At 33.9% G+C, this 65,241-nt stretch overlaps 3 protein-coding genes across 7 annotated transcripts; 1 reads left to right on the top strand and 2 right to left on the bottom strand.

Annotated features, from left to right (window-relative positions):
• Positions 1-12,089: 12,089 nt before the first annotated feature.
• Positions 12,090-20,260, bottom strand: LOC133781500 (vesicle-fusing ATPase-like). Its single transcript, XM_062220525.1, has 21 exons — positions 20,018-20,260; positions 19,744-19,839; positions 19,559-19,637; positions 19,394-19,444; positions 18,987-19,157; positions 18,361-18,515; positions 18,168-18,276; positions 17,496-17,595; positions 17,362-17,417; positions 16,985-17,050; positions 16,754-16,836; positions 16,273-16,406; positions 15,512-15,722; positions 15,154-15,285; positions 14,645-14,705; positions 14,446-14,505; positions 14,113-14,171; positions 13,939-14,026; positions 13,462-13,584; positions 13,089-13,154; positions 12,090-12,741 (listed from the first exon to the last, which is right to left on the bottom strand). Exons 1-21 carry the CDS (start codon positions 20,206-20,208, stop codon positions 12,598-12,600), a joined length of 2,235 nt encoding a protein of 744 aa, XP_062076509.1. The 5' UTR covers positions 20,209-20,260; the 3' UTR covers positions 12,090-12,597.
• Positions 20,261-21,948: 1,688 nt separating this feature from the next.
• On the top strand, positions 21,949-33,341 carry LOC133781497 (cysteine--tRNA ligase, chloroplastic/mitochondrial-like). Of its 5 annotated transcripts, XM_062220519.1 has the most exons (11): positions 21,949-22,170; positions 23,064-23,463; positions 23,558-23,621; positions 23,795-23,956; positions 24,206-24,376; positions 24,564-24,845; positions 24,955-25,080; positions 25,263-25,466; positions 25,768-25,869; positions 25,983-26,237; positions 33,295-33,341. In XM_062220519.1, exons 1-10 carry the CDS (start codon positions 22,116-22,118, stop codon positions 26,199-26,201), a joined length of 1,785 nt encoding a protein of 594 aa, XP_062076503.1. In that variant the 5' UTR covers positions 21,949-22,115; the 3' UTR covers positions 26,202-26,237; positions 33,295-33,341. The 5 variants fall into 5 exon arrangements, with proteins under 5 accessions (XP_062076503.1, XP_062076504.1, XP_062076502.1 ...); XM_062220520.1 differs by lacking the exon at positions 33,295-33,341 and having other exon boundaries at positions 23,067-23,463; positions 25,983-26,391; XM_062220518.1 differs by lacking the exon at positions 33,295-33,341 and having other exon boundaries at positions 25,983-26,391.
• On the bottom strand, positions 30,441-33,636 carry LOC133781499 (UPF0481 protein At3g47200-like). Its single transcript, XM_062220523.1, has 3 exons — positions 33,276-33,636; positions 30,809-32,295; positions 30,441-30,698 (listed from the first exon to the last, which is right to left on the bottom strand). The coding sequence occupies exons 1-2, from the start codon at positions 33,515-33,517 to the stop codon at positions 30,843-30,845; spliced, it is 1,695 nt and encodes a 564-aa protein (XP_062076507.1). The 5' UTR covers positions 33,518-33,636; the 3' UTR covers positions 30,441-30,698; positions 30,809-30,842.
• Between the last annotated feature and the right edge of the window lie 31,605 nt (positions 33,637-65,241).

The following is a 65,241-nucleotide window of genomic DNA, read 5'->3' as shown; positions in this document are numbered from 1 at the left end:
AAAATATTAAGAGACATTGCTGCAAAAAAATATATTAAGAGATGCTCTGTTGAATTTATTAATATTAGTCTGTGATCTTAACATGAGTTTAATTGAGAGAATTATTGCAAGTTTACAAAATATTTAAAAATAAGAATATGTCAAGTGGGGTTTGAAATATCTTGCAAAATCCTCAATGGAGATAATCATGATAAATGATCTTAAATATTAAAGTTATTTTTTAAACTCCTTTTAATTATAAAATCAATTCTCCATAAAATCAATTTGATCACTATAGAAGATGAACTTGGAAATAAAATTCTAAGTCCAAGGGTAAAATTGGACATGCATATTTTTATGAATATCCATTAGGTTAATTATGGGAGACAAATTAATTATGCAAAATTAAGAAATTAAAAAGAATAAAGACAGATAAAAAGGTGACAAAAATTGATCATGATAATCACAACAAATCAGTAGTACAAAAATAACTTTATTGAAGGTATATATATTTATATGTATAGTTATAGTGACAAACTATGGTGTAGTGTGGGGTATCATGTTGATTTGAGTGAATGAACACAAGCATTTCATAGTGTCAATTTTATCATTTCAATTAAAAAAACAGTACTATAATATATATATATATATATGTAGACACACATGCATGGATTGGTTTTAAATATTGGACTTTTTATTATTTAATTGTTGAGCACAACTGGGCTCCATATAGTTTATTTCAAATATTTATTCTTTGAGACCCCACTAATTATAACTTACTAAACTCAATCTTTTCAACATTCAATCACTCTAGATATATTATTTTGACAAAAAAAATTTGGTATGAAAAAAATTATTAGTAGACAAAATTGGTTGTTAGGTTAAAGTTGCCTCCATATAATATTAACCTTGATTACCAATTAAATTGTCCTTTTTATACATCATTTTTCCACTAATAATAATCTCTTGAATTGATATCATAATTAATTAATTTGGGTGATTTAATTAATAATTAAATAGAATGAGATTGTCTCCTAATTTTTGATGTGATGAGATGTTAATATATGTTCAAGATGGTAGTAGCTATTTGGTTCACTAATTTTAAATTGGAGAATTTTTTTTTCGGATGAGTTATTAAATTATGCTATGATATAAAGATTTATGATTCTAGCTCAAAAACAATTAATAATATATAAAATATCTTAAAATTCTTATAAACACAAATGGATTACTCTGTAAAATGATACATATATTTATAGTTAATATGTATTAATTCATGTTTCTTTAAAAAAATTATCAAAAGAAAATTACTTCATAAAATAACATTAAAAAATTATTTTTATTAATTACTCTAATTTATTTATTTTTTATCCGTTTCACTACAATTAAATGTGCTTTTTAGTGACAATATTTTAGTCACAACATATATTTTGTGCGACTAATTTCTACTTTTAGTCACAACAAAAAATTATTTGTAACTAAAAATTCATACTTAATCACAAGTTGTCATTAATACAGTTTTAGTCATATTCCATTACTGTTAGTGATAAAATTTGTTGTGATTAAAAATACATTTAGCGACAACAAATTATAATTTTTATGACTAATTCTTTTAGTCATAAATTTTTTAGTGACGACATAAGTAAAATGATTTTTCTTTAGTTACAAATTTTGTTTGGACTAAAACGAAGATTTTTAATAGTGTTTCAATATCCATATTTTCAAATCATGTTGGCTAGAATGGGGTATGGATAATGGTGAGTGGGCACCGACATTGAATGAATGACTGAATAGTACCAAGTTGATGGTAACTTGAGTTGAATATATACAAAGTTTAATGAATTTACATTATAACAACTTTAGGAAAGAAACAAAAATAATAATTAATAAATTACATAACATATAAATTTTGTTCAAAGGCAATTGTGAAACTAAGAAAATAAAACCATGTGATTTTGGCAGTAGCCAGAAGTAACCAATCAGTTTGTAAAAGCTACAATTTTGCATACTATTTTGTCCTACTTCTTAATTTATTTAATTATTTTTTCTTGGTGGTGGTGGTGAGGAGGCTAGAAGGGCTTTTTAGTCATTTTACTCTAAACAATTTGCAATAATTTACCCATAATAGAGATAATTATATATAAAATCATCAGCCATTATGCACTATATCTTTTTGAGTAAATTTTACTTTTATAGTTAAATAATTTATCCAATTAATAAATCAATAATATATTATAGGTTTTTTTTATTAAAAAACATATTTAAAGTGTGTAAGATGATGTGCCATTTATTAATTAATTAGACATGAATTAATACACTATATTTTGACCTAATATTACTTAACTAGGGGAGACTTCGGTGCAGCCAAAAAATTCCAAAAATAGTTCACGGTGCCGAATTTAAGGTTGTTGCACTTGTGTTTATTTTTTGTATGCACATGTATAATTCAACTGTTTGAACTTTGTTTTTTGTACTATAAACTATTCGAAATTTTTTAAAAATTTGCAGGATGTCTTAAATAACAACAATATACACTATCATAAAAATTAATTAAAAAAAATTATCTAAATATCTGAATCGTGCCTTAGCTGCATCGAAGTGCAACCCTACTTAACTATTAACATACATATATCCATTATCAATATTATTTTCATAGAGACAAAAAAATATGGCCCAAAAACAAAAAAGGAAAAAGTAATTACAAGAAGCAATTTCTCAGTGCATCACATTAATAAAAAAAATTATATAAATACTTATAAATCTTTAAATTAATTCTAAGTCAATTTTAACTTTTTGGTACTTGACAATCAAGCAAAGTATCAAAATGCCCTTTCAAAGAATTTGGAAAAAAAATAATGTTTTGATTTTATATAATAGTAACCATATATGATTGTTGGCTTGACCTTTTTGGCCAAACTTTCCACTAAATTAAGAGTGGGAAAGTTTGGAGGGAACCTAACCTAAAGCCATTTGTTAATAAAAAGTTTTAAATTATAAAATTTTCATATATTTCCATTGTGTTTATTAGTTTGTTTTAATATAAGTCAAATTTTAATAAAAACCCATTGTTATTATTATTATTATTATATTTTATCACCAAACTTTTTTCATTCCTATTTTTAAATTAGCAAAAGATTTGGTAGAAGTCACAAATATGGATGTGTGTGGAGCCAAATTACTTTTCTTCTCCATAATTGTGCTATAAAAAATGCTAGATAGGTCTTAGCAAGTTGCCATGGCCACCAAACCTAACTTGAATTAGACTAAAGAAAAAGAAGAAAGAAAGGAGAAAAAAGTCAATACCCCACATGCCAAAGCCAAATATATATATATTTATATATATATACCGTGATTGGTGTATAATGCCACCTCTAATTCCTTTTCTACTTTTCTCCATACTTTGTTTTTTTGGGAAAAAGACTTCATTTTTTTTATAGTATTAGTATATTCTTCACTTTTTGTGATTGGTTTTATTAGATAGTGTTTGTAACATAGTCTTACTTTTTATGTATGTTTGAATTCATGACTAGTAACATACTATTGCACTCTTGAGAAATTTGAGATTCAAGATAAAACATAACATTTTTTTTCTAGTTAATATGCAAATAATAATTTTAAATTTTTTTTTGAGCCTTTTATATAAATTTTCTATTTTTTTTTTGGATCTTTAAAGGGTGAGGGTTGTAATTAACTTTTTTTTTTATATTATATATATGCAATGAAATTTAAGAAAGGACTTTGGTGATTTAGGATACCCTACCTTTTAATGCATGGCATGATCTAAAGATGTTTGTGCATGTAATAAAGAAGGTTAGCTTTGCATGTGGGGACTATAATTTTCACCTTTCACTAGAAAGAAAAGGAAATATTTGTTTCTTTTTCTATTGGGTAACCAATAATTAATAATAGTAAGACATTGTTTTAATTCAGGGTAAATATTATTATAGCATTTGTATTGTACAACACTTTCTGTTTTGTTAAATAATAATTTGGACATTGAGTTCAGAAAAATGGAACAACATATTACATTGAGCTCAATTTTAGTCCAAAGAAAGGGAGATATTTGTTCCTTTTTCTTCTGGGTAACCAATAATTAATAATAGTAATAAGAGGTTGTTTTAATTTATTCGTTTCATTTTATATTAATATTTTTTGGTGACAATGACGGAGCTAGGGGGACTGTGGCCACCCACTAATTTTTTTTCTACATTTTTGTATCTTGTATTTTTGAAAGAAAAAAAACAGTAAAAATATATGTAAAGATGCATATTAGTCCTTCTAAAATTGAAGAAAAATTATATATTTATATATACAAAGTAAAATCTCTATAGTAATAATGTTAGGACCAACATATTTTATTACTATAAGGAAGTTATAACTTAATATAATTATGTCTATAAAATGTTAGAAATATACACATTTAAATATAAATTAAATAATAATTGATAAAACATGTCAAATTTAATGTAAAATATTGATAAACCGAAATGATATAAAGATATGGCCACAATGTACATATCTATATAATGTTGAAAATATACAAAGTTATTTTACAAGTCTAAATTGATAATTAATTTTATCATGAATTTTTAGTATGTAAAAAATAACATATATATACATATTATTTAATATCAAGTCAATTATTACTTCGTGGATGCATATTTTCAAAAGGCGGGACAAAAAAATATTATAACTTATTACAAAATAGAGTTTATTCTTATTTATAAATGGTCTCAAATTGGAATATAGAATAACATGTTTTAATGTATTAGTGTAATTTTTATGAATTTTATTTTTGGTCCTTTCTATGATTTAGTTCTACTTGGAGGTTGATAAAGAAAACAATATTGTGACACTCAGAATTCCGTGATCCGCAAAGAGAAAAACCGGGTAAAAATATGTGCAATCCCATATTGCCTGAGGAATGTCAAGTGTGATGATTTTAAGACTGTACAGGTATGAGACTACACAGTTGAAGAATGCTTAAATGGATTGATGAGTATTATCTATGCCAACAAGATGCATATTCTTTTCGGTAGCCAATCACTTGAGAACTCCAAAGTTAAGTATGCTTAACCTGGAGTAGTCTCATGATGGGTGACCTCCTGAGAAATTTTCACAGGAAGCGTACGATTGAGGACAAAACACGCTAGAAAAACTAGTATTGGTTTTGTAACGCCCTGGATAGCCAAGACTGCTACACTGTGTGTTTATAAAGGTGTGAGACTTGCTAATCAAGTCGTTTAATCAAAGCGTGTCATTAGCTAAAGTGTTCTAGGGCTAAAAGACATTTTGGCCTCAAAAGAAACATTTTATAAATTATAAACAATTCACAGAAGGGATCCCCAAAAGTACAATGTTTAAAAGCTAGTTTACAAAATTCAATAGTTAAGAGTAAACATTAGCCATACTAAGGATGTTACACCCAGATTTCGAGCCTTGAGAATTGTGATCTCGAAAGCTGAATTCGTCAGGTATGGGCTCGCAATATCTAGAAGTACGTGTCCGCAACCTAGACACCGAACCTATAAAGCAGGTGGCAACTGTGTAGGTATGAGACTACACAGTTGAAGATGACTTAAATGGACTGATGGGCACTATCTATGCCAACAAGATGCATCTTCTTTTCGGTAGCCCATCACTTGAGAACTCAAAATTCAAGCGTGCTTGACCTGGAGTAGTCTCATGATGGGTGATCTCTTGGGAAATTTTCACAGGAAGAGTGCGAGTGAGGAAAAAACACGCTAGAAAGACTTATGTTGGTTTGTAGGGCCAGTTGTCATTCCAGGAAGCAGCCATAGTAATGTGGGGCATTACAAATATTATGGGTGAACATTTGGCCCGAAAAAACCCGCAACCCAAAAACCTGATTTTTTTGCGAAACCCGTCGACTTCGGGTGAAAAAAGACCCGAACCCGACATGGTTCGGGTCGAGTTTGGGTTTTAAAATTGAGGATACACTAATTCGGGTTACACTAGAACCTGAACATAATTAAAAAAAAATTCGAAAAAATTAATGTTTTTTTTTTTTTTTAAATTACTAAGGTTCAATTTGTAAAATAAAATCAACATTACTAAACTAACAACAAAGTTAAAAAAATATATGTGAAAAAAAAATGGTATTTTTGAAATTTTTTTACCAAGGTTCATTTTTGGCTCAAAGCCTATTCTTGAACCAATCTCACCCGAAATCACCCCAAAACACGAAAATTTTGGACCGGATTCGGAACCACTTTCCTCCACCTAAAACCCGAACCCGATGCACCCGAAAACTCGACCCGTGTGCACCCCTAACAAATATACTATACTTACCATGAGATTTTTCTTCTTCTCAAAGAATAAGGAAAAACAAGAATAATTCTAACTCAAATAGGGCGTTTTGTTAATTAAGGTGCGGATTTGGAAAACTTGGAAGTGTTAAATGCTTATATATTCACTTACTATAATCATCATGACTAGAGACTTAATTATATGTTTATATATTTGTATATAAATGGAACACTTTAAATATATAATATAGTATACATTATATATATATAGTAGTTCATTCAATTATTTCAAGTGTTATAATAAAGTTGGGTCTTGACTGAGGATATAGTATAGACTGGTCACTGTGGACTATATATCAACTCATCATGATCATGATTCTGATTCTGATCAACTCATCACATGGTTTCACTGCAAAAAATGTATATGACTTTCTACTATATATAGCATCCAAAGATGATGATTCTTTAACCTTTGACTCTCTCATTATTACTGTTTCTTCATCTCATTTATGGAAAACATATATATATATTTATATGAGTGTGTGTGATATAGTTTGATTGCTATATCGACTTTAATCATACATATATATGTGTTGTGTATATTTCAAAAAAATATTGTTTATGCTATGTATATTCCTATGTATTAGAGAATTAATAATTATGCCCCATGATATTATTATTGTTTTATTTGTGATATGTTTATACAAAATTAATTAATGACTATGTATCATATATATATATTTGACATTATAATTAGTGTTGTATATAGTGTTACAATTACTTATAATAATGTATATGAAGATTTAACAATAATGATATTAATAATAGGGTGGTAATTGCCTTGGGATTACACTAAATAAGTAATAAAAATTATAATATCATTATCCCTTGGGTAAAAAATATATTTATATTTGCAACCCCATATTCAAGAAAATTACAAACACCTATCCCTCCTTTAGTAAACCTTTATTAAAAATAATTTTATATTTGTTAATTTTTTTTTTCATTTTTATTTAGAAAATGTCATTGTATGGTATGCATTATATAACAAGATATTTGCGGCATAAATACTTTATATTTTTGTATTTATATACTTATATATCCAATTTATTTTACGATAAAAACACCCAATGTTATATTTTTCTTGCATCCGTAACCATCTCCATCGTTAACTGTTGATTATGCTCACTTTGGTGACATGTGTCAGGGTGTTATTGATCCACATTTTATTTTTAATTAAAAACTTGTTAATTTCTTTTCAAATTATAAAATAAATCATCAGGGAAGGGGAAGGAGGGGAGGAAGAAATAAAAAGAAAAAGTGAAATATTTATTAATACCTTATATTTTTTATTTTCTTAGACTATTAAAATAAATATTAGTTAGTTTTTTATTATATTAAAATAAATTAATAAAATTTTTAGTTAAAAATAAAATGAGGACTAATAAAACACTGATACCTGTGACATTAGTAAGTCAAATCAGCATAACGATAGAAGTGGTTACGGATGCAAGAAAAATGCAATGTTTGGTTTTTCTGTAATTTTTTTTTTGGTAGTTTATAAACAAGAAAAATATTAAGTATTTATATCACACAATTTCTTGTATTATATTATTACTAATATATAAAAAGTATTCTAGTCACTTTTGATATTATTATATCCAAATTTATTATCAAAATTAGAGTTGAGTCCAAAATAACTTAAAAAAAATTAACATTTTCACCAATTATCATTATGTATATATATGTTATTTAGTGAGTGAGAGATCAATCTTGTCTCACATCATGTCTATATATATAATGTTGTTATTATTTTGTTTCCTAAACTAAAATAATATGAACATGTTGAATGTTTATATATATGTATATATTTAACAAACTTGATTATTATATATAGGGGAGAGATCTAGATATATTGTAGAGTAGTCAGTCAATGATTTGGTGATTTATAATTAGATGTACCATCTCATCTCAATTCCATTAACCAGAAACAGATATATCCACTCAGACAGACACAGGTCGAAGAAATTCAAACTTCAACAAGATTAAGATTCAATTTGATCGATCTCCAAAGCTATCTATATGTTGCTTCTTGTTGCAAAGTAGGTAGCAATGTGATATGACACCAATATCTATATCTATAGCTTTATATAGATTATATATAAGACATGCCCATACCAGAGAAAGAACCAATAATATCTGTCTCTTTGTTGCGACACAAATAAGCACATTCACCATCCTCCACACATACAATAATTGAGTCTATAACATATATGTTTTAATTAATTCATTATTATTATTCAATCACTACTATACTACCATTAAACACATGAGCTGACACTCTAGATTTAGTTCGCGATATCACATAATACTTATTAAATTAAAATATGTGAGACTCGATATTAGATTGTACCAATAACAATATGCTACCTCCTTGGTGTTACCCCTTAGCAATTTTTTATATATACTTCTCAATGGTTACTACTCATAGATAGGTATAACATATATATTAATTATTGAGGTGATACATCATAATTGGTTAGCGATACCTCATAATACTTATTAAATTCAAATAAGTGAAACTCGATATTGGATTGCATCAATATCAGTATGCCACCTACTTGTGGTGTTGGGCACCAGTAGTACCCCTTAGCAATTCTCATTAATTAACTCATTATTAATCAATCACTACTATATATATATAGAATGTTGCTATTTGGCAGCTTAAGGTGCCCAACACCACATGATGTGACATACTATGATTGGTTAACGATATACCATAATACTTATTAAGTTAAAATATGTGAGACCCGATATTGAATTGCACCAATAACAATATATCATCTTCTTGTAGTGTTGGACACTATTGATGCTCCTTAACGATTCTCTATATATATATATATATGTATATATATATAAATATAGAGTGGGTCAAATCTTCACCTCAATCACACACTTAATTAGCTTTGTTGTCATGAACCTTAAAATAGGGCTCTAAAACCTTGTTGAGGATTGTATGTGTATATATATATTATTACTTTAAGTCTCTAGCTTACATTGCATTATTAGAGGAGTTTTTAGGTTTAGGTTTATATTGCATTATTGATAACATATTGTACTATGTTATTTTTCAAAATTAGATTCCTTATGGTATTATTTTAGTTTCAGTCTTAAAAGTGATAATTCTCTCATAGAAATTATGGTAAAGATTCTTCTGAATGTACTACTACTACGTACAAATATATAATTGAATTCCTTTAGGGTATATTCCCTAGCCAAAATATACATGGACAAAAACTATGTTATTATGTTACAACCACCTAATGATTTTGCCCTTGAATAAAACAATTTTTTTTTTTCAAGTGGATTTATACTATTAAACACCACACTATTTAACCCTCAAAGTACCATGAATATATGAAAATATATAACAAATATTATTAATACAAACTTCCTTTTTTTTTTAAACATATTTATATATATATAACTATATTATGCAAAGTAATTTATAAGTTAACTCCAAACAAAGCAAACAAATATATGTTATAGTAAGACAAGACACAAGACAAGATAAGATAAGTTCTCTCATATCATTATTAGCAATACATTATTGAATGATGTTTATTTGGACATATGCTGTGCTTAATCTGATCATATGTATGTTGTCTATTTGTACTTTTATTTATTTATTTTGTTTTGATTTGAAAGTGGGGAATTAGAACTAAGTAGAATCTCCATATATATAGAGAAAGGAATTAAGCACATGAAGATATCATTATTTTATTGTTCATGAAAATAAGATTTAGATTATCATTATTTATATCTTAATTAGCAGTTTCATTTTTAATGTCCACTTGGGATATTGATATTTTCCAGATTTAAAATAGTATATTTTGTGTGAGATAATTAATTCCACTCCAATTCATGTATATTAAATTAATATTTTTCTTAGAATTAAATAATAAAAGTGGTATATATAATAATAAGGTTATCTTATTCTAATAATTCGTTTTCATCTAAATTTTTTACCACATGTTTACTTGAGTCCTTATCCATAATTTTGCCTAATCAGCATGGATGTTATGCTATACATATGGAGAAATTGGTGAAAATAGTATATTTTTTTAAATGATTTTGTATTCCGATCTACTTTTGATAATTTTTTGCAAAGTGACCTCTATCTAAAGTTCGACCAGTTATCTAAATTTTTCGATTAGCGGTCTAAAATTTTCGACGGACTATTTAAAATTTTTGACAACCTATCTAAATTTTCAACTAATTATCTAAATTATGAAAGATCATTTTGCAAAGAATTATTAAAATTAAACTAAAATACAAAATGACTTTAAATAATAGTTGATTTTGCCCAGAGCTATATATATATATATAGTTTCGTAAATAAAAGATAGTTTATATTGAGAATATGTAACTTTACTTCATGTGTTTTTATTTAAATACCTATTTACACAATTGGGATTTTGATAGTATATACTGCTATATACTTTTCCATTTCATCAATCAATACAAAATATCTCATGGTTTAATTTTGGGCAACATTAAAGATAGTAATACTCTTTATTTAAATTTTTTTTTATGTTGTCTAACATTTTATACAAATCTTAAAAAATCATTATTTCATTTTTTTTTATATAAAATTCTATTCCAAAACTGTTTAAAGGTAATTATTTTTTAACAAATAGTTTTCTAAAAACACTTTTTCAATACCTAAAATGTATTTAAAAAATAAAATAATATATTTTCTAAAATATTCCATGTCAAAAACTTATGGCTTTGGGTAGTGGGCCTTGATAGTTATTAAGAGCCCTGTTTTTCCTTTTATTTATTTTTGGGCTAGGTTGCTAAATTCATTGGTGTGTTTTTTTTCCTTAGTATGCTACTATTATAAAGAAATAAAGAAAGAGAAGTTTACAAAAAGAAATGATAATAATGTTAGAGATTTTTACATTTTCAATATTAGTGCAAAAGTAAGTCAACATGGTAGAGTTATTAATAAACATAAAAAATAATCCTTACTATAAATACATATTTCCTCATTAATATTTCTTTATTCAACCTAGTTAATAATAATAATTTAATTAAAAAAAAACTCATAAATAGTATATAATGCCCAAGTTTGTATTTGAATTTTTAGAAGAAACAAACTTTCATACAAGAAACTAAATGCTGCAGAGGTTTATAAACTGTTTGGTTTAATATTTACTTATAATATCAATTTTCATTGAATAAGTATTGTTTTTATATTTTAATAGAAATAAACCATATAATTAGCGATTGAAAAATAGCATTATTATACCTCATAGTTAATTTCTATTTTACAAATATTTTAATAACTATCACGTTTCTTTTTTTAACAAATAATAATATGTTATTTGTGTGCATACTATTATAAAGTGTTTGGTTTATTATTTACTTATAATGACAATTAGAATTAAACCCTACATTTTACATTGAAAAACAAGATTAATATACCTCTTAGTGAATTTCTATTTGCAATTATTTTAATGACTATTACATTTGTTTCTTCAACCAACAATAATATGTTCTTTATGTACAAAATATTATAAACTATTTAGTTTTTTATTTGATAACTTATCATCATATAAAAATACCACGTATAAGTCATGTTACATTTAAAGACAATGACAATATAAGTTGACTTATTGTAGTTCAAGATTTTAACATGCTAATAACTCAGTTACTATTATGACAAGTTTAAAACTAAATAAAAATATTTTTTGAACCATTTACTTTATGAAATGAATAATTCTGTTTATTTTTTCTTTCAACTAAACTGAATAGAAACAAAAAAGATTATATGTATAAAAATTTTTGTGTTCTCCACTCATATGAATCAAATTTTAAACCTAAAGGTTTAATCAATCAAACCAAGCATCCAAACAACAAAACTTACACAAAAAAAGTAAGTATACAAACACATATGGTAAGTAAATAAATGAGATGTGAGAAAAAGTTTCTATAAAAATTAATTCACATTTTGAAAATACATTTCTTTTCTTTCCTTCACTTAAACAACATTAAGGTATTGTTTGGCTAGGGATAATGAAATAGAATGGAAATGAATAAATTTTTATTCAATTCCTTTATTTTGTTGCATTTTAGAGTATTAGAATGACATTCTAATATAATAGTTTTTCCATATTTTTGGTGAAATGAATATTTCATTTGAAAATGGAAAAAATATAATAATTTTTTTATGAAATTTTTTAATTTATATTAAATTTTATTCTATTCCATTCCTATTCATTTTCATTATTCAAATTCCTATATGTATGTATCATTTTAAAGTCTTGAAATTTTTGGATAGAAACTAAAATCGGACCACATCCTGAATGCAGTCGTAGAAGTGAGAGATTTTAATTTTCTCTTTGCCGGAGTAGATCGCCTCGGCGGATCCACCTGATTTTCCCTGAGCTGCCATCTCGATCAACATATACAGCGTCTTGATAGGCATCTAAGAACACCAAATTGCAAGCAAACATGGGTTAAGTGGCCATAACCATGTATGTACAGAAAAGAAATGAGGTTAACAGTTTTTAAAACTAGGCTCTGCACCCAATCCTACAATATTTGGGGACCTGAATCTATAGCAATTGCTTTGTACAAACTTATGAGGAACTCCAACCTCGAGCCTTGTAATAGCAAATTATATACCTAATTGACCATGTTTATATATTTATACCAAGGAGGGGTCACCAACTCCAAAACTAAATTACAAAATAAACAAGCTCAAAATGTGCACATTGTTTTGAAAACGTTTAGAAAGAACAAGAAAAAGAAGAATAGGGGAGAGTAACTCACGTCATCCAGTGCCTCTGCGGCTGAATCGATGTCGTCCTCAGCAAAGACATTCAATTGTTGTAGCACCTAGAATAAGAGAGAGCACACAATGTCAAACTTTCATGATCTACACCAGTGCAACACAATTTCATCGTGGATTTCACAATTAAAACCAGACATAATGATAGATTTAACATTTTTCTTTTTGACCATTATTTGAGTAAAAAGAACAGTCCTATTCCACACATAAAGGGGTAAATAAACTTTTAATTAATTGGAGCCTCAAATTACTAGGTAGTCGTTTTGATCAATTGACAAAAAAGAAAAACTAGGTAGTAAATTTGAGACATGACTTGAATGGAATAATAATAGTTAAAAAAAGAAGATCATTTACCTTCTTTGCGTCATTAGCCTTCAACGTAGGTACATGGTAAGTCACAGAAAATGCATAACAAAGACCAACTGAATCTAGAAAGCTCGATTCACTTGTCGTTCCAATGACCATAAGCTTTTTTCCCTACAAAAAGTATAAACAAGAGGTTCCATTTGGAAAGAATCAGATAGAAGAGACACACGTCCACAACATAATATTCCATGCCCAACAAAAGAGGCACTATACTAATCGTCCCGAACATAATATTCCGTCCACTGTTAATGAGATTATGATGTTATGGACCTTGCATAGAACTACTTTATCTAAAGCATAGCTTCAAAGTTATTCTTGAGTGCAACATATAAAAGATATTATGTGTAGAACCAACTTAGGTAAATCATTTTTAAAAACACTCGTAGAAAAGTCATTTTGACCCATATTACCCCTACCTTAGTCTATTTCACATTTAACAGAAAAAATAAAGGAAAAGAAGAAGACCTCTGGGGGAAGTCGTTTGAGAAGAACCAAAAGTGTCTGAGATATCACGTTAGAGAATCGGGGCCCAATAGCAACATACTCTAGAAGCCTTCACAAAAATATAAATTATTGGGTTAAGACTGCAAACAAAATAACTGAGTTTTAAATTCCTCAAGAACAATAAGCTGGGGTTACCTCTCAATATCATCAAGAATAATTATGCTCAATGGTGACTTGTATGCATCCTCAAAAACCTTTTGAAAAAAAAAAGAAAAAAAATGAAATTCAAATACAAGAAGCTGAGAAGTTCTCTCACGCAACGCAAGCCAATATAGTAGGTTTGGAAAACGAACCAACAAGGCAATTCTTTCTGCTATATAATATTTATATATATATGTAAATTACATTGCATAATATACATCAAAACATTTGAGAAAAACAAAGGTCATTATCCAAAGATAATACTTCTCATATAGTATAATTTCAGTAAAAGCATTCAAGATAGAAAAAATTTGAAAATTTACAGACCTTGACAATATGCGCACATTTGGTGCTCTCATGAAGACCAATCATTGTCTCAGCTGAAACCTATGCAAACCAAATGCAAAAATGGAGAATCAGGATACATTTGATTATAGAAGAAAGACATTAAAGAATATCTGAGAAGCATATGACTTGAAAAAACAATGGAAAATGAGAGAGAGAGAGAATATATCTGGGAGCTTACTATCTTGACATAGGGAAAGTCGCTGTCAATGCCAACAGTAGCCGCTAATGCAGTTTTACCACTGTCAAAGGTTATAAAGGTTCAGCATTATCACAGATAATAAATATAGTTTCTAATAATATTTTTTACAACTTTTTCTCTAGAAAGTCGTTGAGAATATTTTTGTGAATAACAAACACTTAAATGAAGAGTTTTGAAATTTTGGGGTCAAAATCCATCAGGGTGGAGGAAAGAAACCATGTGGCTGTTCATCAGTTGAATTTCAACTTACGAAAGCCTCTAGTCGTGGCTGTGTCTAATCAGAAGCAAGTATAAAATGTTTCTCTTTGTTGGAAAAACAATGTTTACTCTTCATATCTTGCTTGTGTTTTTATTTTTGCTCAATGAGGATAACTCATCACCTTGTCTTCTTTGTACTTCATTTTGCTATCTTTAATAAAATAAGCTAATTAAATGCTATTGCATACCCAAGAAAAAAAAAACTATTTACTAATCACAAACAAAAGTACCTGCCACTTGGTCCTTCCAAAAGGCACGTGACAAGTGGGCTTCCTTTGCTCACTTTAACTTGCTCCACAAGTAGCATAGCTCTTTGATAAATGTGCTTATGTCGTTCACCACAATCTGCCATACCATTAAGCCTACAAATCATGTTACAAAGAACAAGTTAGCCATTGTTTGTACAAAAAAAGTTACCAGACACCACACTTTGCTACACATCTCAATTGAAGATATTGTGCATGTCAGAAAGGAAACTTATGCAATAAGCTTCTTAAAATATATAATAGTATTGACCAGGAAAACAAAAGACCACATAAGAATTAACTGTCAAACCCAATCTACTCTGGATAATACCAAACAGCATACCTGGATCGTTTAAGGTCATCAGTCGAAGCTCCAAATGCAGGAACAATTTCATGAAGTGCGTTCAGGAAATCATCCATAGTCACTTTAATACTTTCTTCATCTACTGGTTTTGTAAGATCATCCATACTCAGTTGTCTATTCAAAGCATATGATACTGCACTTTTTACAACACCTTCAAGTTCTGCACCACTATAATTCTTTGTACGAGCAGCTGCATATAGAAAAAAAAAACATGTACATACAACACCACGTTAAGTTTCTATCATCAACCTTGATTAAGAGTCGGGACAAACAATCCAGACTTTCAATAAAGAAAAAGCCAGTAGAAGTCTATCAAAAAGGGGTTTGTGAAGATTATATATTAAAAAGCCAGTTATTGGACACATGGTATTTCAAGTTTTCAAAATTCTTTTTTTGCATTTAAAAAAATTATTATTAAAGTACAAAATTTTTGTCTTACAAAAGAAAAACCCTTGTTCTTGTAAAAAAAAAAACTATACTCCCCGCTTATCCCTGCAATATTTAGAGACCAGAAACTAGTGAGGGACTCAAACCTTAGACCTTGAAGGAGCAAACCACATGGCTGACCATGTGGAAATTGTTTAACACACGTGTTTAAAATATGGAAAATGAAACACCATCTTCTTGCCATTGTAGTTTATTTCTTTCATTAAATGAAAAAATACTCCAACCATAATTTCAACCAAAGCAAATGAATTAATATGATAGGCCACACTAGTATAAATCACCAATGCACGTACCAAGTTCTTCAAGGTTCACATCAGGAGCAAGAAAGGAATTTTCCTTCATTTTATTTGTATGAATTTGAAGAATCTGTAGACGACCATTCTCATCAGGCAGGCTTATCTCAACTTGAACCTCCAACCGTCCTGGTCTGCATAATATGGAAAAGAAAAATTAAAAGTTGTTTGCCAAGGAGTTTTTCTTGTGTTTGTCACCAGCAGTTCATTCTCATTCTTCATTTTACAAAAATCAAAAGAAATAATCTTAATTCAGAATGAAACAATTACTATGGTTCCATCTGCCATGCATATTTTGTAAAAAGTTACGAGAAAAATCAGGATGTTTGTGCATGGCAAGTCAGTCAATTATACAAAAAGTGTTATTGTTATATATATATATAATATATGTGTGTGGTGTGTGGGTAAAAAGAAAACACTTTGAGACAATCCAGATACAGATAGGCTATAAGGCTAGATGTCAAAGGAGAAAAGAAAGCACCTCAATAGGGCTTCATCAAGTAAATCCTTTCTGTTGGTCATTCCAATGAGCAAGACATTATTCAAAGCCTCTACACCATCTATCTGCAAAGTAACTAATCTGTCAGCCACAGATTACATTAATAAAATTCCCACAGTTAGAAAAGTTGAGTCTTTCCCTGGTAATAGATATTATTATAAGACAAAAATTTATAAAATATCCCAGACTCAAAAGTTGAAACCATTCACGTACCTTTGTAAGCAGTTGATTCACAATACTGTCATGAACTCCAGTACCATCCCTGGTTGATCCTCTCGACTGCATTCACAAATTAAAAGCAAATCAGTGCTAATAATTAAGTTAAATCAATAAGGATTGCAAAAAGATAATAATGATGTCAAAAGAAACTCATGAAACAATAAAAGAAAACCCATAAATCAGAGAAATTGCAAGTAGCGAATGGAATTTATCAAGCTGACAATGGCAACCATAAAATGAAGAAGAAAACTAATGTGAAAGATCAGTTGACTCTGTTAATAACCCAAATCAGTATTATAAATGTCAGCAGCTAATACCAATTCCATTACAAAAACACAGAGAATCTGATATAGACTCATAATGGTTAGTACCTTGCATATAGCATCAATTTCATCAAAGATTATGACATGCAAATCACTTTCATCACCTAAACAGTAAAGGACATTACGGCATTAGTAAATACAAACAGGTTAATCATCATATTCTGGGTATAAATTTCTCTTACCGCGAGTCCTCTGATCATTTTCAGCATCAGCAAACAGATCTCTAACATTCTTTTCTGTTTCACCAACAAACTTGCTCAAGACTTCAGGTCCATTAACAATCTGGTCCAGATCACCAAGAATGAAAACATGAACATTTAGTAAATCACTAAACTGTAACTGAAACCTAATAGAATGCTAATAACACAATAGTAGCAACTAATTCGCACGTCAGACAAAAACCAGGAATTCCCAAATCAAAACAAGCTACAGCAACTGAAAAGAGATTTTAGTGTCAAAACATAGGAGATGAAGATAATATAAAGAAGCAATTGCCCGTAAAAGTAGAAAAACACAGAGATTCAAATAGAGCACATATAATGTAATATCAACAGAATGGATATCACACCAAGTAGTTTCTTATATTTGCTCATGACTGAAGTACCTTAACAATCATGAAATGATAATTTAACATTATGACTTCAAAATACCAATTTAGCAATTTCATTAAGAGTCTCCTATAATCTAATTTTCTCTATAATTTTAAAAGCCTTGAATCCAAAAAACCGAACAGTGTGAAACTCTTTAGAGCTCAACTTCCCTTAAAAACAGCCATTGAGCAAATTATAAACTCTAAGGACAAAGTGAGCTGTCTTTTTCGATTTTAAGAAAATAAATGACCGAGTCATTCACACCTTTGGTTCTCTTCCATCCAACATTTTTCCAATTTGACGAGCCATGAGAGTTTTTCCAGTACCAGGTGGTCCATAAAGTAGCATACCTTTGACATGCTTTATCCCCAATCTAAACATCATCAAAATTTCCAACATAAGAGAATAGTATACAAATAACAGTTAGTTGCAAAATTTGAAGAACCAAATATATTACTTATTTGTCACATGTGGAGGAAAAATACGGGAGGCAAATGCTCGTCGAAATATATCCGCAAATTCAGCACCCAATCCACCAATACCTAGAGACTGAAGATTGAATTCCTTGTGCCTGAAGATGTTACTACTGGCAGCTTCACGCTGATTGACAATCTGTAGAAAGCCACAAAGGTTAAATTGTAATAAAAGATACAATATGTGCACATTTTTTAAAAATAACTATTTATTGGTTGTTGACGGTGGTTTCTATTAATGGTTGTTGAGTTAAAATGATCAGAACCCTGTTCAACAGCTTATAAATCAAGATGTGAGAAACTAAAGTGATCCATAAACACAAATCTTCAACACCATTAACCTTAAGTATATATCAGAATTTTGGAGCAGGTTCACACATCAGAAAATATAGTGGCCATTTATGTTCTTTAAGAAAACATGTGGTGGTAACTAGTAAACGCCTTCAGTTTAACTTCCTTAACTTTGATTCACCACAATAAAGAAACTAAAACAACTAAGCTATCTTCAAGACTAAAACCAGTGTAGCTGAGCTATCAAGTTAAAATCATAACAATGCTACGATAAACAATCTAAATAGGCAGGAAATAAAGAGGACAAAAAAATACTGACCTTAATTCCACTTTGATTTGAGGTTTCAAAAACAATGTATGTATCATTGGATATCATCCCTCTTTCAGGGCCACTAGATTTCTCTTGTCCCTCAACAACAGCTTGATTGACAGTAAAATTATACTGATTGCCATGATACTCAAATGATACTTTTTGTCCGGAAGTCATTACCTGAGTAAGAAAAATAAAAAATAATCAACGATGTAAGAAGATATCATTTCTGGAAATTTAACAAAACTACACAAAAGAACAAATCATAGACAAGTGGAAGGGCATCAAAAAGTTCATCACTTAAGTGGGTCACAGAATATGACATTAATCAAAATCATAATTCCAGTTCACAAACATCTGATCATGATACTCCAAATTACAATTTTATCAATAATAATATAAAATGAGAAATCTACCTGGTTGATAAACCTTTTTCTAAGCTGATTGGCCAAGAGAACAGCATCAACCTAAAAACACATAACCAAATACTTAACCAGAAACTCATCATTAATCACCACGAAACGACAGTGATGCTTGTTTAGATCAAATAGAACATGAAAAACTCAATAAGAACAGCGTACCTGTTCATTTTTACCCTTTCTCACAAACTCTAACTCTAATGTGAGTAATGCCAGGTTAAATTCATCAGGCGGAATAAATCTACCAGACAATACACCAATTTAGTAAACTAAAAATAAATTCAAAACCATATATGCATATGTATACATGTATAGTACCAAAATTTAAACTGTGATGTGATGATAACCTGATCGCCGGTACTGCATCGCCAGTAGAAACTTTCGCATGCCGACGTTGGATTGCGTTTAGAGCGATTTCGCCGCTGTGTATACTTGGATGAGGAGTATCTTCTTAGTTAAGGCAATCCAATTACAATAATAAGAATAATTTGTAAATATATATATGTTCTTAGTATCATGGCAAAGAAATTCGGCAATCTTAGTTTCAAATTATGGAGCTCGAAATGCACGAATCAGAACAATCCAGAAAAATGAAATGATAATTGAGTGAGAAAAGGATATTGAAGAGAAAGAACGAATGAATTCCCGATCAATGCGAGGAACAGCTTGGAGCCAGGGACGGCGAAGTTCTGAAGATCGGAGGGGCAGACGTAAGCGAGGTTGGTGGGAACAAGATCCGTAGATGGAGTTGAGGTGACCTTCATGGTCGCCTGAGAAGAAGACGACGGTGAGAACCCGTACCGGCTGGCCATTGCGGCTTGGTCTTTGCTTTGCTACGAAGAAAACGAACCCAAATGCTTATTTGTCTTTGCTTATTAGTATTTGGTTTTAATATCAAATATCAATTGGTCATGTGAGATAATTTTTTTTTCTTTTTTACTTCTTTCTTAGTAACTTCACAATAAAAATAATAATTTTTCCTATTATTATTTAATAGCTAATTTGTTTATTTTGTAGGTTAGGTATTCTATCGGTATATAACAAAGTGTTATCCTTCTTGGTAGATGATGCGACGATCTTAATGTTGATGTTGTGATCTCAATTAGGATTGAGTATAAAATGCTAAAAATCGAAAAAATTGAGTACACTGACTTTTCGAATACTGAAAAAATCAAAACCAATTAAACCGAACACCTAAAAAATCGTTAATAGCGTAAACTGCCATTGTTAGGTCGGTTTGAAAAATTCATGCGGACTGACCGATTTGAACCGAAACCGACCGAACTTATAAATATGTATAAGTTATCTTATGCATATGGACTTTTAATTATGTTTTCAAACTTTTAAATTTGTGAACGTAACTATGTTTAATGTATTTATGTTTTAAAAAAGCACCAAAATGGATTCCAACAATCCAAAAATTTTAGTTTTTTTTTTAATTAAAACTTTCTAAAAAATTATGAAATTTTTTATTAAAATAAATAAAAAACGGTCGGTTAAACTGACCAAATCGCGGTCTAAAACGATTGGTTTTTTTCTTTAATTGGTTTGGTTGATCGGTTTTTTGATTGCACCAATCCAGACCGAAAACCGAATTCTATATTTAATAATATGAAAAAACCGGCCAAACCAACCGATGCTCAGCCCTAATCTCAATTCTCATTTACTACTTTTTAGTAGTTTCCAACTAGTCGTCTTTTCTTTTGATGTTTATGTTATTATGTCACACTTTATAGTCTTGAAGCTTCTTAAGTTACACAATTGCTTTTGCCACTTTTGAAATGGTTGATTTTGAAGTTGAAGTAAATGCTGGTAATTTTTCCCAAAAGGTTGTTTTCTAATGGGTGGTCTTTTTAGAAATATTAGATTCTTGTTATTTATCTTTTCGAGTGTGTCTGACTCATGGTTGTACAATGATAATGGTTGATTTTTTCAGTATTTGTGTTTAGTATTCTTCATATATAAATTGACGAAAAATGACGTCAATATTTGTATGTTTGTATAAATGAGTATTGAGTCATTTGTCCAATTCACAAAAATACATAAAGTTTTAAAAAAATATTAAAAATACGAAATCTGTAAAAAATTACAAACATGTAAAGTGACATAATCATATATACAGATTTTTTTTTTGTAAACAAAGTTGACAAATCTATAACATTACAGTTTTTTGTAACTAAAGTTTACAAATTTGTAATTAAAATTTACAAGTTTGTAACCCATATTACAATTTTGTAAATAATATTTACAGTCTAAATAGAAAATTGTAAAAGACGATTATAAAATCGTAACAAACTATTATCCATATTTTTGTAATTTTCGTAAAATTATGTATTTTTCACATTTTTTTTGAAATTTACGTGTAATTTAAAAAAAAAAAAAAAAATTGTGGGCCGTGGGCCCACACGGACCATGGACTGGGTTCCTTCATACTTTATACTGGTTACATAGGCCCAAATCAAAACCCAATTGATCGGGACATATACTTATGGGCCCAACAAGGTGATCAAGCCCAATAACTTCATCACTCTACCCTCAAACCTCAACTTCACTCTTAGCCTCTGGTTACTCTCTCCCTCTCTCCAGCAACACCACCACCACCACCTTCCGCTGTTCCCAGCCGCGGTCTGCCGTTCTCAACCACCGCTCCGCCTTTCCATCCACGACTGCGACCGCGACCGCTCGCTCTCTCGCGGACTCACTCTCGCAGCCCTCTCAGATGCTCGCATCTCTCCCTCTATCCCTTTCCCGCGGCCGCTCCACTATCTGTTTTGGTATAATTCTAATCTTTGAAATTGTTTTAAATTTGTAAATTTTCGTATTCTTGATATTGGAGGTTGAACATTGAATGCAGTATTGTTAGTATGTGATTTTAATCTAGTTAATGCTCAACTAGATTAAGATTAGCACACTTGCGCATTTCTGAGTAATCCTTTCTTCCTATTACGCATTTATTTATGAAGTTTTATGAGTTTAATTTATCTTCCTAAAATGGTTTGCAGAATCAAAACAAATTCAATCCATTGATATATAATAAGTTGTATAAGTGTGTATTTGTATATGTATATATATGGTTGGAAATCACCAACACAAGAATCAAATCTAAACAAATTAGAACAGAAACAACAAAAGAAAACAGCAAGAACAAGCATAAAAAGGAACACCAGCACTTATACTGGTTCGATATCCAGTCTTCCTCCTCGAGGATTTTTCATTATAAATGGCGCAATTACAAACACCAATAATCAGTCGAGCTCTCCACAAAACACTACAAGGGTTCCAGGCAACAGTTCTTGCCTTAACACCCTCAAGAACACCAAACTTGCACAATGCCAAAGCTCTCTTGCTCACACACCAGCCCTCGGTTCTCTCTTAACCTTACTTAGATCACCTTACGTCTAAACACACTCTAAGAACAAACTGAAAAAACTAACTTTCTATATGAAGAAAGTTTGCTCAAGATTTGTGTAGATTACTATTTTTTTTATATATATATATATATAATGTAGTCAATATATATCGCAAAGTATTCAAATAATATGTACCTGAACTAGCTCCTGAAGAAGCTTACTATAAAGGGAAGCCTATCAAATAACTGAGGTAGTGTCAACTGCAGTATTTTTCAGTTTCATTATTTAAGTTCTTCTTTTTTTCTTTCATGCAAAAGTAGTTCGCAAAAGTGGTGAAAAACCCACTATGGGTACTTTGCTCAAGTGCTACAAACCCTTGTTATCAATTCAATCGTCTTCAATTCACTACTCCACTCGGGCGATTCAATTCACAACTCAACGACCTCAGCGTTTGTTCAAGTCCAATAGTATTCGTAACCTTAGTTCTTCATCTCCACCATTGATTACTAAGAAAACTCAAGGTGAATCTGAAGAAGGTTCACCAAATAATCCATCATCAGCAGGCCTATGGTTGTACAACACAATGAGCAGAAAGAAGGAGGTTTTCAGGTCAAAAGTGGAAGGAATGGTAGGGATGTATGTCTGTGGAGTCACTGCTTACGATCTCAGCCACATTGGCCATGCTCGCGTCTATGTCACGTTTGATGTTCTCTACAGGTCCTTCTCTTTCATCTTTTCATGTCAATTTTTTCTTTTCTTTTAAATATTAATTAGAATGCTATTGGTGTTATCTTTGCTTGGAATTAGGCAGATATATGAAGCATTTGGGATACCAAGTATGTTATGTTCGCAATTTCACCGATGTGGATGACAAAGTAAGTGGCTTTATTGGGTTTGTGGCCAATTATGTGAATTTGGGTTCTTAGCTCTGTAAAAGTACAATGTGTTACAAAAGGTTGGGTTGTATGCGATGCCAAATATCAATTAGTTTCCATATGGTATGACAGGATAGCATAGCTGAGTCTGCAAACTTTGTCAAATTCTGTAGATAATTGCTAGAGCAAAGGAGTTAGGGGAGGATCCAATCAATTTGAGTAGACGCTACTGCCAAGAGTTTAGTCAAGATATGGTCTATCTTCATTGCCTACCGCCTTCTGTGGAACCACGAGTGTCGGATCACATGCCCCAGATTGTAGATATGATTAAACAGGTAATTTTGTTCTCTCTAATGTTCAATAATAACTGAAGTTCCTACCATTTGCATCTGGCATATTCTTTGAAAGATTTATCACTTAAAGTTTGTTTTTGCCTTTTGTCACCATGCTTTTGCAATTGAGATTTTCTATCAGCTGCGTCCTCCTGCTAAGTAACATCTTTGCAAAAAGAAAATGGATTCAAGTTGTAGACTCATAAAAAAAAAGCATCTCTCTTTATTGATTTGTCACTGCTTTATTTACAGATTATTGATAATGGGTACGCATACTCAGTTGAGGGTGATGTCTACTTCAATGTAGACAAGTTTCCAGACTATGGACGCCTATCAGGTCGGAAGTTGGAAGATAACCGAGCTGGTGAGCGGGTAGCTATTGACTCAAGGAAGAAAAATCCGGCTGATTTTGCATTATGGAAGGTAAATATGCCTACCTGAAGTGTTGGCATAAATGCACATTGTAAACTTATTGTTAAGTAAATAATTTTTGAAATTTTGATATAATAATCACAAACTACTGGAATAAGTTTTCTAATGTGGAAATTCAAAACTCTCAAAAATTTAAGAGAAGAGAAAAGGCGTTAATTTGTTCTCTATTGGCTTGCAGTCTGCTAAGGAAGGAGAGCCCTTCTGGGTCAGTCCTTGGGGGCCTGGAAGACCTGGTTGGCATATTGAATGCAGTGCCATGAGTGCTGCATATCTGGGTTACTCTTTTGACATACACGGTGGAGGAATGGACCTTGTGTTTCCCCACCATGAAAATGAAATTGCTCAGAGCTGTGCTGCGTGTAGGCAGAGTAATATAACTTACTGGATACATAATGGATTTGTCACTATTGACTCAGAGAAAATGTCCAAATCCCTTGGCAACTTCTTCACGATTCGCCAGGTAAACTAATTATTAACCATTTTGATTAATCACCTTTTTCTTAGAAGCAAACAAGAATCATATCATTTGTGTCTTCTATTTTAAGTCCAACAAAATTATGATCTTTCAGGTTATAGAACTATACCACCCTCTTGCATTAAGACTTTTCTTACTGGGGACACACTATAGGTCTCCAATTAACTACTCCGATGCACTGCTTGAAAGTGCCTCAGACCGTATTTTCTACATCTATCAGGTATAATACCTTCTGGAAAAGAAATAAAATAAAACAAATGTCACTTGCTGGTGTTAGTATTCATTTCTCCTTATTGCTTTGTTGATGTAAGATGTTTAAAAAAGATCACAAAGGACTTCTTTTATAAATAATAAATCTCTAGCTTTATATGTTCTTACTAAAGTTAAACTCACTTCTTATAGGCTTTACATGATTGCGAAGATGTTCTGAGACAACACAATGTAACAACTCTGAAGGATTCCATTCCACCCAACATCATGGATGAAATCAACAGGTTCCAAAATGTTTTTGTGGAGTCGATGTCAGATGATATTAACACTACAGTTGTTTTGGCTGCGTTATCTGATCCATTAAAAATCATCAATGATCTGCTACATACCCGTAAGGTATTGGACCATGGGCAGGAATTTATAAACTTTGTCTTCGTTATGGATTAGTGAGTGTAGCTAGTTGTGTCACCTAAGAGAGGTAGCTCAAATGGTCAGACATGTGGTTTGCTCCTACAAAGTTTGATGTTCGAGCCCCTTTAAGTACCTACATATCTATTATTATAGTTTCTTGGTAACAAAGATATAGCTAGTTGTGTCATCTATGTTGGATTTAGTTTATTCTATGTTTTGAACTGTAAATTATTTGTGTATCTTTTGCAGTATCTGCCTTATCTGATACATTTTATGTTCTGTGTAGGGAAAGAAGCAAGCTTTACGTGTAGAATCGCTTGCAGCTTTGGAAAAGATGATCAGAAATGCACTGGAAATTTTAGGATTGATGCCAACTAGTTACACCAACGTATGTACATTCATGAAATTGCACTATGAATCTATGATATGAGCTTTCTCTTTTCCCACATTATTTACTGATATCTGTATTTTGCCCAAATTATGGACTTTTCTATGCCACAGATTTTGCAGGAACTAGGGGAAAAAGCCTTGAAGCGCGCCAAATTAACAGAAGATCAAGTTTTGCGTAAAATCGAGGAAAGGACTGAAGCTAGGAGGCAAAAAGAGTATGAAAAATCAGATGCAATCAGAAAAGAATTAGCTGCTGTAGGCATTGCTCTTATGGACAGCCCAGATGGTACAACTTGGAGACCGGCAGTACCTGAGCTTCAAGAGCAGTAGGAGTTGTTGGTGCACTACATCGCAATCCAATTCGCAGTAAGTAAGTGTAGATTTCATATTTTGATTCACCAACACCGATCAGATCCAATCCATAGTAGTATAGATTGGATTGATTGTTTTTGTTTTCCTTCTTTTAATTTTGTATATCAAGTTAAGTTTTATATTAATAAAGGCTTAATTTTTTTTTATATATTTATAAAATATTATATACATATGGTCAATGAATACGTCTCCAAGGTGTTATATTAAAATATATGTATTTGTATACATATTAGAGAAAAAAAACATGGTCATTAATTTCAGATTCTGAGTTGTCATTGTTCTAAATTGCTAACATCATAAATATAGCATATGCAAGTGCAAATTTCAAAATAACATCATAAAACACTAAATCCATTCAGCGAATCTAATTGTTTAAAATATTAGTAGAAATTGCTATTATAAGTAGTAGTATGCAAACTTAACTTAACAAATTTATAGTCACGTATTATTTATAAGATTATATATAACAAAATACAATCCAATTGTTCTTGGCAAATTGGGAAAAGCAAAAGCTTTTTTCTTGCTAGTACTTTAAATAAGCATTAGTTTTAATGAGAAACCTCAAGTTCAGTAAGTTTTCATGTTTCATAGGGTCTTTATTAGTTCTGATAGCAGCCAATTCCTGTAAGAAAATTAATTTTAACTTATTAGACATGTTAACATAATGAGTAATATGCTAGACTACACGTACAAATTGTACACGCTATAATGTACATTTAATTATAATCATAGATATTTTTAAGTAGAGGCCACCGCTTTTAATGTTGTGGTTGACATTAATTACACTTTACAATGTATGTAAAATATGTGTAATTTGAGTATGTGTTAATCATTACTCTAATATAATATAAGAAAATTATTTAAGAACCGAAAATAGAAAACACTTATACAATAAGAGCAAAAATAATACCCTTACCTGTAAAGCTCCATAATTTTTTTTACGTGTCCATGTCCATTCTATATGTATTACTAAAACAAAAACATATAAATGGCACATTTAATAAATAATTATTTTTTTATCCCTTTTACCCAATTTGTTTTTTCTATATAGAAACAATTAGGCAAATTAGAACCACACTTGTAAATTATGGAGTCATGGGGTGGGCATAAAATCAAGTGATGTGAGGTAAATAACAACTCCTTTAAATGAAAGGGGCGTCGGAGTTATTTATTGATAAGTAGTGTTAGTAAACACTAATTCAATTATTTAAATATTAGCTAGTTAATTATGTCTTTAGTGTACAGGTGTCCCTTGTGACTTTATAGACTTGAGTATAAAAGCTCTCCCCTGTAATTGTAAATACTTGAGCTGATATATTCAATACAACAAAATTCTCTCTCTCTCTCTCTACCTTTACATGGTATCAGAGCTATGGCTCAAGAAATGGAAACCTCACAAATTTCTTCCAGCCGAGCCCAAATTCAAGAAAACCCAAACCCAATTGACCCTATAACCTGCAATACAACTCCATCTTCAAACAATCAAAACAACCTTACTTTCCCTTCTATTGAATCAAACCTTCTCAGTGAAACTTGATGAAAACAATTACCTCATATGGAAAAATCAGCTTCTGAATGTGATTATGGCACACAAACTGGATAATTTTCTTGATGGAACGTATCCATGTCCCCCCAAATTCCTTCTCGATGCTCCTACAACTCTGAATCCAGAGTTCTCTACATGGAGTCGGTATGATCGACTCATCCTGTCCTGGTTCTACTCCTCCCTCTCTGAAGCAATGCTTGGGGAGATCGTGAACTTTAGGATTACTCAAGAGATATGGGAGGCGATCAGAGAAATTTACTCAGCGTCATCCATGGCGAGGATTACAGAGATTTGCGGCAAGCTTCAGACGATTCGGAAAGCTGGTCTGACGGCTCAGCAATACATACAACGATTGAAGGGTTTTTGCAATCGTCTAGCTGCCATTGGAGAGACTGTCTCTTATAAGGACCAACCGGTTTACTTCCTGGGGGTCTTGGACCCGAGTACGATGCATATGTCGCAGGTATTCTCAATAGATCTGATAAGCCCTCTATGTAAACTCTGTATAGTCTATTGCTCAGCTTTGATTATTGTATGGAACGCAATACTACTGATGAATCTCAGAGCTTCCTTCAAGTTCATCTTTCACAGTTAAACACTGGGAAGAAATTGGCCAAACAACCCTATTCCTATCCCCATAACTCTCAGAAATCTCCCTCCCAACACTCATCCTCAAACCAACAATACCCACATAACTCTTACCATCAACACTACTCACATTTTTCTGTCTCAAATTCCCCTATGACTCCTACTAGTGTCCTCGGCCCCCGACCCTCTTTTCCCCCTTCAACTCAAACTCCATCTCATCCACGTTCCAATATGCCTCGCCCTATTTGCCAGATTTGTGGCAAAACTGGTCACACAACAAACATTTGCTATCATCAAACCAATTTATCCTATCTTCCTCACCCTCGTAATTTTAATACAATGATTCAGCCTCAAACCCAAACCCCTGTTACCTTCTTTGGCTCTGAGAATTCCTTTGCTCCCTCTACTGCAAGCTGGTTTATGGATTCAGGTGCAACGCATCATTTTACCCCTGAGTTTCAGCAAATGGATCGTGCCACTCCCTACTCTGGATTTGAATAGGTCCAGGATGGTGATGGTAAGTCTCTCTCGATTTCTCACATTGATCATGTTACTTTACCTTCTCACCTTGTTCCTCTTACTTTAAAACTTGTTTACCATACTCCTGCCCTCACAAATAATCTCATCAGTCTCTCAATTCTGCAAAGATAACAATGCTTTTATCGAATTTCATTCTTCCAATTTTTTTGTCAAGGATTAGGTCACCAAGAGCCTCCTTCTCACGGGGGTGCTTGATCGTGATCTCTACAAAGTCTCCCTTCCTTCTACTCAGTCCGCCTCTTCCTCTCCTTCGCTTTCCTATGCTCATCTCACCAAGGTTCGGGACTTCTCGCTTTGGCACAACCGTCTCGGCCACCCTTCCTCTCGAGTTATTTCAAAAGTGTTTTATGATCGTAATTTTTCAAAACATTCTAGTTCCCATTTTGAATTCTTACTGTCGCTCCGCTGCTGTACTTGTTGTGTTAGTGTACATTGACGATATTATCTTAACTGGCAGTAGCTCCTCCTCCATGACCAAGCTCCTCTCTGATCTTAGTTCTCACTTTGCTATTAAGGATTTGGGTCGGTTGCACTATTTCTTGGGTATCCAGGTCCATTATATTCTACTTCTGGTCTTCATTTAACTCAGCACAAATATATACAAGATCTTTTACATCGTGCTGAGATGTTGGACTCTAAGGTATTTCACACCCCTATGACCACAGCTACTGTTCTCTCTGCTCACGATGGAACACCTTTACATCGTGCTGAGATGATGGCACTCAATACAGGAGCATTGTGGGTGCTCTTTAGTATTGCACACTGACACGCCCCGATATCTCCTTTGCTGTGAACCGTGTTTGCCAATATATGCATTCTCTTTCTGATACACATTGGCAAGCCGTCGAACACATTTTGCGTTATCTCAAAGGCACGACTCACCATGGATTACTGCTTCAGCCATGTTCAGATTTCAACCTCTTATGCTACACAGATGCAGATTAGGCCTCCTGCCCCGATGATCGACGAAGTACTGGTGCGTATTGTATTTTTTTGGGACATAATCTTATTTCCTGGTCTTCCTCAAAGCAGTGTGTGGTGTCTAGATCTAGCACGGAGTCCGAATTCCGCACCCTTGCCGACAGTGTTGCAGAGCTTTCTTGGGTTCAGTTTATTCTTCGCGATCTTCGTATGCAACAACGTTCTGCACCTCTTCTTCTATGTGATAACATCAGCACTACATACCTCACTGCCAACCTCGTCCTTCATACTCGTACTAAACACGTTGAAATCGATTTTCATTTCATCCGAGAATGTGTTTCGTCCAACCAATTAGTGGTTCGCTTTACACCCTCTGAAGATCAGTTGGCAGATGCCCTTACCATCCCAAACTCACAGTTGTTCCACGTCCCATGAGTTTGAGGGGATGATAAGTAGTGTTAGTAAACACTAATTCAATTATGCAAAAATTAGCTAGTTATGGTCCAAACTCACAGTTGCTCCACGTCCTATAGTATATTATATATGTATATATAGATTTTGTTAATAGAACATAAATAATAATTACCATTCAGTCTATTTAAAAAAAAAATAGCTTCCACTTATAAAAATAAACAATATACGTTTGATACATATGCCAACCAGGTCCATTCAACTAAGCTATTAGAAGTTTTTAAACATACGTTAACTAAATATATACCTACATAACAAAATACAGTCCAATTATTAAATATTACAACTTTGCTTTCATAATTAATAGAAGATCATCAATAACCATCAAAGATGAGCAAATTTTCATCTTAATTCCAGTAGCCTTTGTTGGTTCTGATATCAGCCAATACCTGTAAGAAAATTAAGTGCAACTTTATCAGAGATCACATGTTAATATTATACATGATAAAACGAAATTAAGTTAATTAATGGCAGAATAAGGATATGTAAAAATATTTACTCGATCGTTCCAATTTAATGGTCGAGGTCACTAGCTACTCCTTTTTAGGATGGACAGAGTAATAAGTCTGAATCCCTGTTAATATCAAAGCAGTTTTGGCAGCCAAAACAGCCAAGATAGTCCATGGATTTCTACAGTGTTCTCTGTAGAACTGAGCTTTCCAATTAACCAACTTTCTTTCGTAGTGCTTTTGTATATCCTTTTTGACGTCCAAATAAGCGTCATGGGGCACCAAGCTGCTGCCTATGTTGTTGAACAAGTCAGCTACTTCTTTGTCGCTACTAAGATTATTTCGAAGTATATGTGCTGACCTCAGGTGTTTAACATCTTCTTCACTGTCGATGAGTGAATCTAACAATCTCAAATATGAAGTCACAGCGTAGTTTTTCTTATTGTTACCTGGGCACATTTCATAAGCAACCAAGTTCAACAACTTTTGTGGTGTTGACTCATCCACAATCAACGGTGGAAGCTTGAGTTGACCGAAAACATGAAATCTAGATGAGAAAGATACAGATCTCAGGCCACTAGAATAATCAGGCTTTAACTTTATGCCAGCTTCCTTAAGATCTTCAACATTGCGAAATGACCGTTTGTAATAAGTGGAAAACAATTCAGCACGATCTCCACCCTCTTTTTTTTCTTCTTTTGTTGCTGATGAAAGCTCCTCAGCCATTTCAGTACGGTCGTCGTCAAATAAGAGCTCGGATCTGAGAAGGTCAAGAAGATGAACAGGCATGTTATTATCTCCAAAGACTTGTTTCTTATCTTTCTTCTGTGATAAATATTTTCTTTTCTGATCGAGCCTTTGTTTACTATATATTGTTGGTGCCATAATGTTCATAGAAACAAAATGATAGAGATTTAATATTGCCAATTCCAACTCTTTTTCACTCAACCTCATCAATATCAGGAGTACTTTAAAGGGAATTTGGTTTTCCATCAAAAACAAATCATGAAGAATCTGATCTGCTTTGCCATTGCTAATCCCATCAGACTCTTTTATGTCATTATTAACATAACTATCTATAAATTGGAGTACTGAACACCCATCCAAAAACAACATCCTGATCAATTTATTGTCTTTCAGTTCATCATTCAGATCACCTACTATCTTGCTTTCAAAGAGATCCTCTAGTTTATCATCATCAGTTTCGATTTGTTGCTTGAATTTATCGAGTAACTCGTACCCAGATTTGCCGCTATCTTTAATAAATCTTGCTGCCAATCTATGCTTGACTACAATATTATTCAATTTCTCATCGTTAGCGTAAATAGGACCGATTGCAATCACCTTTGGCTTAATGTAATCAACCTTATATATCTTTCTTGTTTTGATGATTTTTGGAACCTTTTGTATCTTCGTAGTACGCGACTGTGATCTCGTATTATCTTCATCTTCTCCAATTTTTAGTTGTTTGTCAATGTCTTTTATCAGTTCTTTATCATCTTGACTCAGATTCTTCAAAGCATTGGTGAAGCTAGAGCTGTATTTCAAGGGTGGCCAAGTTATAAAAAAAAAAGGAATTTACTCATTAGGTGCTTTTTATTTTCACAAAGTATCATTTTGGTACTTCTGTTTTCAATAATGTTCATATGGTATTCTGTATTTTGAAAACATAGATATTTGGTATCCTAATTGAGAAAATTTTGTCAATATGACCAAACTGTCAGCACTTATATATAAGTTGTAGCTCGTATGATTGAAAGTAATTTGATTAAATTGGTAAAATTTTATTAATTAAATTTGAGTTTAAGGTACCAAATATGTACAATTTTAAAATACAGGGTACCAAATATATATGATTTCAAAATGCAGGTACCAAATGAGCATTATTTGTAAACACAAGATATCAAAATGATATTTTGCAAAAATACAGGGTACCAAATGATTACCTACCCAAAAAATAATAAAAAAAACGTACTCACATACATGTTCATCTTCATAAGAAAAACATATAATTGAATTGATGGTTTGTGAATTTAGGATAGAGAAAATAATGATGATTTGTTATAGTTTAGATTATTTGATGAGTAGTAGTAGTGGCTAGAGTAATGATGTGTTATGATATTATAGTTGATGTTGTTGAGTGGTCAAGAGTAGAAAGTAGTAGAATTTTATTGATGGTTTGTTCTTTTTTAGTTAAACCATTTGCTACCCATGATGGGGTATCTATAGTGGCTAGTTCACTTTACATTTGTGGCTAGAATTATTTGCTCTAAATTTTTCTAGTGTATTTGATTTACAAATACAACTTCTAGATTAATCTATACAATAAAGAGTCTGTACTATTTAAACATATAACTTCTAGGAAGTTCTAGACTATAGAGTATTCTAGAAAATATATTTGAAGATCTTCTATTCTACAAATATCTAGAAATTTTTTAAGTAAAGAATTCTACAAATGTCTAGAACATTCTATTATAGAGTATTCAAGAAATGTATAACAACTTCTAATATGAATACCTCAATTCCTGAGTCGAAGGCTGCTCTTGTTCATCATGACGAATGGGAGTTTTCCCCGACTTTCTCCTCGCCGTGTACGGGAGACAACCCCATCCTGGTAAGGTCTTTTGATGTTGTTGCTTAGCAATGGACGAATACTGTTCCCCATTGCTGGGCATACTAATTTGTATTTCACCATTCTTATTCTCTCCCTCAGTTGAAGTCTGCTCTTGTTGCTCACCATGGTCCTCCTTGCCACCCATGCTCTCTCTCTTTCGCTCTCTTTCAGGTGAAAATAATTTATACCTATAACGTGTATTTATATATTACAAGTATGTTAACTAATCAAAATGAGCTATATATAGTGTTTATACAAAGTGAGGCAGACACAATTATTGTTAGTTGGGGGTTGGGTTGGATAAATGCCCTAAGGGCCCCTTATGAAAGTCATCTTTACAGTCAAGAGAGCTTAGCTCATCTAGGTTCACTACCCTAAACAATTTTTTATTAAAGAAAATGGAATTTGTATAAATTAGTATTCCCAACTGCTAATCATGACACTATTACTGCTTTTTAAAGAAAAAAAAAATGAAGTCGTAAGAATTCTGCTAAAGCAGTACTTTTAAAATACTACTATCAGACACCACTCAATATTTAACACCAGATAGACCATATAATGATCGGTATAAATTAATATATATTGAGTTAAAATGTACCAATTACAATATGAGAAAGGATAAGGGACACTACTACTGCCCAACACCACAAGTAGGTGTCATATTGTTATTATTGCAATATAATATTGAGTCACACACATTTAAATTTAATAAAAATTATAATGTATTGCTAACCAACTATAAGGTGCCTGGTGTTGGACACCTTAAGATGACAAATAGCAAAACTCTTATAATATAAATATAACCTATCTAGTGGTGTTGAGTATTATTATTATTATTATTATTATTATTATTACTCATTATTTAAAGTTCCATTTGTTGTTAATAATTTCAGAGTTACCTTTTTTTTAATTAAAAGGACATGATTTTAATGGGTTAGGTTCATGTCCATTTTTACATTTGTCTCCATCAATTTGGGAGATCCCATGTGCTTCTAAATATACAGCTAATTAAAACTTACCACTGTAGTAAAGTAGTAATTGTTTTTAATAAATATTTATAATTTTTTTTATATTCGATATATACATAGATAAATTATAATTTTTTTTATATTCGATATATACATAGATAAATTAGAATTTTTTTTTATATGACGATGTATGATACAGTTATAAGAAATTTTATTTTGATTTTGATATTTTAAATTATTTAAAATTTATTAAAAAATCGTAAAAAATCATGTAATTACATTGTGCACCGTCAATTAAAAAAAATTCAATTGAAACTTGTCCATGTACTAAAAACACTAAAAGTATTTATAGTAATGGTAATGATTAAAAACAATCACTATCTAATAATTTTATATATAAATAAGTGTGGTTTAACTTAGGTGCGGGCGCATAGAATACCTGCACCCATGCAGTGCTGTTTCTTGGGTGGTACATGGGTGATCTAAATGGTTGATGATCTTATGATATGTAATTTGTATGGTAGGGCTGATTGTAGGAGATTTGTTTCTTGTGTTTGCGATTGGGACCCACGCCAAGGTATTTGTATAAGGGAAATAAAACTATTTGCACTCCTTTTTATTAGGGGTGGCGAAATAAAGGTCAAACACGATCACACGATTTTTGAAATCTTCACAAAGTTAACGTGTTTGAGTTATTTTTGAGTTGACTCATCTAATCTATTAACGATCTATTTAAAATTATACACTTCTATTTATTATATTTTTGTATTTAAAATAGGTGCATAATTGAGAAATATGAGTCATAAATATATTATAAATATGTTAAATGTATCATAAATAAGTTAATTGGCTAAAATGTGACCAAAATTTAACACAATCTTTATATAAACGGGTTACAGAGATCATGTCAGGGCAACCCGTTTATAAACATGACGGGTTTGAGTTTTAGTTTTTGACACGATTAATAAATTAGTTGGATTTGGGTTAATCATTTTCTTATAATACAGGAGCATCAATACGACACAAACACGAATTGCTATCCCTACATTGTATACTTTCTTATTTTTGATAATGAGTTAGACGAAAGCACACCACAAACGGACAGGAGTGTAATAATACATATTATGCATTGGTCAATTTTACTGTTTAGTATTATCAAGCCACTACATAATGCATTCCAATATAATTTCTAACAATGGAAAAAATGAAAAATATTTAATTAATATGTCTATTTCAATTTTATTGATTTAAATAAGTAAAGAAAAAGATCATTAATTTATTTATGTTGTTCTTTATATATAAATTATATATTATTTTAAAATACGTAATACATAAATTTATTTCTCTTCTCAATTCTAAATTGGCGACTTGACTTATATGTTTTATTCACATTTCTAAAAGAAAATAAGTAAGGCCAAATAAAGTTATTAATGGTACCCATTTTTTATAATCCCATAAGTAAATACACTATACCATATATACTATTATTACTTTAAAATGCTCTATGATCAAAACTCATATATATCCATGAGAAAATAATTTTGATCCCATTTTAGGAAAGACAAAGAATTTATATATACCAGACTGACAATGAGAAAACTATAGGCTCAAACTCTATTACAATAAAAAAATATAAACATAAGTATAAAATAATAATACAATAGTCCATTTAGGAAAATAATATCCAAGTCTAATCGAGCAATGAATCTTACTACCATGAGTAATTGATCACAGATTCAAAGGAGTACTGGATTATATTTAATGGAGTTTTGTCTCGAAGTGAACCATGTGTTTTTCATGGGTGGCTATTATTAATAGTACTGAAAAATAGAAATATGTATATATTATTAGATGGGTATATAATTATTAGAGAATTCTTATATGTGACTTTACTTTAAACCTTACAGGTGATACTTTCAGTATTCTCGACTTGTGAATACTTTTCAATGTGATTTTTTTTATGACCGTGTATATTGTAGATATTTAGAGCATCCTGCAAATTTTCAGAAAATTCCAAATAGTTTATAGTACCGAAAACTAGGTTCAAACATGTTGCTTTCCACGCGCATAAAAGAAATTAGTCACGCGTGCAACATGTTTAAATTTAGTTTTCGGTACTGTAAACTATTCAGAATTTTCTGAAAATTTGCAGGATGCTCTAAATAGCTACATTATACACGGTCATAAAAAAAATCGCGCCGAAAACTGTTCATGTGTCGATAACATTGAGAACCCCACTAGTAAGACTTAAAGTAAAGCTCCTATATGAGAATTCCCCTAATATTATATATAAGTATGTAAGAAATTAAAAAGTCTTTTCCATAAAATAAATGCATTATGGGTCCCAATCCTATATATTAATTATTCTAATACATATAAAAGACCAAATTAATTACTTAATATAATTGTTATAGTGTTGGAAAACACTTAATTTAGAAAGATGCTAACATATTAATTCTAACATAATTATATATTATGTATTTTATTTATTTCTGCCAATGATGTGCTTATTAATAAATATTTTCTAAATTTCAATCACATCAACTTTTTTTTTAATTATTGTAAGTATTTTATTGAAAAACATGATATCTTAATAAAAGTAAAAACCTCTCTATAATAAGAATATTGAGATTAATTAATTTTATTACTATAAGTAAGTTATAAATTAATAGAAATATATTTATAAAATATTATAAATATACATATTTAACTTTAAATTAATTAATAATTAATAAAATATATGATTCATTGTATAAACATTGATAAACGTATGGATATAATTACTATGTATCTATATAATATTGAAGATATAAAAAATTATCTTAGAATTTTAAATTGATAATTAATTTAATAATAATGTTGTTATAGTTAATATATTTTAAACTTAACAGACGTTAACAAATTTGTTCAGTAAATTTGAATATGCAAGTATACGTATCATTAAACAAGTAGTAAAGTGATAAACAAGATATGTCCCATGAGGATTGCTATTTAATTACTAATCAATTAATTTTCTAATTCTATTAGGCAAGCAAAACTTTGATTTATAAAGTAAAGAAATAATTAAAACTAAAAATAAACTGAAATTAAAAGAAAGACTATATCAATGGATTGAGTTTAGGACAATTAATTTCATCTACTATTCGCTCTACTATGTTATCAACACTATTTCACTATTCGTAGTCTCCCTATCGTGATAGCAAGTTTACTCCGACAATTTATATTCTTATTAGGATATATAAATTTCAACCTACGTGTGAATTTTCTATATGTCTGTGATAAATTCTAACACGTAGCAGACATTAAGATTAAAAACCCTAATTGCTACACAACTCATACAAGTACTTTCGTTCAATATATAATCTATGTCTATCAATTATATCATAATTTACTCTCACTTTTCAGATCTTGAATTAAAACCATTAAATCATGCAATCAATGGCCAATCAATTACAGGCATTAAGAACAAATTTAATAGATCACAATATAGAAAAAGAAATCATAAAACTTGCATTAATTCAATAATAGAGGTTCAAGTGAATCCATTAAAATCTTAAAAGTAGAATTAGTTCATAATAAAAGTAAAAGCATCCATAACATAATAATTGATAAACATTAAAAACAGAAAATAAAAGAGGAAGAGAATAAAACTAGAATTAGGTTGTCAATCTCGTTCCAAGCTTGATCTCCAAGTCTCCTCCTTTGTGTGTTTCTAAGTTTTAGCAGTCTAATCTCCCCCTAATCACACTTAGTGTTCTTTTTATTAAAGCCCTCATGATTCTGTGCAAAAAAACCTCTCTGCCCTTGTAAAAACACTGAAATTCGCAAATCGTACGGCTCGTAGTGCATCTGTGCTCAATTGTAGCACAACTGCCCTATTTCAAACTTGAGATGCACCCTCTCTGTCTTCACGCAGTGCAACTATTCCATTGACAGTGCAGCTATTCTGTCACTTGGGCACAAATTCCACCAAAAATGCACTAACGCATATATTCTCCTCAGCAGCGTAGCTATTCTACACACTTGATTTTCAAAATTAATTTCCTTTTTCAATCCACATTCCACAATCACATTAATGCATCCGAACTCATCCAAAATCAACAATTTGTTCCCATTTTTCTCATCATCTTGAACCAACTCATGTATTCACTGAACGTTACTTGAAATGATAAGAAGACAAGCGTAATGCCGCACAACACTAAGTAAACACAAAAAATAATCACTTAAACAACCTTAAAAACACACCTAAAATTAGCCTAACAAACTCTAGAGTCCAAGAACTTTACTTAGCTAATTATTTAGTAGTATTATAGTATGTATAGTATTATCTTTGTAACTGTGGATTTTTGGTTCAGACCAGGAATTATTTGGACACTCATAGTAGTACTTATAGATTTTCTAAGTTTAACCTATAGTTAAGAATATTAAGTTTAACCTAAGGTTTGATTATATGACTGATATTAAGGATCATATTTATTATACTATAAGGTTTAGACATCAACCAATAGGATTTTAAGCACATGTTATGAATGGGTGATTAAGGATTAAGTATTTTTGAGGATTAAATTAAATAAGGATAAAATTTGAATGCTTTAAGGTCAGTCAGCAGCTTTGAATACGTTGAGGGCTTAGTCAAGGCTGTTTACTCCATTCAAACTTAGCTAAAAATGTGTAATTTCGTGTTTAACTAATCAGCGTGTGCCGATATATCGCAGCTATAGGGGGCGATATATCGCAGCACGTAGATACGGAAAACACGAGACGATGCACGACAGCCTCGGGCATACTAGCCTAGGCGATATATCGCCTATAGGGGGCGATATATCGCCTCCTTCAGTGTATTTTCAAATTTTTTTGAATTCTTTTCCTTTCAGCCATTCAACCTCTTGATAAGTCCAGCATCTTTTTGAACGAGTCTTCAACCTCTGCTGAATGATTATTCAAATATTTTTCACCTAAAAAAGCTATTATTTTTATTCAAGTAAAATCAAGATCCTTTCATTCCTAAACTCTATAAATAGGACCTAGTACCCAGCCATTATTCACCTTTTACTCTAAGTTCAGAAGCTGCAAGTGCTAGGAGAGTGTGAGAGTTAAACATCTGGTTTGGGGAAATCATAAGCTTAAACATCATAAGCTTATCAAACACTTTGGGAAGTAAGGTTCTTTAGTATTTCGGTTGTGGTGTAGATTGGTCTTACAAGTCTTTGAGGTAAACCAAAACTCTAGTTCATTTGTTTTATGTTATTTTCTTTCTCAAAGTCTTCTACTCAGTCTCCTAACCTCATTCTTATTTTGGTTAGGGAATCTAAGTTCTTAAGCACATAAGTTTTGGTAAGTGTGACTCTTAATGGTGTAGGCTTTCCATTCCTTTCATTTCATCTCTTTTTCTTCATTAGACTCACCCTGTTATATATGGTTTTAGGAGTGTTCCAAAAAGTCCCAACGCTGTCCTCTTATCCCGGTAACTTTGGTAAGGAAAATAGGATAGAATCTATATGTATATGTTTATGTTATCTTATGTGTTATGTTATGAAATATGTTATAAATATGTTATGAAATGTGTATGTTTGTAGGCTTGGGCATATGACCTACTTAGCTAGTAGGACCCCACTAATCTCATGGGCATATGACTTGTCTAGTCTATGGGACCCCAAGTAATAATGGCCATTATAATAAGTGTATGTAATAAGTGTTATGATATGTCTTTATGTTTCTTATGAAATTATGTTTATGACTATGTGTTAGATTTTTCCTTGCTGGGCATTAGGCTCATTCCTTTTTGTTTTATGTGCAGGAAAATAACTTTAGAGGCGGTAAGGTTCGTGGATGCTTGGGATTGTGTATCGATGGTGAATGGAGTCAAGGAGCCGAGAGTTCGATTTCTCGAGGATGTAGTCTTGTTTTACTTAATATGGTTTTACATGTATTTTCCGCACTTCTTATGTAATTCTTTTCATTTTAAATCATGTTTTGTTTTTAAAGACTATGGGATCCCATATCCTTCTTAGTATTTTATTTTGTAGGTAACTCTTATTTTTACAAGTTACTCAATAAAATTATGGTATTTCCGCAAAAATGTAAGTTTATGTATAGTTTCGTTAATGGTCCAAAAGTCTAGATTAGTGGGTCATTACACAAACTCCCCCAAACTTGACCTTTACTCGCCCTCGAATAAAGAACTCAACACACACACAACAAAAACAACACAAAACAGAACAATAGAACCAGCCAATAGCAATAACTCACTCTTCCAATCCATGTAAATTCCGTGCACATATAATTATCAGAAAAACTCAGCCAATTGTAGTTATCCAGAATTTCGATCCAATTGTTTCTCAAATTTACTTAAATTAATTAATACATATTGTTGGGAATAGTGTCCTTAAAGCAATTGTAGTTGACAAATGTTTTATAAGAAATAAATAATTGAATTGAATTATTGTATATATATAGACAATGTTCGATATTATATGTTGATAATATTAAGTAAATATTATATAATTCCAAAATTCATCTATGTGGTCTTAATATCATATTGTTATGAGAGGATCGAGATTGAGATATTGAACTTGAAACAGGTCGTAGTAAAATAAAATTGTGGAATCTTTAGATTAATTAATGCTAGTACAGTTCACTAATATTATGAATACAAGTGACCTAGATCTGGGTCACTAGTGTAGTAGGACACTTTAGTGAATGTACTTTATATATAGTGATATATATATGACTGAATTAGATGTGATTTGTTAATACTTGTTTAAACACCGTGGTCGTGCGAAGCTACGTGTTTTTCGTATCCCCGTATGGCGATATATCACCCCCTAGAGCTGCGTTATATCGGCATACGCTGAAATATTATACACGTAATTACACTTTTTTAGCCTAATTTGAATTGAGTCAACAGCCTTGACTAAGTCCTTTAACGATTTCGAAGCTGCTGGAAGACCCTAGGATTTTCAAATATTGCTCTTAATAAACTATTCCTAAAAAATACTTAATTTATTCATTAAACATACACATGACAAGTGTCATTTCCTTATTGAGTCTATTTAAACCTTATAGTATAATTATTATCATCTTCATAATCAGTCATATTAATCAAACCTTAGGTTATAATTAGTATTCTTAAACTATAGGTTAAACTTAGAAAATCTACAAGTGTTACTACGAGTGTCCAACTAAATCCCGGCTTGAACCAAAATCCACAGTCATAAAAATACTACAACTATTACTGGCTTATTACTATTACTATCTAACTAGCTAAGTAAAGTTCTTGGACTCTACAGTTGTGGCTGTTGTGATTGTTGTGGTTGAAAGCTTGCCATCATGGACTATATCATGTTCATGTCCAAGTTGACAGGCTGAAATTGTGGAGGTAGGATGCTCGGATTTGTTGTTTGCAAATATTGTTGCATTTGTTGGAAGTTGTTGTTCTGAGTCATAAATGCTTGACTGAAGTGTTGAATCACAGACTGGAAAGCCTCAAGTGGTATTGTCGGAGGGCCAACTGTGGTGGACGGAAATGGTGATGCCTCTGATTGTGAAGAGGAACCGGTGCGCTTGAGGCCCCAAGTGAAGAGGAACCGGTCCCAATATCACCAACTACTTTGTAGGTTCCCTCTTTCAGATCATATTGTAGAGCCGACAGACCTTTATTGTCGTTGACGAGCTGCTGCAAATTTTTGGATCGAGACCGACCTCTTCTTTTTGCGGTAGTCGTTGCATATGTTAATTAAACAATACAATTAAATTGAATAAAATAATAACAATTTGTCATTTATTGATAAAAGATAGACTAATTATAGTATATTACTTGTCTCACAAGAAGTAGGAACTCGCGTGGGACCTTGAGGAGGAGGAGGATCTGCTCCCTCACCGCCATGAGAACGAGCAACAGTAGCAGACATATCTTTGTAGTTTAAATAATTATTAACTTAAACTCAGTTATAGTTGGAGGTTAATTACATAACTTAAATAATTTTGGTAATGTAGTTGAAACTATTGAAAAACAAACATTGTTGAGAAAAATCATATATTGATTGAAAAGTCTTCAAATTAAAACATACACATTAAACATACAAATATGAATATGCATAAGAAAATATTATTCATCATCAATGTCGATTCCTACATCATCATCTGTACTTTCTAAATCATCTTCACTAATTTCGTGATCATCATTGTCATTGATGAAATCATCATCCACATCCGGAGCAGATTGAGATGTTTCCCCAATTATGCTGGTGTGACTAGGTCGATCCAAATGCATAATCTCCAACTCTCCTAATTCCACAATGATTACAAAATTTGATGAAGTGCTATCGTGTATGACATCAACCTCGTTATCATCATCGATACTTGGATGATCCCAGATCTTTCGATGATTGACTTCTTGTACTACCTTCCAATTTTTGTTTCTTGAAGGATCTTCCAAGTAGAAAACTTGTTTTCCTTGAGTGGCGAGAATAAACTGATCATTCTTGTACCATTCATAATTAATCATGATACTAGTTATGTTATTGTTAGGCTAAGTTTAGCCTACTTTTTAAGTGTCTTGATCATTGTATTTTAATGGTTTATGTGTTTTTGGAGCGGATTTATGCTTGTTTTGCTTGATTTCAGGTTTAAGCATATGTTTTGGGCATTTGGAGTGGATTGTGGAGAAAATATGCTAAACTGAAGGGTTATTCAAGTTTTGCTGAAATTGTATTAGGGCCGCAGCAACGCAAGAATTAGCGCTGCGGCGCTAATGTGTCTTACAGCCGCGACGAGGAACGATCACAGATTGGGAGTCGATGTCCCAGACTGAATTAGGCCCGCAGCGCAGCTTTTAGCACTGCGACGCTAGGGTGTATTTGAGCCGCGGCAAGCCCATTTTCCAGAAAACTGAGACGTCTCAATTTCAGAGTGGCGCCGCGGCGCAGGAATTGGCGCTACGGCGCTGATGTCCGTACGTGTCAGAATTTTAAGGGAAATTTCATCATTTTGGGAGAAAAATAGAATTAGGACTTCATTTTAATGAGAGGGAGTCACAATTTTGGAGATATTCAGACTGCTCTAAACCTAGAAAAAGGAGAAAAAGAAGATGGGAGCAAGCGTTGGCGGACCGTGACAATCCCAACTAGTTTATTCTCTTTTCTCTTTATTTTTCTGCTTTTGATTATGTTTGTTTGTGAATCAGTTAAGAACATGTTAATGGAGATTATGAACTAAACTCCAATTTAGGGTTTTTAATGGAGATTGTCTGAAGCTTTCTATGGATTAATGAAATTTTGATATTTTTTTCTTTCTTCTAGTGATATGTGATTTATTCATATTTGTGCTCAATACATGTTTTAGATTGGCCACCTTTTACATGATCTACGATTCTAATATGAAATCTGAAAAGTGAATACTAGGAATGCCCTAATTGAATAAACATAAGTTTTGATGCAAAACGAAAGTATTTGTGTAGCTTGTGTGGCTTTAGATTATTGCTTAATGCTGATTGCTTGTGTAATTTATCTCAGAAATGCAGTATTTTACCTTGCAATTTAGTACCTTTATGTCTTAATAGGAATATTGGTAATTTTATAATCTGCCATCACATTAGAAGAAGAAGGAAAATTATTTTGCATTATTGAAATAGGAAGTGGAAGCAATTGAAATTAATTTCCCTATATTTCATTTCTTGATTGAATCTTGTTTATTGTTTTGTTATTTATTTATTGCTTAGATTATTTAGTTTAAACAATCCATTTTTCGATAGCCAAATAGAAACAAAAATCAACTTCCAACTCCATAAGTCAAAGTCAGTCACAGGCCTAACCTGTTCATACGCCTCAAGAAGACATGGCTACTATGGCGGAAATGATGAAGTCAATGCGTGAAGAGATCCGAATGTTGAAATCTCAACAAGGTCCATCTGGTAATCCTCAGCATACCAGTACAGAAACTGAGTCGCGGTTTGAAAGCCTTCTGCAACGATATTTACCATCACAACCTGAAGGTGGTATATCTTCTCAAAGTCCACCTCCTTGGTCGATGCTACAACAACAACAACATTTTCATCCACCTCAACAGAATTATCCAAACATGTATGGACGCTCCTCCCAGTCCCCTCATTTTTATTACCACGACGTCCCTGCAGGATCTCAGACGTCACATCCTAGGCGTCGTGACTTTGGGGATTCATCGTAGCAGCAGCAACCACAGTAGATATATGGTCAATTTGTGAGTTCGTCACATTAGCAGAGGTATGGTCAGTTTGAGAGTTTATTGCATCAGTCTCCCTCGGTGCGACCACATACTCGACAATTAGGTTCATCTTCACAGCAGCACTCTCCACAAGCACCACAGTTTGCTTCACCACCATTGCCGCGCCTTAATATTGGTGATCAAGATATTGACCTTAATGAATATTTTACACCTGGTTGGCCCGATCAAAACAATAATAATTAGATTACGTTTTTTTAATTATATTAAGACAATTGAAATTTTATTATGTTTATTTTATAATTAGTTCATATGTAATTAAAATGAGACAATTGATATTTTTATTATGTTAATTTTATGATTAATTATAATGCTATTTTTGTTTGATGAATATTAATTGTTTTATTAATTTTAATTTATGTTAAATATTATTATTTTTAAATAAGTATTATATGTATATTTATTATGAAATAAAATAAAATCAATTATTATATTTTAATATTAGTAATTTATTACCGGCAGATTAATAGAGGCGGAACTCGCTGGTATTAAATGAGTCAAACGAGGTTGATTGTGCTATTTTACATCGACGGAGTCCCGCCTCTATTAATCCGCCGGTATTAATATAATACCGACGGGTGTGTCAGTCGGCCGGTAATTCTGCTAATTACCGACCGATTATTACCGGCGGACTGCCACCGGTAATATACATTACCGGCGAATACACCTATTATTACCGGCGGAATCCTCCGCCGGTAATACTACATTTTTTTGTAGTGATCCTCAATGGAGATAATCATAATAAATGATCTTAAATATTAAAGTTATTTTTTTTAAACTCCTTTTAATTATAAAATCAATTCTCCATGAAATCAATTTGATCACTATAGAAGATGAACTTGGAAATAAAATTCTAAGTCCAAGGGTAAAATTGGACATGTATATTTTTATGAATATCCATTAGGTTAATTATGCAAAAGGTGGTAGAATATAGAAAATTAAGAAAGATAATGAAATTAAAAAGAATAAAGATAGATAAAAAGGGTGACAAAAATTGATAATGATAATCACAACAAATCAGTAGTACAAAAATAACTTTATTGAAGCTATATATATTTATATATGTATAGTTATAGTGACAAAACTATGGTGTAGTGTGGGGTATTATGTTGATTTGAGTGAATCAACACAAGCATTTCATAGTGTCAATTTCATCATTTCAATATTGGACTTTTTATTATTTAATTGTTGAGTACAACTGGGCTCCATATAGTTTATTTCAAATATTTATTCTTTCAGACCCCACTAATTATAACTTACTAAACTCAATCTTTTCAACATTCAATCACTCTAGATATATTATTTTGACAAAAAAAATTTGGTATGAAAAATTTTATTAGCAGACAAAATTGGTAGTTAGGTTAAAGTTGCTTCCATATAATATTAACCTTGATTACCAATTAAATTGTCCTTTTTGATACATCATTTTTCCACTAATAATAATCTCTTGAATTGATATCATAATTAATTAATTTGGGTGATTTAATTAATAATTAAATAGAATGAGATTGTCTCCTAATTTTTGATGCGATGAGATGTTAATATATGTTCAAGATGGTAGTAGCTATTTGGTTCACTAATTTTAAATTGGAGATTTTTTTTTGGATGAGCTATTAAATTATGCTATGATATGAAGATTTATGATTCTAGCTCAAAAACAATTAATAATATATGAAATATATCTTGAAATTCTTATAAACATATGGATTACTCTGTAAAATGATACATATATTTATAGGTAAATTGTCATATCTAGTCTTTTTTTTTTTAAATATAATTATTTTTGAAATAGTGTTTTTTAAATACTCTAATACACCTGCCACAAAAATACTCAATATTTTTCTTTAAAAAAAATATCAAAAAGAAAATTACTTCATAAAATAACATTAAAAAATTATTTTTATTAATTATGTGGTTGAGATTAATTACACATTATAGTATATGCAAAATGTGTGCAATTTAAGTATGTTTTAATCATTACTGTAATATAATATTAATATAGGAAAATTCGTAAATGGTCCCTCTGAAAGTGTACCTCTTGTGATTTAGCTAGCCACAAGAATAGTTATAAGTAGAAATTACATTTTATATAAGATTTTTAATAGAGTTTGCAAAATTATGGCTTTCTTTTTTCAAGAAAAATTAAATCTATATGATTATTTTTAAGATTTTCACTTTTATGAGTTTAGTTTCTCATATTTTTGTATAAAAGTTTGTTTATGCCATAATTTTACTCTTAATCAAGTTTTATTAATTTGGAAGGGTATGTTTGTAATTTGATTGTTTTTTTTAGCTTATGTGATTTTTTTATATAACTATTTTTATATTAAAATTTTCTTTGGTTGTTTTTCAAATTTTGTTTTTTTATTATTTTTTTTGTAATATGATTTGTGTTTATAATTTTTTATTTATTATAAATATTTTTTTTAATTTTTAAATTGTATGTTTTTTTCCAAAGCCTGGGTAATGTGACCAGTTAATTGATTGATTTTACACAGTTATGTTAAAAAAAAATCATAGAGCTAGGTTAAATAACATGTATCAAGAGGGACAACCAGTTACTTGATTGGTTTTTCATAGTTATGTAAAAAAAAAAAGTCCTAGAGATAGGTTAAATAGCATGTATCAGGAGGGGTAATCAGTTACCCTGAGAAGAGTAACCTTCTGCCATAAGAGAGGTGATGGGTCACTCATATTAGAAAAGAAAAGAAACATCAAATTTGATGGAAAAAGAGGAAGAACACTTTATTAAAAAAAGAAGAACAAGTAAGTATGATCTTAGTAACATAGGTAATCAAGTACCATAAGAAACCCAGAAATATATACACACATGAGTTAATGAAGGTAACCAGTTACCCCCAGAAATATACACACAAAGAACTCCTCCCTCGCCTTCGACCACCACCCGAACCCCCCATCCCCTGTGCGTAGAACCCTGTCGCAACCCCAACCATCCCCGTCGTTTTGCGCAGCTCCAAGCACCACGGATTGCACTCAGCCCAGGCACCACCAGCACATTCCTCGCCTCAGCCTAACCTCGTCGTTTTGGATTTGAGGGCTCACGAATGGAATCGCGCAGAGAAGCGCAGATTGGGGCTGGGTTCGTCGATGGCGTAGCTGGATGTTTTAGGCTGGGTTTTGTGGAGGTGCGCGCCTAAGGTGAATCTCAAGTGGTGAGGGTGAGTGGCCGGAGATGATGGTGGCGATGGTGAGGCAGGCGAGTGGAAGACAAGGGAGGTGGCGGCTAGGTCAAAGGGAAATAGAAGAGAGATGGAAGAGAGAGAACCGCGCATGTGGGTTTGGAGAGAGAAAGGGTTTGTGTGGCTGGGGTTTGAGAGAGAGAGAAGAGTGGAATGCTAATTTACAATAGTTCCCTATTTGGCTGATGTGTTTTGGTTTTAAATTTAGCTTCCATATTTTAGTTAGCTAGTAATTGTGTTTCAATTACTTTACTTTTTTCTTTAATAAATTTTCCCATACAAATTAGGAAAATTATAATTCCTATTTTTTTGCACAGTGATGGCATAAAAGCCATATTTTTGAAAAATTCCCTAGTTATAATCTTAATTTTTTATGAGTAATGATGTGTACCAAAATTATGTACCAAAACACTACACCAACTAACGTGACAGTTTCATTTAACCAATCAAATTTATTTTAGGCGGGACCCTCTGTTTTAAAAAACAGTGCCATGTCAATTGGTGTAATGTTTTTGTGCATAATTTTCATGATAGCTGTCTATACGAGAAATCAGTAGATAGAGAAACTAAGAGACGAAGACCAGAAATTTAGTACATCATTATGTATGTGTTGGTTGAATCTATATTATATTTATGATACTTAAGTTCGGTAGGTTATGATCAAAGGACATATTTTTTTTCATTAATTTGAATAATATCACAAATGTTTTCTACCTTAAATAGGGTAGTTTGATAAAGCTTTTAGGAAAGTTAAAGGAAATTTATTCATTTGGTACCCTGTGTTTTTGCAAAGTATCGTTTTGATTCCTTTTTTTTCTTTCAATAATGCTCACATGGTACTTTGTATTTTAAAATATACATATTTGGCACCCTGAATTCAGATTGATAAATAAATCTTTTATCAATATGACTAAATTGTCATCATTTATATGTAATTAATAAGTAATTAAATCTGAATTTGGAACTCATATAATTGACAACCGTTGATTAATTTGATAAAATTTTATTACATGAGTTTATGATACTAAATATGTATAATTTTAAAATACAAGGTACCAAATATTTACGTTTTCGAAATACAGAGTACCAAATGAGCATTATTGTAAATACAAAACACCAAAACAATACTTTACAAAAACATAAGGTACCTACCCAAAGTTAAAAGATCTTATTAGAGAATTAAAATAAAAGCTAAAGTTAAAATTTAATGTTGGAATAACTTAACTTCAAATTTTAGCTTGAGAATATATAATTTTTTTTTATAGATTATTGAAAATAAAAATATTTGAAAAAAATAGTTAAAATAAAAGAATTAAATAGTACAAAATCTTTATGTTGTTTTTGAAAGTATTTTATAATTGTATATTTATTAGATATTTAAAATGTGAATTTTTAGTAATTTTGTATGAACAAATTACTCTAATTATAGAGTTAATAAAAAACTGTAATATTATTTTTGTATCTTACAATACTTTGCACCCAATTATAGTTTACTAAATACGTGATAATTTTTTTCATTGTCCAACTAACATCAATTATTGAACAAGTAAAAATCGGAAATTCAAAGTAGTTGATTCATATTTGATGGGATAAGAGACTAAATGTATAAATGTTAGTCATAATACTCATTTTCATGCTAGCTGTCTATAAGAGAAATCAGCATATAGAGCAGATAAGGGACGACTAGAAATTTACTACATCACTACATGACTTTGCATGTGTTGGCTGAATTAATCTATAATATATTTATGACCATATGTTTGTTGGATCTACATTTATGACATCTTTTTCAATTATCCAATCACATTACCACACCCCAATTACTCAAGCTAGCTTGGAATTAATGCATCTATATTCATGAAAATAATGCATCTATATTCATCTTTTTCAATAGAGTTTGGAATTAATGCATCTATATTCATGAAAATAATTATTAATTGAGACAAACACAAAGCCTATCTGGATTTCTCATTTGGCATTATGGTTCCATTGACTCATTAATATGTCCTTTTATCATAAAAAATATATTATTATTTTTTGTTTTATGTACAAATTTTAGTTAGCAAATCACATAAAAATGTTTTCATATAGCAGTTTCAACAAGAAAATATGGCAAGAAGGTTATTGGGTGTTTGCATAAGTGATAATCTTTTCAAAATTAATATTTTTGTTTTTATAAAAGTAACATGTAACTTTAATGTGTAATACGTAACTTTTCACGTATCATTTGTAACTTTTGATAGTTTTTATACTAATTTTAACAAGTAGACTAAAATTTCCCCAACAATATCAAAGCCTTAGCCTCTCGTCAAACAATTCTAAATGTTGCATACTACCACTAGACTTATAGTTAGCCTAATCAACAGAACCCATATATGCACCCAAATACACTATATCAAAGGCTTTAGCCTCAAACAATTCCAAATGTTCACATGTACAAAGTCAAACTCTGGTGTTGGGTCCTCCACTAAAAAGCTCATGATTATTCTTCCTGCGCATTCATACTATTCAAGAGTGGTGTGGATATCAGAAGGGTCAGCCATTGCTCCCTTTCCATGTTCTCAGCATACTGACATTTCTGTGTCAGGTGAAAGGAGAACCATTCCAAGGTTTTCAATGTCTGTCAGATATTTTTCTGTGAATGAATGGGTCCACATCAAGGTGGTGCAACAAAGATTGTCTTCTTGTAGTCTCATGCCCGCACAATGCAAGTCAGTAGGTTTTCATATAGTCCAGTAGAAATCTACCATATAAGGATAGGAATGTGAGAGTTTAATTAGAAACACCAAAATCGTAAAAGAAATTAGACAAGTAAAGACATGAGCAGAAACTTGCATTAAGTAATTCAGTAAAAATGTATAAATGCAGTTGAAATGCACAAGTCATAACTCAAAACTGATCAAAATAGTTTTCATTCTCATCGCTGCAGCTAAGACGAAAACAAGCTACGTACAATGCAAAGCGCCCAATATTGGACACTAAGCCTTGCAATGCCATGGAAAATGGCCAAGCAACTTGCCAACTCGATCATCATCACCTAGAAAATTTGCTGTGACATAAGAGAATCAAATACCCCAGATGAAATTTATTTTACCATATGCATTAAACAGGTTGAAACAAAATTGATAAATGCTTTTTCTGTTGTGGTGATTGATCCTCTTTAAGATCAACTGTTTTAACTACCTCACTGACCAAAAACAGTTAGTTGATTAAAATCTGTTATACCATTTCTTGCTTGAGCTATGTTCTATAAATAGCTTTAGCTCCTTTGTTTTAAAACTTGTAATCAATTCAAGAGTGAGAGAGACAGAGATTAGGAAAGATTGTTAGAGAAAGAAGATTTAGTTCTTTGAGATTAAGGACTGTGGGTGTACTCGGGGTTTGGTGGAAGAGCTGAGATTGTTCTTCCATTTTTGAGTGTTGTGAGCTTGAGAGATTCTGTCATTAGTGTCTGTACAAGTTCAGATTCTTATTATTGGATTCGAGTTGATGATGCTCAGCTGGAGTAAGGCCAGGGATCATATATTGATCTTTAGGACCGGAACCAGGATAACTTCTATGTTGTTCTTTTATTGTTCTTGTGTTTATATACTCTTGCTAAATTGATTTGTTTCAGTTCTTAATCAATTCTTTGATTTCTTTGACCATCAAATATTTAGATCATTCCCAGGTTTGTGATCCGCAAGAAGGCACCAAGATTCATTTAAGATTGATATGTTTTCAAAGATGGTCACGTCAGTGAGGTTCGAACTTGAGAAGTTCAATGGAACAGGAGATTTTGGTCTCTGGAGGGAAAGTTTGAAAGGAATTTTCTGAGAAATTGAAGAAAGAGGAGATTGAAGACATGGAAGAGCTTGCCTACTATACCATCATAATGCATCTCTCCAATATAGTAAGAAGGAAGGTTCAGAACTTAAAAACAGCCAGGGAGTTATGGGATAAGCTTGAAAAAATTTATATGAAACCCTCATTAACTAACAAAATTAATCTGTTAGAATCTTTATATGGTTTTAAAATGGCCTCTAATCTGTCTTTAGATGATAATCTCAATGCATTTAATCAAATTATTATTGGATTGGCTAATATGAAGTACACTGTAGATGAAGAGAGTCAAGCTGTTATTCTCCTTCGATCTCTGCCAGCAGCTTATCAAGAATTGAGAACAATCATCAAATATGGAAGGGATACACTTACACTTGAAGATGTTCTTGGAGCTCTTAAATCGAAAGAACAAGAGTTGAGCAAAGAGAAGGACAAGGTGAAGGATGAAGTATACTTGGCCAGAGGAAGAGATCAAGCTAGAGGAAGAGATCAGACCAGAGGACATCACAGATCTCATTCAAGATCAAAATCCAAGGGAAAATATCACAAAGACAGAAAGTGTTATTTCTGTGGTAAACTTGGTCACATTAGAAGGTTCTGTACAGAGTTTAAAAACAAACTCAAGGAAGACAGGGAAAAAAAGCAAGATTCGGTGTCTGTTGCTGAAGATGCAGATCAATGTTCCTCTGATGGTGACTTGTCTATGGTTTCAGATCAAAGAATCACTAAAGAATGGATTCTTGATTCTGGTTGCACATTTCATATGTGTCTAATCCTTGAAAACTTTGTTGATTACCAAAAGGTTGATTATGGCACTGTACTAATGGGCAATGACAACTCTTGCAGGGTCATTGGCATAGGAAAAGTGGCAATCAAGCACTTTGATGGTACTGTTCGCATGCTGAATAATGTCAGACATATCCCAGAGTTAAGAAGAAATCTCGTGTCACTTGGTGTCTTGGAAGATGAAGGCTTTAGCTATAAGTCAATAAATGGCTTAATGAAAATCTCAAAGGGGTCTCTCACTATGATGAAGGGTGAGAAGAAAAATGGATTGTACATTCTTCAAGGTTAAACAGTTATGTCCTCTAAAGGAGACACAGTGAAGCACCAAGAATCAGAAATGGAGATTTGGCATAAGAGAATGGGGCACTTGAGTGAACAAGGGATTAAGGAATTAAATAAGCAAGGCTTATTGGGAAGTTTCAAATCAAGCTCTTTACCATTCTATGAAGCATGTGTACTGGGAAAGCATCACAGATTAAAATTCACTGCTGCAACACATGATTCAAAGAGACCTTTGGAATATATACATGCTGACTTGTGGGGATCTCATAAGATTGGAACTCATTCAGGTCAACATTATTTTTTGTCTATAGTTGATGACTTTAGTAGATATGTTTGGGTGTATTTGCTTAAGACAAAAGATGAATGTTTGCTAAAATTTAAAGAATGGAAAACTGAGGTGGAAAATCAGTACGATCGAAAACTTAAAATTTTAAGAACTGATAATGGCCTTGAATTTATTAACAATGAGTTCAATTTGTTGTGTTCTAAGTTTGGCATTGTTAGACACAGAACTGTTAAGCACACACCTCAGCAAAATGGTGTTGCTGAGAGAATGAATAGGACTTTACTGAATAAAGTTAGGTGCTTGTTGATTAGTTCTGGTTTGGGAAAGAGTTTTTGGGGGGAAGCTTTGATTACCGCATGTTATTTGATAAATAGAAGTCCTAGTAGGGTCCTAAAATTGAAAACACCTTATGAAATGTTATTTGGTAAAGCACCAAGTCTTAGGCACATAAGAATATTTGGCTGCACTGCTTATGCTCACCAGAAAGAAGATAAACTTGATTCTAGAGCTATGAAATGTATTTTTCTTGGTTATCCTTCTGGTGTGAAAGGTTATAGATTGTGTACTGTTGAAAACGGAAGACCTAAGATTGTTATCTCTAGAGATGTAGTTGTCAATGAACATGAGTTTGTGCACTTGAAAGCCGAGAAGGGTGTGTTTTCTGAATGTGCAGGGAACAACAAGGATAGGAAAGACTTGGCTGAACTCGATATTGAGCTTGGAATACCAACACTAACCACATATGACCAAGTTTCTACACACACTAACGAAAATGATGATGAAGAACCAGTTCAAGAATCTGAAACAGAGGTAGAACATCTAGACACTAATCAGATGGATCAAACAGAATTGGGAGCTATCAACTGGCTCGAGAAAGGACCAGAAGAGAGATAAGGCCACCAAAAAGATATGTTGAAGCTGATCTTATAGCCTATGCTCTAGCTACTATCCAACCTGAAGAAATACCAGAACCAACCACCTATGAGGAAGCTGTGGCAAGCAAGTCAGGAAAGAAATGGTTAGCAGCTATGGAAGAAGAAATGGACTCCTTGAAGAAAAACAAGACATGGATAGTAGTACCAAGGCCTCATGGACAGAATGTGGTATCATGCATATTGATTTTTAGAATAAAATAAGGCATGACGGAAAGGGAACCACCTAGATTTCAGAGTGGCGCCGCGGCGCAGGAATTGGCACTGCGGCGCTGATGTCCGTATGTGTCAGAATTTTAAGGGAATCTTCATCATTTTGGGAGAAAAATAGAGTTAGGTCTTCGTTTTAATGAGAGGGAGTCACGATTTTGGAGATATTCAGACTGCTCTAAACCTAGAAAAAGAAGATGGGAGCAAGCGTTGGTGGATCGTGACAATCCCAACTAGTTTATTCTCTTCTCTCTTTATTTTTATGATTTTGATTATGTTTGTTTGTGAATAAGTTAAGAACATGTTAATGGAGATTATGAACTAAACTCCAATTTAGGGATTTTAATGGAGATTGTCTGAAGCTTTCTATGGATTAATGCAATTTTGATATTTTTTTCTTTCTTCTATTAATATGTGATTTATTCATATTTGTGCTCAATACATGTCTTAGATTGGCCAATTTCACAAGTCAACATTTTGATGCTTTCATTGAGAGTACGAAATCAATAAACACACTTTCATTAGTTTTACGATGCCTCCAAAATCCAGTCAGACAAAGAAGACGACTCCCAAGGATTGCTCCACTCAGGATCCCATCGATCCCGTTAACGAACCTCAGGTGGAGGTTGGAGACCAACCTGATGCAGAAGATCCACATGATGCTCATGTTAGGAACGAGTTTTTTAGCGTCCCAAATTTGCTAATAAGTCTTAGGGCCTTGATTAGCGTGCCTGGAGGGCAATAAGTGGTTTATTATGTTAATGTGTGAATTTTATGAATATGTGATTAGAAATGCATGTTTAGGTGAATTAAATATGCATGTGGGCTCCATTTGGTTATTAGGGGCACGTTTGTAATTTTAGCCCGTTGAGGGCATAAATGTGATTATTATGATATAATTGTAATATATTTGTGTTGCACAATCCGAGACAGTCCTAAGGAGCAGTTTAGCTAGAAAGTCACAATGGGGTCGTATACCTGACTCGGGGCGAGTCGAGGGGTATTTTGGGTATTAGATGTTTTATGGAGTTATCGGGTTATGAAAATAAATATTTGGAGATATATTTGAAGTTAGAACGTTTAGGAGGGAATATCGGAGAAATTTACCATTTTGCCCTCGGGGACTTTTTGGTACCCCGAGCCTTTGAGGTAACCTTAGAGACTAAGTTAAGTAAACAAAACTAAGGATATGTTAAGAAAACTAGGAACCGACCCAAACACTTCTCTTTTTCTCTCTTTTTCTCTAAACCATACCAAGGGGAAACTTTGAGGATTAAGCTAGGAATTGGAGCTCTACACTTGGGGATTAGCTCAGTATCAACTTATGGATTCAAGCAGAGGTTAAGGTAAGCTTTAAACCGTGAATCTAACCATTAAATTCTGTAAGTTATTGGCTGGGTTTTAGTTTTATTAAGTCTTTGAGTTGAAGATTGAATTTTGGGTTTGATGGGATTTTGAGCCAGCTTGTTGTTAGGTTTTGCTGCTGGAATCATAGTAGAACTTCTCGGATGATTAAATTAAGTTGTTATATTGATTTTTGGGTAAATTGGCATGGTTTTGGTGGAGAAAATGGAGGATTTTTCTAGGTTCAAGGGGTCGGGCCGCGACATTGTTCTTGCTGAGTTGCGGCCCTCTAGAACATTAGGGAGGCCAGGGAGAAGGGCGGGCCGCGGCACACACTAGCTTGGGCCGCAGCGCACATGGGGTATTTTTGGGGGTTGGCTTTTGGTTGAGGTGGGCCGCAGCATGGGTTCATGGGGCTGCAACACTTAGTGTGTTTTTGGACTCTAAGGAAGATTTAGGCTCGGGAATCTGTTGCGAAAATTATAGCTATGCAAGTGCACGTATCGCAATTTAGTAATAATCTTGGTAAAACCAAGTATTGTCCTCAATGACTGAATCACCAATTACCAGTCGATTAATCTTTTTGTTCTATTTGGTCGATTAGACTTTTGATTCTTGTAGACAAAGCAAAAGAAAATATAAAGTGCATAAACAATAATTAAAAATTCAATAAAGCAATAAGTATTAACAAAACCTTAGATTAAAACAATGAAAGAGTAAATAGGGCGTTTAATCTCATCAACTATCCTCCTTATTAATCCCTAATACAGATTATCAATTTCTTCTTATTTCTACCTATTTCAATTAATGAGTTGACAAAAGCAGTTTCTAATCATATTATGATTTACAAACTCAACCTAGGTGAAAATTCCCTATATTTCTATGGCAAATTTAATCACAAAGATTTCATTCACTGCAACAACTCACAGAGATAGTTACACAATTTATCTAGAGACTCTCGTTCCAAATTAGAATTGTGCCCTAAACAGCCAGAGCAGATTCAAATCGCACTTTTCAGATTTTGATTCAAAACATACAGATAATGACTATAGATGGCCAATCAATAATCAATCAATAAACATAGATTGTAAGGAATTGAAATGAGGATGAAGAAGAGATGAAAATTGCATTAGTTCATAATAAGAATTCAAGTGATTCAACTAATAGCCCTAAACAGTTAATTAGTTCATCACTGTCATTCTAATCACAATTGAAATAAAAAACAACATAAAGAAGTAAATAAAACAACAAACACTTGAGAAATCTCCCAGCTTATTGCAGCCACCAAAAACTGTCTTAATTCTCCCTTCTGCTGCCTTCTTTCGATTTTTCTTTTTTTTTCTTTATAAAACCTAATTTTTCAATTTTCGGAGAGGCGGGCCATGGCTCAACTTGCACCATGCCGTGACCCGTGTTCGTAATTCTTGAGGATCTACAGATTTGGGTCGGGGCTCTCCCATAGCCATGCCGCAGCCCGTGTCTCTGATTTCTAGGATTTGGCTCTTCTATGCCGCAACCCTTCTTAGCCATGACGCGGCTCAAATCTCTCCTCCGAAATAATGGTTCTGTTTAGAGGGCTGACCGCGGCTCCAAAGCGCTCATGCCGCAGCTCTTAAGCAATTTTTCAACTCATGCATTTTTAAGCCTGAAAAATCACCAACACCTCCAACTCACGTTGAGATCCATCCTTTATCAAAAATATCATCGAAACTTGGATATTTCTTCTCTTTTTGGACCTTTTTCCTCCAAGTACTCAAATCTTTCTTTTATTCACAAAAATTGCAAAACAAACAAATAAAAGCATAAACCCGCACTAAATGAAAGAAAAATGACATAAAAGACTACCTAAAACACCACCTAAACATGACATAAATTAGACTCAACAGAATCCAAAAGTTAAGGCTCGAGATGGATTTTATCACCCGAATTGATAGAATTCAAGGACCCGGAGACCAGAATTATGACCCAAAGTTATTTAATGGAATAGAACTTGATGAATGGGTGTTGTTGATACGTTGTGACTAGGTTTTAAACAAGGCTCAGACTAGGGGACAATGCTCGGGACAACGGTGCTTGGAAAGCTCGGGTCACAGGTAAGAAAACTGTTGTACCCATAGAGCAGGGTGAGGCCCTATAGTTTGTGTTGCAGGGCACGACCCTATATGATTGTGTTGCAGGGCGTAGCCCATTGATTATTTTTATACGTGTTTAAGTATTTGTTTGATTATGCTATGTGTGCATATATGCGAATGAACAGCAAGAGCCGGGAATGGCAAATGTTGAGAACGGCGAGGGCCGGGAACGACGAAGGCTGAGAACGGCAAGGCTGAGTACAGCAAGGCCGAGTACGACATGGGGCCGAGAGCCGCCTTAAGCACGCGAAGTGCGAGTTGCTAGGGTGAGACCCTATAGGATACTTGGGATATCTTCACGGTGTAGACCGCGAACCCAAGGCCTGGTAAAGCGCCTGGGACGGCACGGCTGTATGTGTTTAGCCTGTTGACAGTTTGTTTATATGCTGATTGATGATTATGAATATGTTATTTGTTGGTGTGGATTTTTCTTGCTGGGCTTCGGCTCACGGGTGCTCTATGGTGCAGGTAAGGGCAAGGGGAATGTCGACCAACCATGAGTACGGAGAGCGTGAAGTAACGTGTACATGTTTGGCTTACCTGGCTGCCATGACCAGGGGTATTTTTGGGAGATGTTTGTATTAAACTTTATTTTGTTGTTTAGCCGACCTTATTTATGTTTTGAGTTGTAAAAATATTTCTAAATAGTGTTTTAGGATCCCAAATGTATAAAACTTTATAATTTCAATGAATGACTGCATTTTCAAATTATATGGCTTTTATTACAGTTTAGCTACACATTTAACCTAAAACCTCGTTTAGCAAGTGATTAGCAAATTTTAAACTCACTTAGTAACGACTCTAAGGAAGTAGGGCGTTACAACTTGGTATCAAAGCGAGCCAAGGTTTATGGTTCCTGGAGATTGACCGAACATGTATGCTCACTGTCAGTGACAAGCTCAACTCAGGGTTGGTTGGTAATGGTTGACTTATATGCTTGAATATGTGTTTAGCTGCCCTATTTGCCTGCTTATTTTATATAGAGCATGATGAATGAGTTAACATATGCATGATGCCAGGGCATGGCCCGTTGAGTGTTATATGCGATTTGTATGTTATGTGAATTGCTGTTATGGTAGATTGGTGTGAATTGGGAGGTGGTTTTGGATGTTGTTATCATGCTTGATTAGCGGTGTCGTTGATTGCATGCATATTGTTGAGATGCCTCAACAATCAGCCAGACTCCGTGGCAGTAGGGCTGAGGATGACAACCAGGGTTAGGACCCTCCACCTGCCCCACAGAATTGGCAACATATGTTTGCCGAAATGGAAGTGAGACTGCAACGAACTAAGGAAGAACTTCGATAGTTGAGCCAGCAGTCCCTTCCTCAGGCTACTGGGTTGTCAGTTCAGCAGGCTGTGGTGCCAGAACCGGTTCAACCTGTTATGGAGAACAGGTGGGAACCATTGTATGAGAGGTTAAGGAAGCATCATCCTCCCACCTTCAAGGGTGGACCAGACCCACTGCGGTCAGAGCAGTGGATGAATATGATTTCTTCCATTTTGGATTTTATGAGGGTGGTAGGGAATGAGAGGGTAGCTTGTGCCAGCCATATGTTCAGAGAAGATGCCCGCATCTGGTAGGATGTTGTGATTCAGAGGAGGAATGTGGCAGTTATGACTTGGGAAGAGTTCAGAAACATCTTCAATGAGAAATACTACAGTGTTGTAGTCCGAGCTGCGAAGGTTGACGAGTTCATCAACCTCTAACTTAGAACAGATTTACAGTTACTGAGTATGCCTTGAGATTCGACCGGTTGGCGAAGTTTGCGCAGGATTTGGTGCCTACTGATGCGGCAAGAAGGGATATATTCGTACGCAGGTTGAATGTTAAGATCACCCGTGATGTGAAGATTACCTTGGATCCAGAGACTCTTACTTATGCCCAGGTAGAGGACAAGGCCCTTACAGCTGAGGGGGCCGAGGATCAGATATGGAGAGATAGCGCTGTTAGGCGCGATGCTAGGAGGACAGTGCCTCCTTTTATTGGATCCAGTCGGGGTAGTGGCCCCAGTGAACAGAAGAGAAAGGCCCCAGATTCTTTTGTTCCTCTTAGCTCAGATAGGAGGGCACGGGGTGCTTTTGGTGGCCCTCAGGGCGGAGGTGACAACTGGAGGAGTTTTCCAGTGTGTCCTCGGTGCAGACGACGACATCAGGGAGAGTGCAGGGTTAGGGCCTGGTTTATCTGTGGAAGTGCCAATCATTTGAAGAAGGACTGCCCACAAGCTAGGAAAGAGGAGCCGAAGCAGGGCGACAGTCTTGCTCATGCCAGAGTGTTCACCTTGACTCAGACTGAGGCGGAGGCTAGCCTCTCGTTCGTGACAGGTGAGATTTCTAGTGCTGGTTCTTTGTATACTGCATTGATTGATTCAGGAGCTACTCATTCATTTGTGTATGCTAGAGTGATAGATCAGCTGTGTAGATCTAGTGGTGTGTATGCTAGGGGTTTTCAGACTTTGTTGCCGACTAGGGAACTGGTAGTCTCTAGGAGATGGATTAGAGCATTGCCAGTAGAGATAGACGGTAGGGAATTATTTGTGGATCTGATTGAGCTAGTGATGGATGACTTTGATATAATCCTAGGAATGGATTGGCTATCGAAGTATGGGGCGACGATTGACTGCAAGCGCAGGATGGTGACTTTTGAACCAGAAGGGGAGGTACCCTTTGTATTTGTGGGGACAGTTAGTGGACCGCTGGTACCTATGATTTCAGCATTGAAGGCTAGAGACTTGATGCAGGAAGGTTGCATAGGATTCCTAGCGAACATTGTGGATACTTCTAGGGTTGTGTCAGTTGGACCGGGTGAGACCAGATTGGTGTGTAAGTTTCCAGACTTATTTCCAGCAGACCTGCCAGGGTTGCCGCCGCAGCGTGAGATTGAGTTCGTTATAGAGTTGGCGCGCAGGGGCGGAGCTAGTATGTAGGACACCTTACAGAATGGCTCCCGCAGAGTTGAAGGAGTTGAAGATTCAGCTGCAGGAGTTATTGGATTTGGGGTTCATCAGACCGAGTTTCTCACCATGGGGTGCTCTAGTGTTGTTTGTCAAGAAGAAGGATGGATCTCTTAGGATGTGTATTGACTACTGTTATCCCCATTTCCTGGAAGGGCTTTGGGCCTTCGCCCTGGCCCACGGTCAGAGGACCGACTCAGCATTTGGGTCTGGCCCAAGGTCCCTTGGTTTGAATATCACCCAAGGGGACTGGTACGGACCAGGGACTCTAGACTGGGCCCGTTTGGAGGGGTCCGGGACGTCCCTCCGGGTTCATCTTCAGCTTGAACGGTCCCGGCGATGTCCAGAGCGCCCGGACCGTCACGGCCTACGCGTCCCTATCCCGGAGCCAGGTATGGTCCGGGCCCGAGGTAAATGGAGTGGGCCAAAGGTAAACGGACCTGGATCACCTCCTCCCCAGTTGAAGGGCCAGGCATCCAGGATCCTGAAATCGCCTCATTTCGCGTGGGCATTGTTCCCCACTTTTCGCCTGCAGAAAAGGTCGCCTCGGGATTGCCCACTGGTGTGTCAGGACTGCGCAGCCAAGTACCCTGACCGGTCTTGTCTCCTGAATCAGCCTCGTGACTCGAAGTGGTCAGAGCCAAAGCGCCATTTTGTCGGGCGAAGGCTTGTGTCTCAGGTCAACCAATTGGGCCTTAGCTGGTTTGAATTTTGTGTATTGTATACCTTTTTGTATTGGGCCTCCACTCGAAAGGCCCCTTGTACCCATTTCTCTGATGGGCCCGGGTCGGATCCGGCCCAGACCCGGTGTTCCCCTCAGCTTATAAATATAAGCTGTAGAACAACGTACAGGGGGGAGAGAAAAAAGAAAAAAGAAAAAAGGCAGAAACTCTGTTCAGATATAGTTAGAAAACTCCATTGTAAAAGCTTCTTATAGCTCTAATATACAGACTCGTGGACTAAGGCTAGTTAACGCCCCAACCACGTAAAAACCTCGTGTCGATCTTCTACTTTCATTATTATTATCAGTAAATATTGTTCAATAATATAGTTGCCGAAAACCTCGGTTAACAACTACAGGGAGCTGAACAAGTTGACCATTAAGAACAAGTACCCACTGCCTAGGATCGACGATCTATTTGACCAGCTACAGGGAAAGACAATGTTCCCCATATGTCCAAGAAAGGTCACCTCTGGTAGCCAGAACTCACACTTCTTAAACTTGGCGTACAACTGATGCTCCCTTAACCTCTGTAGAACCTGTCGGAGATGCTGCTCATGCTCTGCCTCTGAACTGGAGTACACCAAGATGTCGTCGATGAAGACAATGACAAACTGATCCGAAAAGTCCTTGAATACCCTGTTCATCAAATCCATAAAAGCCGCTGGGGCATTGGTCAGACCAAAAGACATAACCAAGAACTCATAATGCCCATAACGCGTCTGGAAAGTCGTCTTTGGTATATCCTCGTCCTTGATCCTCAGCTGGTGATAACCAGATCGAAGATCAATCTTTGAGAACACCGCCTTACCCTGCAGCTGATCGAACAAGTCATCAATCCTTGGTAGAGGGTACTTATTCTTAATAGTTAACTTGTTCAATTCCCTGTAATCAATGCACATCCTCAAAGTTCCATCCTTTTTCTTAACAAACAACACTGGAGCGCCCCATGGAGAGTAGCTAGGCCTGATAAACCCCAAATCCAAAATTTCTTGCAACTGTATTTTCAACTCTTTCAGTTTTGCTGGTGCCATCCTGTATGGTGTCCTGGATACTGGTTCTGTCCCCGGTGCCAACTCAATCTCAAACTGTATCTCCCTACGCGGCGGCAACCCTGGTAGATCCTCAAGGAAAACATCCAAAAACTCACACACCAATCTGGTCTCTCCCGGACCCGCCGGCATGACTCTAGTGGTATCCACCACACTGGCCAGGAAACCTATGCATCCCCCCCTACAACAAGTCCCTGGCTCTCAATGCTGAGATCATAGGTATGCGGGGTCCAGACACCGCACCCACGAAGACAAAAGGGTCCTCGCCCTCGACTCAAAGGTAACCATCTTCTTCCTACAATCAATCGTAGCCCCATACCTAGCCAACTAGTCCATCCCTAATATCATATCAAAATCCTCCAAATCCAACTCGATCAAATCCATCGGGAGTTCCCTACTATCAACCATCACTGGCAGTGCCCTAACCCATCTCCTAGAGACTACCAGTTCCTCTGTAGGCAACAAGGTCCCAAATCCTGCGGTCCGATACTCACTAGGTCTACACAGTCTATCAATCACTCTACTAGAAACAAAAGAATGTGTAGCACCAGAATCAATCAATACTGTAAAAGGAAAGCCAGCACTAGAAAGCTGACCTGCCACTACTGAGGGACTAGCCTCAGCCTCCGCTTGAGTCAAGGTGAATACTCGAGCTGGAGTCAAGCTATCCACCTTTCCCACTTCACCTTTCTTCACCGTTGGGCAGTCTTTCCTGAGATGCCCCACTGCCCCACAGACGAAACATGCCTTGGCCCGACACTCGCCCAGATGGCTTCTTCTACACCTCGGGCACTCTGGATAGGTCCGCCATGCCTCACCACTACCCTGACGGCCACCCTGACCACCCCGACCCCTCATATCAGGACCAGGAGCGGCCGAGGTGTCAGGATTCTTCCTCTTGAAGTCACTGGGGCCTCCGCCCCTACCTGCCCCTGAGTAAGGAGGTGCCGCCCTGCGGCCCTCACGCCTCACTGCGCTCTCCTTCCATATCTTGTTCTCCGCTTCCTCAGCGGTAAGAGCCCTCTCAACGGCCTGGGCATAAGTGGTTCCTCCAGGTACCGTTGTGATCCTAACATCCCGGGCTATCATAGCGTTAAGCCCTCTGATAAAATGATCTTGCCTAGCCGTATCAGTAGGCACGAGATCTGGTGCAAACTTCGCAAGCCTATCAAATTTTAGGGCATACTCAGTAACAGCCATATTGCCCTGTACCAAACTCACAAACTCATTGACCTTTGCTGCCCTGACAGCAACATTGTAGTACTTCTGGCCAAACAAATCCTTGAAACCTTCCCAAGTCAAAGTGGCAACATCCCTAGTCTGTGATGCCACTTCCCACCAAATGCGGGCATCCTCCCTCAACATATAAGTGGCACAGGCCACTCTATCCTGCCCCTCAATTCTCATGAAATCCATAATTATTGTAATCATGGTTAGCCACTGCTCGGATTTCAACGGATCTGGTCCACCCTCGAAAATTGGGGGTTGCTACTTCCTGAACCGCTCATATAACGGTTCCCACTTGTTAACAACCTCTCCAGGCTGCACAGCTGGTACCACTGCAGGTGGTACTATAGGGGCAGCACTCCCTTATGGAGCCTGCTGTCGCAGAAGACGGATCTGCTCATCCTGACTCAATAATCGAGCCTGCATCTCTGCCATTAATTGATGCCAGTTCTCAGGGACTAGCAGGGGAGTCTGGCCCTGATCATCACTACAGGTCCCGGACCTAATGCTGGCTAGTCGTGCGGATTTTCTTGGACGCATAGCTATCCAAGTCAATCTGCAAATAACGACTCGACGGTCAGACCATAGTGACAGGGTAAAAGCTTCTCCAAAACTCGTCAATAGAGCATAATCAACAACAGATAACCAACACATATAAGCATCCATGCACTATATACAATTAATCATCCATATACTCATTTCCATGCACGACAATGCTAATAAACATGCCTCAATATTTTCACACAACAATCAAGGGCCAGGCCCTATCAGTATCTCATGCTTCCTAGCAATTCAGTAAATAACAACATTCATAGCTCATCTCAAGCACATAAGCACGTAAACACACATATGCACATTACCAAACCCTGATTTGAGCTTGTCTCCAGTAGCGAATGTACATGTCCAGGCTGTCTTCAGGAACCCTTAAACCTAGGATGCTCTGATACCAAGTTGTAACACCCAGGATAGCCAAGACCGTTACATTGTGTACTTATAAAGGTGCAAGACTCGCTAATCAAGTCAGTCTTTTAAAAACGTGTTGCTAAACATGTAAGAGCTAGGGTTAAAAAGGTTTTGGTCTCAAAAGACTCATTTCATATATTTAAACTGTAGTAAACATGGGATCCCATAAGAAAACAAAGTTAGAATAAGTTTACAGACTCCCAAAAGTACATGAGTATTCTCTAGCCATACTAAGGCAAAACAGACAGTCTTCAGGTTTCACGTCCTTGCCTAGACCTCAACCGTGGTAGCCGAGCACCTGGCTATGTACATTCCGCTCGCTGAGCTCTCCAGTCAAGGCTGGTCTAATTTGCCCTTGCCTTTACCTGCACCACGTAGTACCCGTGGGCCAAGGCCCAGCAAGAAAACATCTTAAACAATTCAATCAATGATAACCGACATTTAACTCATTATGCATGAAGTCCCATCAGATAATCCACAACAGATATTCAACACATACAATCAGATTCAAGATACAATCTATCACATATAACACTCTTATCACATAATATTCAGGGCTGAAGACTTAGGCCGCACCCTCTGTTTAACCCACTGACTCTGGCCCGCTTAAACCGAGCTCAGTGCATAATAAGCTGTCCTCGGCTACCAGTGGCCGAGCCGCGCCCTGTGCGCTAGTGAAACCCTTGGCACCCTTAGGCCATTGGTTCACTAATTGGCTTGCATGGCATAATAC

Source organism: Humulus lupulus, chromosome 6 (assembly GCF_963169125.1).
Source record: "Humulus lupulus chromosome 6, drHumLupu1.1, whole genome shotgun sequence".
In the NCBI taxonomy this organism is placed as follows: domain Eukaryota; kingdom Viridiplantae; phylum Streptophyta; class Magnoliopsida; order Rosales; family Cannabaceae; genus Humulus; species Humulus lupulus.
Note: the sequence above shows the minus strand (reverse complement) of the source record. Positions and strands in the feature narration are given on the sequence as shown.

Bases quoted from the DNA above. Each gene is read 5' to 3' on its own strand.
- LOC133781500 (XM_062220525.1), bottom strand. From the start codon at position 20,208: ATGGCCAGCCGGTACGGGTTCTCACCGTCGTCTTCTTCTCAGGCGACC. The intron at 19,158-19,393 runs GTAGATTTCTCA...TTTCTTACTCAG, and splicing joins GAAAAAGGTTTATCAACCAG to GTAATGACTTCCGGACAAAA. The intron at 17,051-17,361 runs GTACTAACCATT...TTGTGAATGCAG, and splicing joins AAATTGATGCTATATGCAAG to TCGAGAGGATCAACCAGGGA.
- LOC133781497 (XM_062220519.1), top strand. From the start codon at position 22,116: ATGCTCGCATCTCTCCCTCTATCCCTTTCCCGCGGCCGCTCCACTATC. The intron at 23,464-23,557 runs GTCCTTCTCTTT...GGAATTAGGCAG, and splicing joins ACGTTTGATGTTCTCTACAG to ATATATGAAGCATTTGGGAT. The intron at 23,957-24,205 runs GTAATTTTGTTC...CTTTATTTACAG, and splicing joins TTGTAGATATGATTAAACAG to ATTATTGATAATGGGTACGC.
- LOC133781499 (XM_062220523.1), bottom strand. From the start codon at position 33,517: ATGGGTGGCAAGGAGGACCATGGTGAGCAACAAGAGCAGACTTCAACT. The intron at 32,296-33,275 runs GTATTCATATTA...CTTGAAATACAG, and splicing joins CCTTCGACTCAGGAATTGAG to CTCTAGCTTCACCAATGCTT.